Source organism: Lithobates pipiens, unplaced genomic scaffold (assembly GCF_037356315.1).
Source record: "Lithobates pipiens isolate NorthernLeopardFrog02 unplaced genomic scaffold, aLitPip1_a1.2 Scaffold_3, whole genome shotgun sequence".
NCBI classification, from domain to species: domain Eukaryota; kingdom Metazoa; phylum Chordata; class Amphibia; order Anura; family Ranidae; genus Lithobates; species Lithobates pipiens.
Window position 1 is genome coordinate 138,364,328 of NW_027507790.1, and position 72,089 is coordinate 138,436,416.

A 72,089-nucleotide genomic window follows, 5' to 3' on the forward strand; every position below is an offset into this window, starting at 1 on the left:
TGGCACTGATAGGCAGCACTGGTGGGCACTCATCAGGAGGCAGTGATGATGAAGCACTGATTGACACTGATAGGTGGCACTGGTGGGCCCCCAAGGTATCTCACAAAAGTGAGTACACCCCTCACATTTTGGTAAATATTATATCTTTTTATGTGACAACACTGTAGAAATTACACTTTGCTACAATGTAAATTAGTGAGTGTACAGCTTGTATAACAGTGTAAATTTGCTGTCCCCTCAAAATAACTCAACACTATCAGAAACCATGAACCAGACCGAGACAGAAGTACAGTAAAATTACACTTGTTTATTAATAAAAATAAAAGGGTAAATAGAGTAAGTGTAGTGAAAGCATAGCCAGAGTCAAGTAACCGGATCAGGTAGTCAGCCAAGCCAGAGTTCAGTAACCAGATCGGGTAATCAGTCAAGCCAGAGTGCAGTACCAGATTGGGTAATCAGCCAGGCCAGAAGTCGGGAATCCAAGTAGAAGGGACAGCAAGCAGGATAAGGAGCCAGAAGGGATGTCAGCAAAGCCAGTCTTTAAACAGGAACACAGGAAATGGTTTCTTGTGATGTGACCAAGGCAAAGGCAGAGATGAAGTGAGCTGAACAGCTTTAAGTAGGCAGGGCAGATGAGCAGGATCAGGAACAGCTGGGTAACTGTGGAGAGAGATGAGAGCTGGCAATTAGCTGACAGCTGAGCGGCCAGCTCAGAAAGGAAGGGCTGAGCCAGCCCTGACAAACACACAGCTGTTTATGTCGAAACCGCTGGCAACAAAAGTGAATACACCCCTAAGTGAAAATGTTCAAATTGGGCCCAATTGTGTTGTGTGACTCGTTAGTGTTACAAGGTCTGAGGTGTAAATGGGGAGCATGTGTGTTACATTTGGTGTTATAGCTCTCACTCTCTCATACTTGGCACCTCATGGCAAAGAACACTCTGAGGATCTGAAAAAAAAAAATTGTTGCTTTACATAAAGATGGCCTAGGCTATAAGAAGATTGCCAAGACCCTGAAATCGAGCTGCAGCACGGTGGCCAAGACCATACATCGGTTTAACAGGACAGATTCCACTCAGAACAGGCCTCACCATGGTTGACCAAAGAAGTTGAGTGAACATGCTCAGTGTCATATCTAGCCAGCATTAATGCAGAAGTTGAAGCGGTGGGGGGGGGGGGGGGGTCAGCTTTTCAGGGCTCAGCCCATACGCCACACACTGCATCAAATTGGTCTGCATGGCTGTCGTTTCAGAATGAAGCCTCTTCTAAAGATGATGCACAAGAAAGACGCTAAAAAATGGCTGAAGACAAGCAGACTAAGTACATGGATTACTGGAACTATGTCCTGTGGTCTAAAGAGAGCAAGAAAAACCTATTTGGTTCAGATGCTATCAAGCATGTGTGGTGGCAACCAGGTGAGGGATAGAAAGACAAGTGTGTCTTGCTTACAGTCAGACATGGGGGTGGGAGTGTCATGATCCAGGGGTGCATGAGTGTTGCCGTGTTGCCAGCATTGAGGAGCTACAGTTCATTGAGGTAACCATGAATACCAACATGTACTGCGGCATACTGAAGCAGAGCATGACCCCCCCTTTGGAGATTGGGCCGCAGGGCAGTATTCCAACATGATAATGACCCCAAACACACCTCTAAGATGATCACAGCCTTGCTAAAGATGCTGAGGGTAAAGGTGATGGACTGGCCAAGCATGTCTCTGGATCTAAACTGTATTGAGCATCTGTGGGGCATCCTCAAATGGAAGGTGGAGGAGTGCAAGGTCTCTAACATCCACCAGCTCCATAATGCCATCATGGAAGAGTGGAAGAGGACTCCAGTGGCAACCTGTGAAGCTCAGATGAATCCCATGCCCAAGTGGGTTAAGGCAGTGCTGGAAAATAATGTTGGTCACACAAATTATTGACACCAATTTGGACATTTTCACTTAGGGATGTACTCACTTTTGTTGCCAGCGGTTTAGACATTAATGGCTGTGTGTTGAGTTATTTTAAAGGGGGCAGCAAATTTACACTTTTATACAAACTGTACACTCACTAATTTACATTGTAGCAAAGTATCATTTCGTCAGTGTTCTCACATGAAAAAAATATTTACAAAAATCTGAGGGGTGTACTCACTTTTTTGATAGATAGAGATATATATATATATATATATATATATATATATATATATTGTGACAGAGCGAGACTCTGTCCCTGTGAAATTGGAGGAAAGAGGGATCTCCAACCCTGTGTCCAGGTCTTGGTGATAACGAGCAGGGTGTGTGCCCAGCTGCACACAGCCCATATAACGAAGGGGCTGTTGGGAGTAGAGTGTGAGGGATGGTGGAGTGGAGTAGCTTGCTGCTGTGCATGTCCAAAGAGCCCAAAGCTGTGTGCGTTGAAGGGTTGAAGCTGTGTGCATCCAAAGAGCCCAAAGCTGTGTGCGTTGAAGGGTTGAAGCTGTGTGCATCCAAGGAGTCCAAAGCTGTGTGTTAAAGGGCTTGAAGCTGTGTGCGTCCAAGGAGCCTAAGACTGTGTGCGTCCAAGCAGTTTGGTGGACGGAGCAAGTACCTATAGCAGCACTACTGCTGAAGAGTAGCCAGGTGGGCTAGCATTTTCATTTGGATTTTTTGTGTATTTAATGTAAGCTTGGACCCCTGCGTGGGATTTCTGGATGGACTAATATTTTGTTTTCTTATAATAAACGTGGGCTACCAGGCCCTTAACCATGAACGCTTGCCTGATGTGAACTAAAAAATGCATCTACCAATTGAGCTAAACACCCCAATGTTACAAGTGGTGGAGAATGCGGGCACAAGACGGGGGAATCCGGGTCCTTGCCCTACAGTAAGTTCAAGTCAGGAACTATTGGCTGTGTGTGGAAGTGCAGCCAGGCAAAAGGCATTGCGTGTTGCAGGTGGTGTACCTGTGAATGAAAAGTAAAAAAAAAATTTTTTCTTGCTATGAACTGTGTTTATGTGCATGGGACAGCACAATCAGTGTGCGCAATGTGCAGGTGAGGAAAGCTTGCATGAAGAGAAAAGCAACTTGCTTTAAAAGAGACACTTTCATTTTCCTGGACTGTTTAAAGTGGTTCTGGAGTCTCTAAGTATGGGGCGGTCAAAGCTCCTAAAAGAGGCAAGGTTTGCTGAAATGAGAGACAGAGCTCTGTGGTTGGAGGGGTTGTTACCGCCCGAACGAGCCCCATACATACCTGATCAGAGTGTATCAAGGAGAAAAAGGGCTGGGGTTGTCCCTAGCAACACTGGTGAAATGAGTGCACAGGTGACTGCTGTTATGGAGAGTCCACCAGCATTTGAATCTGCAGTGGATTGGTGCAAGCGGCACCTGGCAGGAATTAATCAAGCTACAGAGGAAAGGAAGCCAACCCTCAGTGCAAGGGGAAAGCCGCTGGATGTCCATAACTGGAAGAGGGCTGTTGTTGCCCCTGGCAAAGCTGATGCAGTTAAAACGGCTATTGTGAAAGATGTGAATGTGTCACAGCATGAGACGGGATCCAGCAGAGAGAAGCCCATGCTATATGCAAGGAGCGAGGCTGATCAAAGGCTGAGGATGAGAGTGGTTGCCCATAGCAACGCAGAGGAAGCCAGTCGGGCTGTCTCTGTACCATGGGCTATGTCTAATAAGGATCGTGGAAAGTGGCTTAAGGAGGAGCCAATTTATCATGTTGGAGAGAGCCAGCAAAGTTCTGTTGGGAGAGTGCGGTCTCCCATGGCAACCGGAGTGAAATTTATGCCTGAAAGGAGCTGCAGTAGAGGTTTGGTTCAGCGTCCCCACAAAGAGGCCTGTGCATTCCGGCCAGCTGGGAATCACCAGGAGAGAATCGCTTTGGAAAAAAATCGTCCAGTACCATGCCTGGAATGTGGCCAGCTGGGGCATGGCATGTTTTCTTGCCCTAGGTTGTGGAATACGGCTGGAGATAATGTTGCTGAGAAAGTTTTGTCTGTAGGCCCAGATTCCGGTGAAAATATGTTTGCAGTCACCCCTAGCAACAAGAAGTTTCCTGTTGTGCCTGCAGGGGGTGCTAAACGGTGGGAGATGCCTGCTGTAGTTTCAGCCCATGGCCACCAGGAGGAGTTGGCCAGTAAAAGTGCAGCAGAGGACTGGTGCATAAGACGATGTACTCAAATGAAGATGGTGACACCAACTACTGCGGTGGGTAAGACTGTCTTTAATGAAATGATGGCTGGAACTGCTGATTTCATGTATAAAAGGACTGGTTACGAGACTGTCCATGACGATGTGAGAGTGACCCCAGTTAGTGGGGCCACTGAATGTGCACTTGAGAATGACTTTTCCCTATATAGTGGGAATGCAAGGGTTAAAATCCAAATAGAACCTGTGTTGATGACTAAAAGTGTTGTGTCTAATGACTATCAGGCTCAAGTTGACCATGGGCTAGGACAGCCTACAAATGCGAAAAATGCTATAAGTGTTACTGTTAATGAAAAGTTTAATGCTGTTGGGAAAACTTTTGCTCTAAAAGAACCTGGGGTTAGCAAAAATGGGCCATTGCCTATAGCAACTGGTGGTAAGACAGCACAGTTGTCCACAGGAATCTCCAGGGAACTTCATGTATTGGAGTCAGAGGTTGCCCTGGACAACTGCGATGTCACTCTGGTGGGACAGAATGGAACTGTACTGTGTAATGGTAATATGTTAGTGCAAGCTGCTAGTACTAAAAATGTGCAGGTAAATGGTAGATTAACGCAACCTGTGAAAAATGCAAAAGTGTGTGAGGCTTATGAAATGCAAGCAGAGAAAGGTGGTGAATATGGTGTATTGCAACCTGTGCTACCACAGTCTGACATAATTTACAATGACTGGTGTTATGAGTCTGCAACTAAGCCAGTCTGTTCTTATGTGTCTCCTTGGGCAGAAGGATCAGTGCTGAGGAGTACCGCAGAAGGGAGCTCACATACAATAGATTGGAATAGTTGGGGTGAAAAGCTTATCTCCCTGATAGATAAGGCTTTTATGCACAAAAATAAGGTGGACATGGTTTCTGCTGGGCCAGCAGGAGGGGCTGCAGAACAGCCTGTACCTGAGGGCGCGGTGGCTGCTGCAGGGGTTAACCCTGGTGAGCAGGATGAACCAAATAAGGGCACAGCAGAGACATTGTCCGTGACCCACAAAACTGAGGTTGGCATGGAGTGTCAACGTGACGTCGCTGGTAATGTTCTGGAGCAGCTCACTGATGCTGAGCCTGAGAAGTTGGGTATGAGTCCAGCACCTGGCAGCGCTCTGGTGGAGCACCAGGCTGTGTTTACCTCCAGCTGCGAGAAGGTTCCGTTAACCGTCGCAACTTTTCAAGTCTCAGCAAGTGAGTCTCTCTGTATCCCCAGTGTCATGAAAATCCCCAGGAAGGACTTAGGTCTGAAGTCAAGGGCCTGCTTTATAACCGAAGCATTAAAAGAGATGCTTGAACTTTGGGATGTACAGCCAATCTATACTAGTGTGTCTCCTCCACAGTCTGATGGTCTGGTATTGTGGAGTACCACTAGGTGGAACACTGTATGGCAGGCTGTACAGAGCAAAGCAAAACGGGACAGGAATGGTTTATTCCTAAATTTGCTACTTTTGTTAAAAGTTGCTGCTACGTATGCTGCTGGACTACGTGCAGAAGAAATATTTGAGACAGACTTTGGAGAAGTTGAAAATAAGCCTAAAATGTCTGTGGTTACACCTCCTAACAGCCAGATGGGAAGCATTTCTGCTGCTATGGTCCAGTGTGGTGCTGGTCAGTTGGTGAAGGGCGTGTATACTGCACCAGTAGAAAAACCACATGAGGTGGAAGGGCCATGTGTGGACCTGAAAGCAGCAGAGATCCTGACCGGGGCTCAAACAAAGGTGGTTAAAGAGACTGGGGTCCCCAGTCCAGTGCTTGGTTTAGGTGACAAACCTAATAAGGTCCCCGGGACAGGGGAATGGGCAAGGAGCGTGGTAAAAATTGTATGTGGATCAGACGAGAGCAGGCCTGTTCCGGTGGATAAAAATACAGATGGCATCAGAACGGGTCAAGTGGTAGGACAGCTGCCTGCAGAGTGGGTGAACCCAGGGGAGGTGGCGTCCTGTGAGGTTCCTGTGGGTGATGGCGGCCCTCTGGTATGTGTGCCCTCTGCAGACTCTGCCCTAGCAAATTTTGAAAAAAATGGCATTGGTGACATGTGCAACATTGAGAGGTCTAATGTTGGTTTGAATATGTCTGTCAATGATGAACCAAATAATGTGTTAATGGTACATGATAATGTGGTGCCCAAAGGTACAGGTAAACCTGGTAATCAATTAGTGACTGCTGAGTCAGGTACCAGAAATAAGAGGTGGGTTTCCGTTCTAAACACTATAGAAATAGGCCCCCTACAGTCTCAGAACAGTACTGCTGAGAAAGTTTTGGGGAAACCTGGGAACCTGAAGCGTGGAGGCAGAAGGGTTGGTAGAAAGACCAACGGGAACCCATTAAGATTTCAGGAGAGGAAGTGCTTATGGAAATGCACTCGGAAGAAAAGTTGGGAAGGTTGCATCAAAGCTCATAGCAGAGTGACAGTAAGGCTTAGAGGGAGACACCAAAGGAGGCATTGGGTAGAGTTCCCCGTTAGGAGAAGCGAGGTTGGACAGGAGTGTACTTCTGTAAATGGTATCTGGCACAGAGGTGCCAAAAGTAACTTGGGGGTTCTGCCCTCTGGGTCGAAACAAAGGGGGGGAATGTTCCTGGAAGCACACCCGGAAAAAGGTTGGGCCTACGTGGCTGACAGCCAGCACAGAGGTGTCCCAACCATCATGATGGGTGCTGGTGTTCCTCCCTCCGGATCGAAACAAAGGGGGGGGATATGTGACAGAGCGAGGCTCTGTCCCTGTGAAATTGGAGGAAAGAGGGATCTCCAACCCTGTGTCCAGGTCTTGGTGATAACGAGCAGGGTGTGTGCCCAGCTGCACACAGCCCATATAACGAAGGGACTGTTGGGAGTAGAGTGTGAGGGATGGTGGAGTGGAGTAGCTTGCTGCTGTGCATGTCCAAAGAGCCCAAAGCTGTGTGCGTTGAAGGGTTGAAGCTGTGTGCATCCAAAGAGCCCAAAGCTGTGTGCGTTGAAGGGTTGAAGCTGTGTGCATCCAAGGAGTCCAAAGCTGTGTGTTAAAGGGCTTGAAGCTGCGTGCGTCCAAGGAGCCTAAGACTGTGTGCGTCCAAGCAGTTTGGTGGACGGAGCAAGTACCTATAGCAGCACTACTGCTGAAGAGTAGCCAGGTGGGCTAGCATTTTCATTTGGATTTTTTGTGTATTTAATGTAAGCTTGAACCCCTGCGTGGGATTTCTGGATGGACTAATATTTTGTTTTCTTATAATAAACGTGGGCTACCAGGCCCTTAACCATAAACGCCTGCCTGATGTGAACTAAAAAATGCATCTACCAATTGAGCTAAACACCCCAATGTTACAATATATATATATATATATATATATATATATATATATATATATATATATATATATATACAGTATATTGATAGTGTATCTGTTTATATATAATTAAAATGTGAGTTTTTGAGCAGGTCTAGGGTATTTATATGTGATTTAATTCATACCAACAGCTAATTTGTATTTAATGCAAACTAATAGGTTTTATGTAAATGTAGCATGTGGCAGTCTATTTAAAAACAAATTATCCCTAGTTTCATTTCAGTTATTTTAATTAAATTTGCAGCATGCATGTGTTTATGTAGGAATATACGAATGAAAGCTTAGAGTGGCACATTTAAAGCAAGCCTTTTTAAATTTAATTTTATATTTAAAGAAAATACACATTATTTTCTCAGCATGAAGACTGAATGATAAGTTTGCTTGAATAAAAGTAATTATTGATTGTAAAATAAATTGTAATTTTTCCTTTTTGTTCTTAATAAATAATAAAAAGTGGGAATGATCACAATATTTTAAACCATAGGTTAAAATGGAAAAAAATAAAAAAACATTACCACATGCAAGCAGTACTTAATTTGAACATGTAATGAAGATAGGCCTAATAGGCCACTGAGTTTAGAGAAAGCAAGAGAATTTTAATAAAGCAAATTTTGCAAATATGTTTTATGGTGTTTATATAATAGAATACCACAGAAATAAATATAATTGTTAGATTGAAAAAAAAAAAATTCTACTACATTTTTTAAATGACATTACAGTATGTTTATATATTATTATATCCTGAATTATTCCTACCTGATAAGCTAGTGTGGTTCAATGGTAACTCAACAATCTTTGAAATGTAGGATTATTGACTTTTACAATAAATGATTTTTATGCCAGAGGGAACTTGAAAGCAATCTAGCACGTGCTGTTTTTGCTTCATCCAACTCTGTGGCTGTGCAAACCAAATTTATGGTGGATATACTGCATATAAATCCCAGTTTCAAATGCTGTCAATATGTGTCCATGAGACACCAAGATCATCGCCTGAACACATCCCATGCTCCCTCTTTACTGGCTGTGATTAAGAGCAGTGGGAGCCAATCGCTCCCACTGCTGTGTCTGAGTTAATGAGGAGGGAGAGAGCTGAGAGATCCACTGCTTATGTGCACATTGAGGAATCAAGCCTGGGCTTAGGTAATTATTTGGAGGAGGGGGGGGGGGGGGGCTGGAAATAAGGTTTCTGTCTCAATGTAGTGAATTAATTAAGGTAAAAAACCTTCAGGCTTTAAAACCACATTAAGTTAAGATCACATCAGCTAAACCTTGTCAGTCTTTGAAGGGATAATGTCTGTATAAATGCAACTTACATAGCTTTGACTGTTAGGCATTGGCCCTTTGTTTGAGAGTTTTATAAAGGGGTAATACGAATGTTGGATAACATAACAATATATTTTACAAAAACATTTAGTACTGTACTTCATTAGGACTGAAATTCAAGTTTGCAGCCATGTTTGGTTCTACATGAATATTACTGAAAATTAAATGTCTAGCTCACCTGCCTGCTGAAGCTATGGCAGCTGCAGCTGGAATTCATTTAGAGGTGGTGTCACTACTGTTACAAAATGAATGACTTCCTACTCCTTGGTTGCTAAAATTGTAATGGCCTCCTGCATCCTAGATGCAAAGAGTCTGTTTTGAAGGGCCACTTGTGTATTGATGTTATAAAAACCATTAACACTGCACCCCACAAAATACCTATCCTTGATACAGGTCTGGTATGGATTTTAGAGAGTTCCCCCAAAATCCAAATCAGACCATTATCAAAACATATAGCCTGGCTATCAAAGAATGAACAACCTCTCACTGAATCAGGCCACATACTCTTAACAAAGGGAGAGTACCTTGCTAGGCAGGCCCCTGGCAAAGCATCTTGTTCACATAAGGGGGGAATCCCTCGCGCTATCAAAGTGAACGATGATTGAGTATGTTTATAGTAAATAGTAAATTGCTGCTAGACCTGAAAAGTGTATACAGTGCACTTAAAGTGGGTATGATATAAAAAGTGATCAGAGCAACTTATTAACAGCTGTGTATATCTTAAAATAAATGTGTAAATAATGCTCTGTGAATATTACTGTGTAACCAAATAACTATGTGCAGCTTCAATAAACAATGATATACTAGTAATCCTGTATGGGTAAATATGTGTGAACAATGTGCAATAACAAATCATATATATAAGGTTAATGATTGCTATTTTCAGTATTAGAGATGAGCTTGGTGTTCGAGTCAAATGCATGTTCGACTCGAACACTGGCTGTTCGCTCGTTCGGCGAATACCAAACGTTATGGGCCTTTCGCACCAAATTTGTGTGGCGCTCATGCCCACAGTGCACTGAACCGTCCCAGTGCATTGCTGGCTCATGATTGGCCAAGCATGCACTATGACCCAGCATGCTTGGCCAATCACAGCTCCGGCTGCGAGGAGCGTGGTGGCCTTGTGTAGTGTGTTCCGGTATGCAGGGAGAGAAGGATAGGCAGGGACAGTGTGTTCTTTCCTCAGGCATCTGCAGGAGTTAAAGTGGGTGTTGTGTGCCTGCAGCACAGTATATACCTGTATATACCCTTTATTGCTGGTGTTCTCTAATACAGGCATCTGCAGGCGTTAAAGTGGGTGTTGTGTGCCTCAAGCACAGTATACACCTGTAGCTACCCTTTATTGCTGGTGTTCTCTAATATAGGCATCTGCAGGAGTTAATGTGGGTGTTGTTGTGTGACTCCAGCACAGTATACACCTGTAGCTACCCTTTATTGCTGGTGTTCTCTAATATAGGCATCTGCAGGAGTTAATGTGGGTGTTGTTGTGTGCCTCCAGCACAGTATACACCTGTAGCTACCCTTTATTGCTGGTGTTCTCTAATACAGGCATCTGCAGGCGTTAAAGTGAGTGCTGTGTGCCTCCTGCACAGTATAAACCTGTATCTACCCTTTATTGCTGGTGTTCTCTAATATAGGCATCTGCAGGAGTTAAAGGTAAATTGCTGGTTTTCCCATCTCCCTGCAGGCCATTACTATGTCTGGAAGGCCAACAAGGAGAGGCAGACAGTCACGAGCCAATAAAAGAGGGCAAGCAGGCTCTGTGTCTAGAGACAACAGTGCTGGTCATGGACACAGTGCATCCTGATCAGCACATGGCCATGGGACACGCTTGTCCTTATTTCCGAGCAGCTGGACGTGTTGAGCCGCATCATGCCGAAGACTTGGTAGAGTGGATGACCAAGCCCTCCTCATCCTCATCATCCTCTCTCACCCAGGCACAGGGTACTAGCAAAGCATCTGACAACGCGTCCTCTTCCCTCGTCTCAATGTCATCAGTCACTCCTTCCCTAGACCCACCATGTCCTCCTGAGGAGTCCCCCGAACTGTTTGAGCAAAGTGGTGGGTACATGCTACAGGAGGATGCCCAGCGTTTTGAAGGCTCTGATGATGATACCCAGCTAGAGGAAGACAGTAGCGTGAGCGCAGAGAGAGGGGATGCTCAAGAAGGACAGCAATATGGCAGTCATGTTCCACCAGCTGCAGCATACTGCCAGACTTGCCCCAGTGATGAAGAGGGAGGGGATGATGAGGTCACTGACTCCACGTGGGTGCCTGATAGGAGAGAGGAGGAGGAGGAGGCACATCTTCAACGAGGCAGGATGCCCTCCGGGGGCCAGCTTAGGGGCAGCACACCAACTGAATCACACCGCAGAGCTCCGCCTGTGCAGGACACTAGACATGTGCATTCGTTTTCGTCCAAATGCATTTTCGTCCGAATTTCAGCTATGTTCGTTTTCGTTTTGACAAACGATAACGAAAGCACAAAATCCGAAAAACAAAAGATCCAACATAAATAAATGCTTTATTTTCGTTTTCATTGTTACAACAGTTCGATATAGAATAGGAGATTCGACATGACTCTGACAATAACAATGTCTATAGAACCTGTGGTCGAATGTGCCTAACCTTACCTCTATTAGTCCAAGATTATATAGAGAAAATATTCGACAGAGAAAAAAAATTTGACAGAGAGAAAAGATTCTGCAAGTTACTGTCCTAAAAAGTGTTTGGGGACCCGGGTCCTGCCTCAGGGGACATGGATCAATGAGCACAGAGCCTGCTTGCCCTCTTTTATTGGCTCGTGACTGTCTGCCTCTCCTTGTTGGCCTTCCAGACATAGTAATGGCCTGCAGGGAGATGGGAAAACCAGCAATTTACCTTTAACTCCTGCAGATGCCTATATTAGAGAACACCAGCAATAAAGGGTAGATACAGGTTTATACTGTGCAGGAGGCACACAGCACTCACTTTAACGCCTGCAGATGCCTGTATTAGAGAACACCAGCAATTTCGGGAGCAGTGATTTTAATAATGATTAAACTGAAACAATAAAAGTGTAATATTCCTTTAAATTTCGTAGGGGGGGGGGGGGGGTTGTCTATAGTATGCCTGTGAAGGGGCTCATGTTTCTGGTGCTTAGAACTGTCCCTGCACAAAGTGTCATTTATGCAGGAAAAAAAGTCCTTTAAAATCACTCGCAGCTATTATGAATTGTCGGCTCCTGTAATACAGAGAACACTCATTGAAAGTCATTGATAAATAAATAAATAAATAAATAAAAAAGAGTGGGGGTCCCCCAAATTCAATTACCAGGCCCTTCAGGTCTGGTATGGATATTAAGGGGAACCCTGCCTCAAATTTAAGAAAAAATTTGACGTGGGGTTCCCCCTAAATATCCATAACCAGACCCTTCAGGTCTGGTATGGATATTAAGGGGAACCCCGCATCAAATTTAAAAAAAATTGACGTGGGGGTCCCCCTAAAAATCCATACCAGACCCTTTATCCGAGCACGCAACCTGGCAGGCCGCAGGAAAAGAGGGGGGACGAGAAAGCGCCCCCCTCCCTCCTGAACCGTACCAGGCCACATGCCCTCAACATTGGGAGGATGCTTTGGGGGTCTGTGACCCCTCAAAGCACCTTGTCCCCATGTTGATGAGGACAAGGGCCTCATCCCCACAACCGTGGCCGGTGGTTGTGGAGGTCTGCGGGCGGGGGGCTTATCAGAATCTGGAAGCCCCCTTTAACAAGGGGACCCCCATATCCCGCCCCCCCTGTTTGAAATGGTAAGGGGGTACAAAAGTACCCCTACCATTTCACAAAGAAAGTGTAAAAAATAGTTAAATAAGACAAACACACTTTTGAAAAATTCCTTTATTAAAAATAAAAAAAATTAAAAAAAGATTCCAGCGGTGCTAATCCACTCTTGCTATCCAGCGACGGACGGTCATCTCTCCAGCGATGGCTCATCTCATCCAGCGCAGCGAATCCATCCTTCTTCTGTCTCCGCAGAGGAGACACTGCAAGGATTCCGGCGGCCTGACGTTTCGTATATACGGAGGGCAGGGCCACCCGTCACCTGACCCCGCCCCCCTCTGACGCAAGGGGAAACCCGGGGTTCCCTGTGACGTATGGGTGACCCCGCACCCCTCTGATGTAACACAGGCAGGTTTCCGTTACATCAGAGGGGGGCCCATACGTCACAGGGAACCCCGGGTTTCCCCTTGCGTCAGAGGGGGGCGGGTCAAGTGATGGGTGGCCCCGCCCTCCGTATATAAGAAACGTCAGGCCGCCGGAATACTTGCAGTGTCTCCTCTGCGGAGACAGAAGAAGGATGGATTCGCTTCTCTGGATGAGATGAGCCATCGCTGGAGAGATGACCGTCCGTCGCTGGATAGCAAGAGTGGATTACCACCGCTGGAATCTTTTTTTAATTTTTTTTATTTTTAATAAAGATATTTTTCAAAAGTGTGTTTGTCTTATTTAACTATTTTTTACACTTTCTTTGTGAAATGGTAGGGGTACTTTTGTACCCCCTTACCATTTCAAACAGGGGGGGGCGGGATCTGGGGGTCCCCTTGTTAAAGGGGGCTTCCAGATTCTGATAAGCCCCCCGCCCGCAGACCTCCACAACCAACGGCCACGGTTGTGGGGATGAGGCCCTTGTCCTCATCAACATGGGGACAAGGTGCTTTGAGGGGTCACAGACCCCCAAAGCATCCTCCCAATGTTGAGGGCATGTGGCCTGGTACGGTTCAGGAGGGAGGGGGGGCCGCTCTCTCGTCCCCCCCTCTTTTCCTGCGGCCTGCCAGGTTGAGTGCTCGGATAAAGGGTCTGGTATGGATTTTTAGGGGGACCCCCACGTCAATTTTTTTTTTAATTTGACGCGGGGTTCCCCTTAATATCCATACCAGACATGAAGGGTCTGGTTATGGATATTTAGGGGGAACCCCACATAAAAAAATTTCTTAAATTTGAGGCAGGGTTCCCCTTAATATCCATACCAGACCTGAAGGGCCTGGTAATTGAATTTGGGGGACCCCCACGCTTTTTTTTTATTTTTTATTTTTTTATCAATGACTTTCAATGAGTGTTCTCTGTATTACGGAGCCGACAATTCATAATAGCTGCGAGTGATTTTAAAGGACTTTTTTTCCTGCATAAATGACACTTTGTGCAGGGACAGTTCTAAGCACCAGAAACATGAGCCCCTTCACAGGCATACTATAGACACCCCCCCCCCCCTACGAAATTTAAAGGAATATTACACTTTTATTGTTTCACTTTAATCATTATTAAAATCACTGCTCCTGAAAAAACGGCCGTTTTTAAAACTTTTTTTTGCATTGATACATGTCCCCTGGGGCAGGACCCGGGTCCCCAAACACTTTTTAGGACAGTAACTTGCAAATTAGTCTTTAAAATTAGCACTTTAGATTTTGAATGTTGGAGTCCCATAGACTTTAACAGGGGTTCTAAAGTATGCTATATACTAGCTCCGTCGAATCTTCTTTATACATTCGACAGACACCATAAGCCTTCAAAGACAGATTCGACCGTAATTCATGTGGATTTTCGGACAAATGCAATTTTTTAACGAAAAACGAAATAAATAAAAACGAATTTCGGGAGTAACTAAATAAATTAAGTTTTCGGACGAAAATGAAATTCCGAAACGAAATATTTTACTCTGCACATGTCTACAGGACACTGCCTCTGCGCGTTATTCCAAAAGTTCTTTGGAGCGGACCTTTTTTTAGAAGAGTGCATCAGATCGCACCGCTGCTATTTGCAACATATGTCTCAAGCTTTTCTCGTATGGTCAAAACATCAGCCGCTTGGGCACCACATGCTTGACCAGACATATGTTGACCTGCCCTGCAGCTCGTTGGCAAGTGTACCTTGAAGACCCACACCAAAGAACAAAGTGGACCTCTCCTTGCTCCTCATCATCTGGGATCCCCAACCCCACCAGACCTTCAGTCCTCTCTGAAACCTGCACTGAGAGGAATGAAGGTGAATAATTAGGTGTGTCACAGCCAAGTACTTGCGGGCACTCTGCTAGCAGAACACCAACGTCTGATTGTACCAGGCAAATTTCCCTGCCCCAGCTGCTGGACCATCGAAAGAAGTTCACTCCCAGCCATCCACATGCCCAGTGGTTGAATGCTAGCTTGGATAAATTGCTAGCACTTCAGCTGCTGCCTTTTCAGTTGGTAGATTCGGCCCCCTTCCGTGAGTTTGTGCAATGTGCAGTTCCTCAGTGGCAGGTCCCCAAACGCCACTTTTTCTCATGGAAGGCGATTTTGGCTCTCTACCGGCATGTGGAAGGCAATATCCTTGCCTCGTGGTCCAGCAGGCATGGACAGGGACGTTACCTGTCTTTCACGGCCCATTGGGTCACTCTTCTGGCAGCTGGGAAGGATGCAGGACAAGGTGCAGTAGTGTTGGAGGTTGTTCCGCCACCACGCCTCCAAAATGCTACTATTGGTTGTGACACACCTCTCTCCTCCACCCCCTCCTCTTCTTCTTCCTCCATGGCCTCTTCCAGTGCTCTGTCCTTAGAACCAGCGGTGCTCCGTAGGCGTTCAAGGGGCTATGCAAGTACGCAGGCAAAAAGATGCCATGCCGTGCTTGCGCTGGTTTTTTTGGGGGACAGGAGCCACACTGGGGCAGATATTTTGTCAGGCCAAGAGGTGGTTGACACCATGCCAGCTTAAGCCAGGAATGGTGGTTTGCGACAATGGCACCAACCTCCTCTTTGCCCTACGTCAGGGACAACTGACCCATGTGCCCTGTGTAGCTCACGTCCTTAACCTGATGGTGCAGTGGTTCTTGGGCAGGTACCTGGGCTTACAGGATGTCCTTAGGCAGGCCAGGAAAGTCTGTGTGCATTTCCGCTGATCATTTAATGCCAGTTGGCTGGCTGAGCTCCAAAAGGAGTTGAACCTGCCCAAGAACAGCCTTATATGTGACATACCCACCAGGTGGAACTCAACGTTGACCATTCTGCAGCGGCTGCACACGCAGCAGATGGCCATCAGTGAGCACTTGTGCGACTATGGCACCAAGACAGGGTCAGGGGAGCTTGTTTTTTTTCACCACGCCAGTGGGGCATGATCAGGGATGCATGCACTCTCCTGTCACCATTTGAGGAGGCCATTAGGATTGTGAGCAGTGACAGTGCATGCATCAGGGACGCTGTAGCTCTTGTTCAGCTGTTGGAGCATACGCTGCATAGAATAATGGACAGGGCACTTGAGGCAGAACAGAGGCCGGAAGAGGAGGACTTCCTTGCCTCTCAAGGCCCCTTTATCCAGACAGTGTTCCTGCTGTCCCACCCATCACACAGGAAGAGGACGAGGAGGAGGAGGAGGCTTGTGTCAGTATGGAGGTGGAGCCTGGCACTCAGCAGCAGCAGTCTTTTAGGGATGATTTGCAGTCCCAAGAAACCTGTGGACTTGTACGTGGCTGGGAGGAGGTGGCTGTGGATCATGTTGTCCTTAGTGACCCAGAGGACTCCGGACCGAATGCCTCAGCTAACCTACGCTGCATGGCCTCCCTGATCCTACAAAGCCTGCGGAAGGATCCTCGTATTCTTTGGATCAAGGAGAGGGACCATTACTGGCTGGCCACTCTCCTTGATCCACGGTACAAGGGTAAGGTTGCGGACCTTATCTTGCCACCGCAGAGGAAGCAGAGAATGAGACATCTCCGGGAGGCCTTGCAGAAAGGTCTGTGCAACGCGTTCCCAGAGACTGGGAGGTTACAAACTCCTGGTCCTGGACAACGTGTTGCTGAGACTTCGGTCAGTCACAGAAGGAGCGGTGGAGAAGGTGGCCATCTGACCAATGCGTTCAGACAATTTTTTAGTCCACAGCCCCAAGGTATGATCGGTTCCAGCAACTATTGCCAGCGTCTGATTTACATGGTGCAGGAATACCTAGGGGCAAGGTCAGACTTGGACACCTTCCCCTCCTAAAATCCTCTGGCTTACTGGGTCTTGAGGATGGATCACTGGCCAGAGCTTGCACAGTATGCAATTGAGCTACTGGCCTGCCCTGCATCCAGCGTTCTTTCAGAGGCTTTGTAACTGAGCACAGGGTGCGCCTGTCCACCGACTCAGTTGATCGACTGACCTTCAGAAAGATGAATCAGTCTTGGATCACCACCAGCTACCAAGAACCTGAAGCTGATGTAACCAAATAATTTTTTTTGAAGTGTCACATCCCTTCAAGACTGCCTATGCTGATGCTGATTGACTGTCCTGTTATGTTGACTGATTATCCTCTTCCTCCTCAATGATCCTGCTGATAGCTTGGAAGAACGTTTTTGGTTCTGGGTGATGCCACCAGGACAATTTTTCAGCCCCTGTTTAACAGGGGTGTGTAATTACAATGTTTGATGCAATGCTTTCCAGCAGGGCTCATTCCTGCACTCCAACTAGAATATATGGGAGAGGATGTAGTGTCATGGCACCAGCACCAGTGCCTATGGCCCAATTTTGTTAAACAATCTTGTTTAACAGGGGCATGTAATTACTTTGATATAATTCTTGATATAATATTTTACAGCAGGGCCTGTTCCTGCGCCCACCGAGAGTAACTATGAGGACTTATAGTGTTGTGGCACCAGCACCCCCACCACAACCACCAAAGGCCTAATTTTTCTACCGCTGTTCAACAATGGCATGTAATTACAATTCTTGATATAATCATTTATAGTAGGGTGTCCAGCGCCCACCAAGAGTCACTGTGAGGGCTTACAGTGTTGTGGCAACACCAACACCTTAAGCCCCCATTTCTGCAGAGCATATAGGGCAGGTCCCTACTTTCAAACATCCAACTTACAAACGTCTCCTACTTGGAAACGGAAGGAGACAACAGGAAGTGAGATCAAAAAAGCTTAAAAATAGATTTTTTGACTGGAGCTACATTTTAAAAATGTACCAGTTCAAAATTACAAACAGATTCTACTTAACACAACAAGCCTACACAATCCCTGTCTTGTTTCCACCACCTGTATACTGCTGTTCTGAGTATATAGGGCCTGGGGGCCCCACGCCTTTCCTTTTTTTCATCCGTATTGCCAGATTTTCATCCGTATTGCCAGAACCAGACATGACATTAAAACCGCAAGCAGTTTTAAATGACTTTTTTTCCGTTAAATGTCATTTTGTGCAGGGACTGTTCTAAACACGGGAAACACGTGCCACTTCACAGGCATACTATAGATGCCCCCCAGGCACGATATTTAAAGTAATATTTCACTTTTTTTTTTCACATTAATCGTCATTAAAATCAGTGCTCCCGAAAAAACGGCAGTTTTGAAAAAAAAAATTGGCATTGTCCTATGTCCCCTGGAGCCGAGTCCCCAAACCATTTTTAGGACAATATCTTGCTTATTAGCCATTAAAATTAGCACTTTTTACTTCAAACGTTTGAGTCCCAGAAAATGGGGTTCTAAAGTTCACACAAATTTTCGGTCTGTTTGAAAGTTCTGGTGCGAACCGAACCGGGGAGGGTTCGGCTCATCCCTACTCAGTATATGAGTAATGAAATAATCAATTCCATATAATCAGATGATAATAGCGGTATAATAGGCCATTAGCTCTGAAATAGAGGTGCTAGAGTGAAAAAAGTGCTTATGTGCAACAAAGTATCAAAAAAGTATATATAAATATACGTAAATGCAGTGCAATAGCAAATCATAGATATAAAGTGAATAATGGGCTATTCTCAGTATAAGACCAAATAACTATGTGCAACTTCAGTAAACAATGATATACTAGTAATCCTATATGGGTAAATATGCGTAAACACAGTGCAATAACAAATCCTATATATAAGGTTGCTATTCTCAGTATATGGGTAATGAAATATTCAATTCAATATAACCAGATGATAATAGCGGTATAATAGTTCATTAACTCTGAAATAAAAGTGCAAGAGTGCAAAAAGTGCTTATGTGCAACAAAATCTCAAAAAAATGTATATATAAATATACATAAACGCAGTGCAATAACAAATCATATATATATATATATATATATATATATATATATATATATATATATATATGGTAAATTATGGGCTATTCTCAGTAGATGAGTAATGAAATAATCAATTCCATATAATCAGATGATAATAGCGATATAATAGTCCACTAGCTCTGAAAAATAATAATAAAGGTGCAAAAGTGCAAAAAGTGCTTATGTGCAACAAAGTATCAAAATAAAGTCTTCAATAGGTGGTTTCCGATGTGCGATCTTCCTGTGCTCCACTTTGTGCTCTCTATAGTCTTACCTCAATATGGGTAAAAAAATGCCACAGAGATCACTGTTATTTGGGGCCTCCCCTGGATCCAGCAACAGAGGATGATATCTTTCAAAATGATGTATTACAAATGATAGCTTCCAATCGGTCCATGCGGCCATTCATTCACAGTGAGTATAAACAGGGGATAAAAAGGAATCTCCCATAGTGTAGTATATAAAAACTCACTAGTTTATTAAACAGCCAAATGGGTACTTACAACGATAAGAGTTTAAAACAGCAGATCTGTAATTTACACGTCATTACAGGCGCCCCTTTACGTCACTTCTGGTTTTCTCGTAGTACAGTTACTTCCCTATGCATTACATCACGTGACTTCATCAGGGCCACCAGAATGGTCTACAACACAGTCACTTTATATGACAAAACAGGAAGTGCTCTGTCAGCCATTTTGTTGGATACCTGTCTCCAACATGGAAGCGGACATTTTTGGTTGGTGAACAGAAATTATATTATATGGTGTTAGTATTGGCGGCCATATTCTTGGTGGGTAAACAACTCAGATAGGGCATATTGATGTTTTAGTGATACAGCTGAAGATAAAAATATATAATTAAAAATAGGGATGAGCCAAACACCCCCAGTTCGGTTCGGACCAGAACTTTCGAACGGACCCCAAATTCGTACGAACTTTAGAACCCCATTGAAGTCTATGGGACTCGACCGTTCGAAATTAAAAGTGCTAATTTTAACGGCTAATATGCAAGATGCTGTCCTAAAAAGGGTTTGGGGACCTGGCTCCTGCCCTAGGGGACATGGGTCAATGCCTAAAATGTTTTTAAAAATGTCCGTTTTGGCGGGAGCACTGATTTTAATGACGATTAAAGTGAAAAAAAAAGTGAAATATTCCTTTAAATATCATGCCTGGGGGGTGTCTGTAGTATGCCTGTGAAGTGCCATGTGTTTCCCGTGTTTAGAACAGTCCCTGCACAAAATGACATTTAACGGAAATAACATAATTTAAAACTGCTTGCGGTTTTAATGTTATATCTGGTTCCTGCAATATGGTTGAAAATCATTGAGAAAAATGGCATGGGTAGCCCTCCCTGCCCATTACCAGCCCCTTTGGGTCTTGTACGCATATTAAGGAGAACCCTGTACCCATATTAAAAAAAGGAAATACGTGTGGCCCCCAGGCCCTATATACTCAGAACAGCAGTATACAGGCGGTGCAAATAAGACAGAGACTGTGTAGGTTTGTTGTGTTAAGTAGAATCTGTTTGTAATTTTCAACTGGTACATTTTTAAAGTGTAGCTCCAGTCAAAAAAACAATTTTTAAGCTTTTTGGAAAACATAGGGAAGGGTTATCACCCCTGTATAATTAGTTTTGTCGTCCATCTTTTTTCATCTCACTTGCTGTTGTCTCCTTCCGTTTGCAAGTAGGAGATGTTTGTAAGTTGGATGTTTGAAAGTAGCATGCGTTATATGCTCTACAGAAATGGCGGAACAAGGTGTTGGTTTTGCCACAACACTGTAAGCCCTTAAAGTGACTCTTGGTGGGCGCTGGAGCGCCCTCCTGTGAACGATTATAACAAGAATTGTAATTACATGCCATTGTTTAACAGTGGTAGAAAAATTTACCTTTGGTGGTTGTGGTGCTGGTGCCACAACACTATAAGTCCTCACAGTTACTCTGGGTGGGCACAGGAACAGGCCCTCCTATGAAATATTATATCAAGAATTGTAATTACATGTCCCAGTTAAACAGGGGCAGAAAAATTGGGCCTTAGGCACTGGTGCTGGTGCCACGACACTGCAACCTCTCCCATATACTCTAGTTTTAGTGCAGGAATTAGCCCTACTGCAAAGCATTGCATCAAAAATTGTAATTAAACGCCCTTGTTAAACAGGGGCAGAAAAATTGGGCCTTAGGCACTGGTGCTGGTGCCACGACACTGCAACCTCTCCCATATACTCTAGTTTTAGTGCAGGAATTAGCCCTGCTGCAAAGCATTGCATCAAAAATTGTAATTAAATGCCCCTGTTAAACAGGGGCAGAAAAATTGGGCTGATGGCATCACCTAGAACCAGAAATGTTCTTCGAACATATCAGCGGAGGAGGAAGAGGATAGACAATCAACATAACAGGACAGTCACTCAGCATCAGCATAGGCAGTCTTGAAGGGATGTGATATTTAAAAAAAAATTATTCGGTTACATCAGCTTCAGGTGCTTGGTAGCTGTGGGTGATCCAAGACTGATTCATCTTGATGAAGGTCAGTCAATCAACTGATTCGGTGGACAGGCGCACCCTGTGATCGATAACAAAGCCACCAGCAGCACTGAAGGTGCGTTCCGAAAGAACGCTGGATGCAGCACAGGCCAGTAGCTCAATTGCATACTGTGCAAGCTCTGGCCAGTGATCCATCCTCAAGACCCAGTAAGCCAGAGGATTTTTGGTGGGAAAGGTGTCCAAGTCTGACCTTGCCCCTAGGTATTCCTGCACCATGTAAATCAGACGCTGGCGATGGTTGCTGGAACCGATCATACCTTGGGGCTGCAGACTAAAAAATTGTCTGAAAGCATCAGTCAGACGGCCACCTTCTCCACCGCTCCTTCTGACCGATGCCTCAGCAACACGTTGTCCAGGACGAGGAGTTTGTTACCTCCCAGTCTCTGGGAACGCGTTGCACAGATCTTTCTGCAAAGCCTCCCGGAGATGTCTCATCCTCTGCTCCCTCTGCGATGGCAAGATAAGGTTGGCAACCTTACCCTTGCACCGTGGATCAAGGAGAGTGGCCAGCCAGTAATGGTCCCTCTCCTTGATCCGAAGAATACGAGGATCCTTCCGCAGGCTTTGCAGGATCAGGGAGGCCATGCAGCGTAGGTTAGCTGAGGCGTTCGGTCCGGAGTCCTCTGGGTCCCTAAGGACAACATGATCCGCAGCTACCTCCTCCCAGCCACGTACAAGTCCACGGGTTTCTTGGGACTGTAAATCATCCCTACAAGACTGCTGCTGCTGCTGATGCTGAGTGCCAGCCTCCACCTCCATGCTGACACAATCATCCTCCTCCTCCTCTTCCTCCTCCTCATCCTCTTCCTGTGTGATGGGTGGCACAGCAGGAACACTGTCAGGATAAAGGGGGCCTTGAGAGGCAAGGAAGTCCTCCTCTTCCTGCCTCTGTTCTGCCTCAAGTGCCCTGTCCATTATTCCACGCAGCGTATGCTCCAAGAGGTGGACAAGAGGGACAGTGTCACTGATGCATGCACTGTCACTGCTCACCATCCTTGTGGCCTCCTCAAATATTGACAGGACAGTGCATGCATCCCTGATCATGCCCCACTGGCGTGGTGAGAAAAAACCGAGCTCCCCTGACCCTGTCCTGGTGCCATAGTTGCATAGGTACTCATTGATGGCCCTCTGCTGCGTGTGCAGCCGCTGCAGCATGGCCAACGTTGAGTTCCACCTGGTGGGCATGTCACATATAAGGCGGTTCTTGGGCAGGTTCAACTCCTTTTGGAGCTCAGCCAGCCGAGCACAGGCATTAAATGATCGGCGGAAATGCACACAGACTTTCCTGGCCTGCTTCAGGACAACTTGTAAGCCCGGGTACCTGCCCAAGAACCGCTGCACCACCAGGTTAAGGAGGTGAGCTACACAGGGCACATGGGTCAGTTGTTCCCTGTCAGAGGGCGGAGAGGAGGTTGGTGCCATTGTCGCAAACCACCATTCCTGGCTTAAGCTGGCGTGGCGTCAACCACCTCTCGGCCTGCCCCTGCAGAGCTGACAAAACATCCGCCCCAGTGTGGCTCCTGTCCCCCAAACAAACCAGTGCAAGCACGGCATGGCATCGTTTTGCCTGCGTACTTGCATAGCCCCTGGAACGCCTACGGAGCACCGCTGGTTCTAAGGACAGAGCACTGGAAGAGGCCATGGAGGAAGAAGAAGAGGAGGGGGTGGAGGAGAGAGGTGTGTCACAACCAATAGTAGCATTTTGGAGGCGTGGTGGCGGAACAACCTCCAACACTACTGCACCTTGTCCTGCATCCTTCCCAGCTGCCAGAAGAGTGACCCAATGGGCCGTGAAAGACAGGTAACGTCCCTGTCCATGCCTGCTGGACCACGAGGCAAGGATATTGCCTTCCACATGCCGGTAGAGAGCCGAAATCGCCTTCCATGAGAAAAAGTGGCATTTGGGGACCTGCCACTGAGGAAACGCACATTGTACAAACTCACGGAAGGGGGCCGAATCTACCAACTGAAAAGGCAGCAGTTGAAGTGCTAGCAATTTAGCCAAGCTAGCATTCAACCGCTGGGCATGTGGATGGCTGGGAGTGAACTTCTTTCGCCGGTCCAGCAGCTGGGGCAGGGACATTTGCCTGCTATAATTGGACGTGGGTGTACTGCTAGCAGAGTGCCCGGAAGCACTTGGCTGTGACACACCTAATTCTACACCTTCATTCCTCTCAGAGCAGGTTTCAGAGAGGACTGAAGGTCTAGTGGGGTTGGAGATGCCAGCTGATGAGGAGCAAGGAGAGGTCCGCTTTGTTCTTTGGTGTGGGTCTTTGAGGTACGCTTGCCAACGAGCTGCATGGCAGGTCAACATATGTTATGTTTTGGCCACGCGAGATACGCTTGAGACATATATTTCAAATAGCAGCGGTGCGATCTGATGCACTCGTCTCAAAAAAGGCCCACACCAAAGAACTTTTAGAATAACGCGCAGAGGCAGCACCCTGCACAGGCGGAGCTCTGCGGTGTGATTCAGTCGGTGTGCTGGCCCTAAGCTGGCTCCCGGAGGGCATCCTGCCTCGTTGGACATGTGCCTCCTCCTCCTCTCTCCTATCAGGCACCCATGTGGAGTCAGTGCCCTCATCATCCCCTCCCTCTTCATCGCTGGAGCAAACCTGGCAGTATGCTGCAGCTTGTGGAACATGACTGCCAGATTGCTGTCCTTCTTGAGCATCCCCTCTCTCTGCATTCACACTACTGCCTTCCTCTATCTGAGTATCATCATCAGAGCCTACAAAACACTGGGCATCCTCCTGGAGCATGTACCCAACACTGTGCTCAAAGAGTTCAGGAGACTCCTCAGGAGGACATGGTGGGTCTAGGGAAGGAGTCACTGATGATGACATTGAGAGGAGGGAAGACGATGCGTTGCCAGCTGCTTTGCTAGTACCCTGAGACTGGGTGAGAGAGGATGAGGAGGATGAAGAGGGCTTGGTCATCCACTCTACCAAGTCGTTGGCATGTTGCGGCTCAACATGTCCAGCTGCCGAAAAGAAGGACAAGCGTGTCCCATGGCCACGTGCTGATGATGACGATGCACCGCGTCCACGACCAGCACTGTTGTCTCTAGACACAGAGCCTGCTTGCCCTCTTTTATCGGCTCGCGCCTGTCTGCCTTTCCTTGATGGCCTTCCAGACATGGTAATGGCCTGAAGGGAGTTGGGAAAAACAGCAATTGGGTAGTGTATATTGTGCTGGAGGCACACACAACTTCCAATAACTCCTGCAGATGGCAGATGTCTCAAATAGAGAAGAGCTATGTAGGTGGATATAGCGGTGTATACTGGGTTCAGAGCACGCAGACAGCACGCACAAGCTCCTACCGCTGACTGCAAGCTGTATTTAAAACGAGCAAGATAGTTTGCTATATAGGTGGATATATCGGTGTGTACTGGGTTCAGAGCATGCAGACAGCACGCACAAGCTCCTACCGGTGACTGCAAGCTCTATTTAAAATGAGCAAGATAGTTTGCTATATAGGTGGATATAGCGGTGTGTACTGGGTTCAGAGCACGCAGAAAGCGCGCACAAGCTCCTACCGCTGACTGCAAGCTCTATTTAAAACGAGCAAGATAGTTTGCTATATAGGTGGATATAGCGGTGTGGGCTGGGTTCAGAGCACGCAGACAGCACGCACAAGCTCCTACCGCTGACTGCAAGCTCTATTTAAAACGAGCAAGATAGTTTGCTATATAGGTGGATATAGCGGTGTGTACTGGGTTCAGAGCACGCAGACAGCACGCACAAGCTCCTACCGCTGACTGCAAGCTCTATTTAAAACGAGCAAGATAGTTTGCTATATAGGTGGATATAGCGGTGTGTACTGGGTTCAGAGCACGCAGACAGCATGCACAAGCTCCTACCGCTGACTGCAAGCTCTATTTAAAACGAGCAAGATAGTTTGCTATATAGGTGGATATAGCAGTGTGTACTGGGTTCAGAGCACGCAGACAGCACGCACAATCAGGAACAACCATAGGTTAGCATACCCCTACCTCCGGCCTCCTTTCCATTCTTTACGCTATCCTAGGACGACTATTCCAGATCACAGCCAGACTTCTTTTCTGAGCGGAGACCTTCACCTTAAGTAAAGGTAGCTGGAACAGCCAGCAACCGAATACAACAACTCCTTCCGCATCCATATAGGCATCCCCTGATCAACTTGCGCGCTAATAGCCTCAAGCACGGCGGCAAGTCTGATACCTAGCCCCACCTCAGGATCAATACCCTGATCAGGATCATCATCTTAGGCCCATAGTACCATCAACAGCATCCACAAACCATGTGCTACTTCAAATACTCAGCTGAAGTTCTGCACAGACTAAGGAACATCAACACCACATTGCCATCTTCCATACAAAAAATACTTCAAAGAGAACAACTATTAAAAACCGGATGACAAGCAGCTCCCAACCACAGGAAGACATCTACTCGACCACTACAATTAGATTGCGCCTTGATTAACGCCAGGTCTGCAGTCAAACATAGACTGGAAGTACACGACTTCATCATCGAGAACAATGTAGACTGCCTCTTCATCACCGAAAGCTGGTTAACCTCTGACTGCAACACCATCCTCACCGAATTGGTGCCGGAAAACTACAGGATCCTAACCGAACACCCGATAGGGAAAAAAGGAGGAGGCCTAGCAGTGATCTTTAAAGGTCACCTGGATCTCACTAAACCATCATCTCAGAACCCAGTGCCTTTTATGGAAACCCTGACGCTACATCTTCAACCAACACCCCATGACACCACTCATATTCTACTGTGCTACAGACCACCGGGACCAAAGTCCAATCTTCTTTCACCCCTCACGGAATCCTTTGCAATGTACACCCTAAAATTCAAAAATTTCCTGGCACTCGGAGATTTCAACCTTTGGGCAAACGAGCCTAAAGACCCCATCGCGACTGCCTGCATCAATCAACTAGAAGAACTGGGTCTACAGCAACTGATAAAGACTCCCACGCATGGGTCAGGACACACCCTGGACCTCATTTTCAAACAGAACATCGACGTCAACATACTCAACAACATAACTCTGCCATGGACGGATCACCACGCCATCAAATTCAAAATCGCTACCAACATCACCAACGCAAAACGGAAACCTGTAACAACGCACTGGACCAGATCGCATAAAAAACTGTACTCCGAAGCCTTCAAAACCACTCTGTCCAAAAAGATATCTATAATAACCTTAAACCACTCTACGGAGGAAACACTCAACTCCCTGAACAAGGAATTACTGCAATCAGCAGACTCGGTAGCACCAAAATGCAGGGCACTCATCAGGAAGAAAAATGCTGGATGGTTTAATAGCTCCCTCTCCGTACTAAAGTAAGAACGCAGAAGAGCGGAAAGAACATGGAGAAGACATCCCACCGAGGAAAACCTATTTAACTACAAAGGTCTCACAGAGAATTATCGGAAAGCAATATTCAAAGCCAAAAAGGACCACTTCTCATATACAATCTCAACGGCCGCAAACCAACCACGGGAACTGTTTAAACTGGTTAATCAATCAATGAATCCGGTGTGCCTAGAACCCCCAGAAAGCGAATCCCAGGATTACTGTGACAAGCTGTCGGATTTTTTCATCGATAAAGTCAAAACCATCAGGGAAACTATTTGTCAGAAGAAAACATCCAACCTCAGCCAGCAAATACATAAAGAGGATGTCTACACCAACATACCGCAACCGCCAAAATTTTCACTATCCCCAATTACCGTAGACACCGCAAAAAACATTATTAATAAACTGCGTGACAGTACCTCACCTATTGACATCATCCCCACAAAACTACTGAAAGAATGCTCCGACATCGTGGCTCCAACCATAACCCACCTCATAAACCGATCATTCCATGAAGGGATTGTTCCCAGCATCCTCAAACAAGGCATCGTCAAACTTCTACTCAAGAAACCAAACCTGGACCCTCAGGATCCAAACAACCGTAGGCCAATTATAAGCCTCAACACCATTTGTAAGATCATGGAGAAAGCTGTAGTACATCAGCTACAACTTCACCTGGATACTCACAAACTCCTGGACCCGCTGCAATCAGGCTTCCGCCCGGGTCATGGAACAGAAACAGCTCTTCTCAAGATTTGGGATGACGCCCTCGAAGCAGCAGATGACGGAGAGCCGTGTCTCCTCGTACTGCTAGACCTAAGTGCAGCGTTTGATACAGTAGATCACAATACTCTACTCGTCCGCCTCACAGAAGTAGCCGGAGTCCAAGACATAGATCTCCAATGGTTCGCATCCTTCCTAGGAAATCGGTCACAGACAGTGAAACTAGGAAAATTCCTCTCCAAAACTCGGGCAGTCACCTGCGGAGTCCCTCAAGGCTCTCCGTTGTCACCCGTTCTCTTCAACATTTACATTCACCCACTCCTTCAAATCATCAGATGCTCAGATCTCTGCTTCCACTCTTACGCTGACGACACACAACTTTATTTACGGATCAATGGAAAAAAAGATCACCAACAACAACTTGAAAACTGCCTCAAATCAATAGAGGACTTGATGACCACCAACTCCCTCCAGCTGAACGAATCAAAGACAGAGCTTCTTATCTTACACCCAAATCATAAGCCCGCAACCAAAACCTCCTGGTCTCCACCAACCGTCTTTGGGCAGACTATCTCCCCAAAGACCAAAGTGAAGAGTCTCTGGGATATTTTAGACGCACAAATGTCAATGGATGCGCAAATAGGATCTGTAGTCAGTCGATCTCACCATCTGCTGCGCATGCTTCGCAGACTCATCCCTTTTATCCCAAAGAATGACAAAGCAGTGGTAGTTGGAACAATCATTAATTCACGACTGGGCTACGCAAACTCGCTTTACATAGGATTACCCCAATATCAACTTGCGTGATTACAACTGATCCAAAACATGACGGCAAGGCTGATAACAGGAAAAAAAACCCTGGGAATCCATCTCTCCTTCACTGAGGGGCTTACATTGGCTAACCATAAAAAATCGGATCACGTTCAAGACCCTGTGCCTCACCCACAAATGCGTGTGTAGAGAAGCTCCGCAATACCTAATGGAGAAAATAAATCATTACACACCAAACCGCAGGCTTCGATCAGCCAACAAAAACCTCCTCCTCGTGCCCAAAGCCCGGTATAAATCCAAGGGTGATCGGAGATTCGCTGTCCAAGGGCCTCGGCTATGGAATGCTCTACCAATCAACATCCGCCTGGAAGAAAATCACCTGGCTTTTAGGAAAAAACTCAAGACCTTCCTCTTTCAGCAGATGATCAAAGCTCGCCACAGCGCCTAGAGGCGATTCAGTTCGCATTGTGCGCTATACAAGTATTTCATTCATTCATTCATTCACAAGCTCCTACCGCTGACTGCAAGCTCTATTTAAAACGAGCAAGATAGTTTGCTATATAGGTGGATATAGCGGTGTGTACTGGGTTCAGAGCACGCAGACAGCACGCACAAGCTCCACTGACTGCAAGCTCTATTATAAAAGATAGATATATCGCTAGCTATATAGGTGAATATAGCGGTGTATACTGCGGTCAGGGCACACAGACAACAACCACTACAGAAAAGCAAGAACGAAAATCGGCCGATAACAATCGGTGTATACTGTGTTGAAGGTACACAGAATACCCACTAACTGCTTCAGACGCCAACACACTACACAAGGCCGCCGCGCTGGTGGCCTTATATAGTGTGGGGTGTGTACTACACAGCCTGAGCTATGATTGGCCACAGGCATCCTGCCTGTGGCCAATCGTGGCTCACCTCGCTGCCGGCGCTGTGATTGGCCAAGCATGCGGGGTCACAGTGCATGCTTGGCCAATCATGAGGCAGCAATGCACTGCGCCATCGCAGTGCATTGTGGGCCGTGAGCGCCACATGAATTTGGCGCGAACGGCCCATAACGTTCGGAATTCGCCGAACGGCCGAACAGCCGATGTTCGAGTCGGACATATGTTCGACTCGAACACGAAGCTCATCCCTAATTAAAAAGATGTATTCGTGGGGTATATCTAATAAAGATACCTTTGTATCCAGAATAATATATATATATATATATATATATATATATATATATATATATATATATATATATATATATAAAACAATCCTAAATGTTGTTTAAATTCATATGAGTAGATAATAATGAGTAAAAAATGTATATAAAAAATATATAGCTAAAAAAACAAAAATGATGTATAGAAGGGGTAAATATAAGAAGGGTTTAAAAATTGCTTAAAAACAATTAGGGTCAAATTCCACATTGAGTCCATCTGGCACTAAAGTATGTAAAGAATGTATACATCTGGATTCCTTTTGACTAATTGATCTGATTTTATGGGACCCTCTCCATGGTTTCTTATATTTGTCTATGCCTTAGAATATTAATTGTGAGGGATCCTTATTATGTACCTCTGTAAAATGTCTACTTTATGCTTTGGGAAGCCTGTATTTATGTTTTGAACATGTTCCCTCATTCTAACCATTAGAGATCTTTTTGTTCTACCACCATACTGCAAATTGCAGCTACATTGTATAGCATATATCATCTCTTCCGTGTGGCAACTAATAAAATCTTGGATGGGATAATTCTGTCCAGTGTGAGTGGATGTAAATTCATTTCTTTTGATTTGCATTTTTTTCCGAATGTTATGCCTGTGATTTGTTTATAGAACTCTTGGTTATGCCAGAAATAGTTGTATTTTAACCACTTTCAGACCGGACCAATTTGCTGGTCAAAGACCAGACCAATTTTTGCGATTTGGCACTGCGTTGCTTTAACTGACAATTGCGCGGTCGTGCGACGTGGCTCCCAAACAAAATTGACGTCCTTTTTTTCCCACAAATAGAGCTTTCTTTTGGTGGTATTTGATCACCCCTGCGGTTTTTATTTTTTGCGCTATAAACAAAAATAGAGCGACAATTTTGAATTTTTTTTTTTATAATAAATATCCCCCAAAAATATATAAAAAAACATTTTTTTCCCTCAGTTTAGGCCGATACGTATTTTTCTACATATTTTTGGTAAAAAAAATCGCAATAAGCGATTATTGATTGGTTTGCGCAAAAGTTATAGCGTTTACAAAATAGGGATAGTTTTATAGCATTTTTATTAATAATTTTTTATTATTTTTTTTACTAGTAATGGCGCCGATCAGCGATTTTTATTGTGACTGCGACATTGTGGGGGACCCATCAGACATTTTTTACACATTTTTGGGACCATTGTCATTTGTACAGTAATCACTGCTATATAAATGCAGTGATTCCTGTGTAAATGACACTGGCAGTGAAGGGGTTAACCAGTGGGTGGCAGTGTAGGGGTTAAGTGTTCCTAGGGGTGTGTTATTAACTGTGGGGGGGTTGGGCTTTCATTTAGTGAACACTGATCTCTGCTCCAATCACATGGAGCAGAGATCAGCGTCACTAGTTGCTAGGCAGAATGGAGAAATGCTGTTTATAACGGCATTTCTTCATTTGGCTGCTCCGTGAGACGATCGCGGGTATGCCCACGGCGATCGAGTCCGCGGGTCCCGCGACCGGACTCACGGGGTCCCGACCAGCGCGGGAGCCGGTGGTGCGCTCCGGCGGCGCGCTCCCGATGGCAGGGCGGCAAATTTAAAGGGACGTACATGTACGCCCATTTGCCTGCCCGTGCCATTCTGTCGACGTACATCGTCGTGCGCTGGTCGGCAAGTGGTTAAGCAAAATATTTTTAAGTAAAATTCAATGCACTTCACTAAAAATGTCCTTTGTTTGCATATGAGGGTGGTATATTCTCTTAATAACCATTTCATGGCATTACATGCCTGATGATTTTGTACAATAGAGTATAATGACTTAACATCGGCTGTGGCTATTAACGATCTACCTTCAAGTACGGGGACTTCTTATTAAAGTTGTAAAACGTGCATGGTATCTTTAAGGTATGCCTTAGGCCGCGTACACACGGGCGGACTGTTCGCCCAACTTTGTCTGGGCTTTCAGCGGACAGTTTCAGCGGACAGTTTGACGAACAAGGTTTTACGGAATTTCCGAAAAACTGTCCGCTGAAACCTTGTTTCAGCGAACAGTCCGCTCGTGTGTAGGCTTGTTCGTCAAACTAAGTTCCGCGCATGCTCAGAAAGGATTTACACGCCGAAAGTTATAATGCAGTGTATAGGACGTCGTATTTTTCGTCCCGTCGTACGTGCCGTTCACGTCATCGCGCACGGTTTCAGCAAACTGTTCGTCCGTCGTGTGTGGCCATGTCCGTCCATGCTAATTTTGAGCGGACTGTTTGCCGAAACTGTTTGACGGACAAAGTTGGGCGAACAGTCCGCGCGTGTGTACGCGGCCTTAGTTTGCTGTACGGCTGGTTGAATAAAGTTGTCCAGATATTGTCCCATTCTTGAAGTAAGAGACTCAATTCCATTCACAATGGGCCTTGCTGGTGGATTTGTTTTATGCTTATGTAGTTTCGGGACTGTGTATATCACAAGGATTCTGCACGATTCCGGAATTAGGAATTTGGATTATTTTATACTCAAGATTTCCTTTTTTGTTCCCAAATGGACAAATTTTTTATACTGTTTTGTTGGGTTGCCCAGCAACTTGACATATGTGGACTCATCCTGCAATTGTTGATCAATTTCTTTTTGATATTGTTCTTTTGATTGAATTACCACTCCACGCCTTTGTCAGCAGGCTGTATTACTATATCTTTTCTTTGGTCAATGCTTGAATTCCTTTCTTGATATGTATTGGCTCCGAGGCCTTTTTTAGTTTCAGTGTATCCAGATCTTGTAGAACGAATTTTTTAAAAACATCAATATGTTGGTAGTCACTAACCTGTGATTATATACTGAATTATTGCGTAAAGTGCTATGTTGCATTTATTGTTCTGGATGTTTTTATACTCAATATAAATGGATTACATAACTCCTTGGTCATTAAATCTTTGTTTAAGTGGGAAGCAATAAAATTGAATTCAGTTGTTTCTTTATATGGGTCTAGTTTGCTTTTGATTTCTTCACCTTGTTTATCAATAATTCTCATTTTCTTCTGTTTCCTCTTCAAGAGAAAAGTTACACCTTCTAGACTTTTATCATTAAAGAAATGAAACCATTTGTCTACTGATTCCTTATCCATTAAGCCATCATTAGGGGTTAGTTCCCAGTGTAATCTTCTGGGTACTATTTTTTTCTTTAAAGAGGAAATAAACCCTGATGGGTTTACTTCCTCTTTGATTCCCTGCAAAGGTAAAGCATAATGGAATACTATGCATCGCATAGTAGTACATTAGGTGTCACTTACCTGACACAGGAGCCAGCGAAGTCACCAATGTCCCCTGTAGTTCCGAGCGTCCATCTTCTTGGTGGGTCTCTGTGGGTCTCGCTGCTCCGGTGCTGTGATTCGCTGGAGCCGCGATGACATCACTCCTGCGCATGCGCATGGGAGCCGACACTCGCGGCATGTCACAGCGATCTGCGGCTTACCCAGTGCGCCTGCACGTCACTGTCTATGGCACACACACCGTAGACAGCGGTGGCTGTCTTCAGGTAAATATCTCCTAAACCGTATAGGTTTAGGAGATATTTCTTGGACCTACAGGTAAGCCTTAATCTAGGCTTACCTGTAGGTCAAAGTGGTTTGTAAGGGTTTACAACCACTTTAAGGTATCGATGAAATGTGTTTGTATCCCACCAGAGACTAATTTTTTTTTTTCCATATTGTGTCCCAGCTTTCTTACCAGACTTTCCAAGTCCATGTCTCTGGTTTTGTTTTCTGAATTAAATACCTCATCCAAATTCCCAGTTCTGTGATCCATAAAGGAAAACACATCCATGATGGCCGCTAAGGTGAATAGTATAGTATACAGTGGGTGTAAAAAATATATCATATCTTGTTCACATGCTGTTGGGGAAAAGGAACACTTTACCATATCCCTGGCCTGGTGGATGTGGGTGTCTGTGGTGGGAGACTTATCATAACCTGGAAACCACCTTTAAAATAAAATTATTGCAAACGAAACCCCTTTTTTTGACATGCAATGTTAGACAGGTTAAATTTCAGTTGTTGCAGGCTGGCTGGTAAGTGAGCTGAGAATTTTTGCTTGTTGTTTTTGTCATGCGTCACCTTAACATGTGCTCCATGCTGCAAAGGCCAGCTATAGGTTGGGGTGGTTGCCATTTGTTTGTACTGAAAAGGCACGGTTTCCCACATCCCTGGCCTGGTGGATGTGGGTATCTGTGATGAAGGACTTATCATAATCTGGAAATCCCATTTAAAATAAGCAGGCCTCCAGGTAACTGCCCCCATGTGAATGAGTAAAGGGTACATAGTACCCCTGGTTACTAATTCTATAAAAAAAATACAAAGTAATAAAGCAAACAATGTCCCATGATGTAAATCAATCAATAATCACAAACATGCACATTGTGTTTGTCAGTATGTCCTGGATTTGCAATTTTTTTTAGCTGTGTACTAAATGTCCAATAGAATGAAATTTGCTCCGTTTACTCACAATGTTCCTCATTATAGTCATGTACATAAGTAAAAGGTACAATGATTGTAGAAGAGTTTATGGGCATGGTAAAAATGTGTTAATAGCTGATTTTATTTAATTTTTTTTTTTTTTTTTTATTGATTACCTGAGGAAAGTATACTCACAACAGGATAACAACTCTACTGAGCTGTGCTGGATTTTATGTATTCAGGTTAAGGTAAAACTATCACATCATATCATAATATCAAAACTAGGGATGAGCCAAAAATACACGCAAACTTTAGAACCCCATTAAAGTCTATGGGACTCAAAGGTTCAAAATCAAAAGTGTAAATTTTAAAGGCTAATATGCAAGTTATTGTCCTAAAAAGGGTTTGGGGACCCGGCTCCTGCTCCAGGGGACATGTATCAATGCAAAAAAAGTTTTAAAAGTTAAATTTTTTTCAGGAGCACTGATTTTAATGATGCTTAAAGTGAAAAAAGTGAAATATTCCTTTAAATATCATGCCTGGGGGTGTCTATAGTATGCCTGTGTAGTGGCATGTGTTTCCTGTGTTTAGAACAGTCCCTGCACAAAATGACATTTCTAATGGAAAAAAGTCATTTTTTTTGATGAAAATCATTGAGAAGTATGGCATGGGCAGCCCCCCTTGCCCATTACCAGCCCCTTTGGGTCTTGTATGGGTATTAACCTCCCTGGCGGTATGATTCAGTCTGGTTTTAGGTGCTGAAAGCGGTACAATTATTTTGCATGGAAATTTGGCGTTTTATATTGTAGTCCTGTAATTCTTAGGAATAACTCTCTTAAATCTGTTCAAACCAGAGTCTAGTAGACATCCCAGGTATGATAAAGTTTATAATATAATAAAGAATAATAAAAATTATTCAATAATGTAATCAAATCCTAAAACACTGAAAAAGGGACACTTTATGGTTGCTATGGACAATCTCCAAATTTCAGGCATATTAAAAACAGTATTTATAATATAAAAGTGCATGCAGGGCACTGCACAGACCACTAGGGACAAAGGGGGTGTGTATTTTTTAATACAGTACTGTAATCTGTAAGATTACAGTACTGTGTGTGTTTTGTGTCTTTTTACTTTTTTGAATTTGCCGCCGTTCTCCGCTCCCGTGCGCCGTAACGTCGCAGGGAATGGAGCTCGGCGGCATTCGCCACTGTGAATCGAGCGGAGGACACAGCGCGGAGGACATCACTGGATCCAGGGGACAAGGTAAGTAACTCTCCCTGTATCCTCCCTGCATCCAGCGATGCGATCCCGAGTCTGGCTCTGGGTTACCGCTCCTGTTAGTAAAATCTCAACCCAAGCCAGACTCGGGATTACCGCTAGGGAGGTTAAGGGGAACCCCGTACCAAAATTAAAAAAGGAAAGGCATGGGGCCCCCAGGCCCTATATACTCAGAACAACAGTATACAGGTGGTGCAAACAAGACAGGGACTGTGTAGGTTTGTTGTTAAGTAGAATCTGTTTGTAATTTTGAACTGGTACATTTTTAAAGTATAGCTCTATTTTTAAGCACTTTGGAAAACATAGGGAAGGGTTATCACCTCTGTAACATTTTTTTTGTGCACCTCTTCAGAATATTTCACCTCACTTTCTGTCCCAATGACAAATGTTTTTTTTTTAAATTAGTTTTTTTTTTAGTACAACAAGGATTGGGATTAAGCATCAGTGGAGAGGAGACATGTTTTTCCCATATCAACTCTTATAGGAAAGAATTTCCCTTCCTATGGGTAGATTTCATCTCACTCCCTGTTGTCTCCTTTCGTTTGCAAGTAGGAGACGTTTGTAAGTTGGATGTTTGAAAGTAGGGGCCTGCCCTATATGCTCTGCAGAAATTTGGACCTAAGGTGTTGGTGTTGCCACAACACTGTAAGCCCTCAAAGTGACTCTTGGTAGGTGCTGGAATGCCCTGCCGTGAACTATTATATCAAGAATTGTAATTACATGCTATTGTTGAACAGTGGTAGAAAAATTGAGCCTTTGGTGGTGGTGGAGGTGCTGGTGTCATAACAATGTAAGTTCTCACAGTTACTCTTGGTGGGCTCTGGAATGGGCCCTGCTGTGAAATATTATATCAAGAATTGCAATTACATGCACCTGTTGAACAGGAGCAGAAAAATTTGGCCTTAGGCACTGCTGCCACAACACTTCAACACCTCACAGAAACTCTAGTTGGAGAGCAGGAATGAGCCATGCTGCAAAATATTGCATCAAACAATGTAATTACACGTCCCTGTTAAACAGGGGCTGAAAAATTGGGTCTTAGGCACTGGTGCTGGTGCCACTACACTGCAACCCCTCACAGATACACTCTAGTTGGAGCGCAGGAATGAGCCCAGCTGCAAAGTATTGCATCAAAAATTGTAATTACATGCCCCTGTTAAACAGGGACAGAAAAATTGGGTCTTAGGCACTGGTGCCACAACACTGCAACCCCTTACAGATACTTTAGTTGGAGCACAGCAATGAGCTCTGCTGCAAAGTATTGCATCAAAAATTGTAATTACACGCCCCTGTTAAAAATTGGGCCTTAGCCACTGGTGGCAGCGCCCAGAACACCAAAAATGTTCTTCCAAGCTATCAGCAGGATCATTCAGGAGGAAGAGGATAGTCAGTCAGCATAATAGGATAGTCACTCAGCATCAGCATAGGCAGTCTTGAGGGGATGTGACATTTAAATAAAAATTATTCGGTTACAACAGCTTCAGGCACTTGGTAGCTGGTGGTGATCCAAGATTGATTCATCTTTATGAAGGTCAGTCGATCAACCGAGTCGGTGGACAGTCACACCCTGTGATTGGTTACAAAGCCTCCAGCAACACTGAATGTGCTTTCTGAAAGAACGCTGGATGCAGGACAGGCCAGTAGGTCAATTGCATACTGTGCAAGCTCTGGCCAGCGATCCATTCTCAAGACCCAGTAACCCAGAGGATTTTCGGTGGGAAAGGTGTCCAAGTCTGATCTTGCCCCTAGGCATTCCTGCACCATGTAAATCAGATGCTGGCGATGGTTGGTGAACCGATCATACCTTGGGGCTGCGGACTAAAAAATTGTCTGAACGCATCGATCAGACTGCCACCTTCTCCACCGCCCCTTCTGTGACTGACCGAAGCCTTAGCAACACGTTGTCCAGGACCAGGGATTTGTAACCTCCCAGTCTCTTGGAACGCATTGCACAGACCTTACAGCAAGGCCTCCCATAGATGTCTCATCCTCTGCTCCCTCTGTGATGGCAAGATAAGGTCCGGAACCTTACCCTTGTACCGTGGATCAAGGAGAGTTGCCAGCCAGTAATGATACCTCTCCTTGATCCGCTGAATATGAGGATCCTTCCGAAGGTTTTACAGGATCAGGGAGGCCATGCAGGGTAGGTTAGCTGAGGCATTTGGTCCGGAGTCCTCTGGGTCACTAAGGGCGACATGATTTGCAGCCACGGGTGTCTTGGGACTGTAAATGATCCCTAAAAGACTGCTAATGATGCTGAGTGCCAGACTCCACCTCCATGCTGACACAATCCTCCTCCTCCTCCTCTTCCCGTGTGATCAGCGGGCCAGCAGGAACACTGTCTGGATAAAGGGGGCCTTGAGAGGCAAGGAAGTCCTCCTCTTCCTGCCTCTGTTCTGCCTCAAGTGCCCTGGCCCTTATTCCACGCAGTGTGTGCTCCAACAGGTGGACAAGAGGTACAGTGTCACTGATGCATGCCTTTTCACTGCTCACAATCCTCGTGGCCTCCTTAAATGGTGACAGGACAATTCCTGCATCCCTGGTCGTTGCCCACTCTCGTGGGGAAAAAAAACAAGCTCCCCTGACCCTGTCCTGTTGCCGTAGTCGCACAGGTACTCATTGATGGCCCTCTGCTGTGTGTGCAGCCGCTGCAGCATGGCCAATGTTGAGTTCCACCCGGTGGGCATGTCACATATTAGGAGGTTCTTGGACATGTTCAATTCCTTTTTTAGGTTAGTCAGCCGAGCACTGGGATTATATGACTGGCAGAAATGCACACAGACTTTCCTTGCCTGCCTCAGGAGATCCTGTAACCGGCCCAAGAACCACTGCACCACCAAGTTAAGGACATGAACCATACAGGGCACATGGGTTAGTTGTCCATGTCAGAGGGCGAAGATAAGGTTGGTTCCATTGTCGCAAACCACCATTCCTGGCTTAAGCTGGCATGGCATCAACCACCTCTCAGCCTGCCCCTGCAGAGCTGACAGAATATCTACCCCAGTGTGGCTCCTGTCCCCCAAGCACACCAGCACAAGCACGGCATGGCATAATTTTGCCTGTGTACTTGCGTAGCCCCTTGAATGCCTACTGAGCACTGCTGGTTCCGAGGACACAGCACAGGAAGAGGCCATGGAGGAAGAAGAAGAGGAGGGGGTGGAGGAGAGAGGTGTGTCACAACCAGTAGTAGCATTTTGGAGGCGTGGTGGCGGAACAACCTCTAACACTACTGCACCTTGTCCTGTATCCTTCCCAGCTGCCAGAAGAGTGACCCAATGGGTCGTGAAAGATAGGTATCGTCCCTGTCCATGCCTGCTGGACCATGAGTCAGCGGTAATATGCACCTTACCACTGACCGCCCTGTCCAGCGAGGCATGGACATTGCCTTCCACATGCCGGTAATGAGCCAGAATCGCCTACCATGATAAAAAGTGGCATTTGGGAACCTGCCACTGAGGAACCACACATTGCACAAACTCACGGAAGGGGCCAAGTCTACCAACTGACAAGGCAGCAGTTGAAGTGTTAGCAATTTAGCCAAACTAGCATTCAACCACTGGGCATGTGGGTGGCTGGGAGTGAACTTCTTTTGACGGTCCATAAGCTGGGGCAGGGAAATTTGCCTGGTACAATCGGACGTTGGTGTACCGATAGCAGATTGCCCGCAAGTACTTGGCTGTGACACACCTAATTCTACACCTTCATTCCTCTCAGTGCAGGTTTCAGAGAGGACTGAAGGTATAGTGGAGTTGGAGATCCGAGCTGATGAGGAGCAAGGAGAAGTCCGCTTTGTTCTTTGGTGTGTGTCTTTTAGGTACGCTTGCCAACGAACTGAATGGCAGGTCGAGATATGTCTGGTCAAGCATGTGGTGCCCAAGCGGCTGATGTTTTGGCCATGCGAGATACGCTTGAGGCATATGTTGAAAATAGCAGTGGTGCGATCTGATGCACTCTTCTCAAAAAAGGCCCACACCAAAGAACTTTTGGAATAACGTGCAGAGGCAGCACCCTGCAGGGGCGGGGATCTGCGGTGTGATTCAGTCAGTGTGCTGCCCTTAAGCTGGCCCCTGGCTCATTGGAGATGTGCCTCCTCTTCCTCCTCCTCTCTCCTATCAGACACCCACTTGGAGTAAGTGACCTCATCATCCCCTCCCTTATCATCACTGGAGCAAACCTGGCAGTATGCTGAAGCTGGTGGAACATGACTGCCATATTGCTGTCCTTCTTGGGCATTCTCTCTCTATGGGCTCATGTTACTGCCTTCCTCTAGCTGGGTATCATCATCAGTGCCTTCAAAACGCTGGGCATCCTCCTGGAGCATGTACCCAACACTGTGCTCAAACAGTTTGGGGGACTCCTCAGGAGGACATGGTGTGGCTAGGGAAGGAGTGACTGATGCCATTGAGACAAGGGAAGAGGGCGCGTTGGCAGCTGCCTTGCCAGTACCCTGAGCCTGGGTGAGAGAGGATGAGGAGGATGAGGGGGGCTTGGTCATCCACTCTACCAAGTCTTCAGCATGTTGAGGCTCAACAGGTCCAGCTGCTGAAAATAAGGACAAGCGTGTCCCATGGCCACGTGCTGATGAGGATGACATGCGTCCACGATTAGCACTGTTACCTCTACAGACAGAGCCTGTTTGCCCTCTTTTATTGGCTCGTGACTGTCTGCCTCTCCTTGTTGGCCTTCCAGACATACTAATGGCCTGAAGGGAGATGTAGTTGCACAAAGCTGGGACATATATACTGATTATACTGCAGCTAGCAGAATCAACTGCCTGCCTGTAGTATTATTACTATGAGAACACCAGCAATTGGGGAAGCTTTAGGTGCACACTGAGCAGATGACACAGTACAATGACTGTGCTTACAGAAGCTGCCTGTGGTATAGGATCAGCAGAACACCAGCAATTGGGGTAGCTTTAGGTGCACACTGTGCAGATGACACAGTACACTGACTGTAATTACTGCAGCTGACTTCCTGTGGTATAGGATCTGAAGAACACCAGCAATTGGAGTAGCTTTAGGTGCAAACTGTGCAGATGACACAGTACTCGGACTGCAATTGCTACAGCTGCCTGTGGAATAGCATCAGCAGAACACCAGCAATTGGGGTAACTTTAGGTGCACACTGTGCAAATGACACAATACACCAACTGTAATTACTGGAACTGCCTGTGGTATAGGATCAGAAGAACACCAGCAATTGGGGTATCTTTAGCTGTACACTGTGCAGGTGGCATAATACACCAACTGTAATTACTGCAGCTGCCAGCCTGCGGTATAGGATCAGCAAAACACCAGCAATTGGGGTAGCTTTAGGTGCAAACTGTGCAGATGACACAGTACACTGACTGTAATTGCTACAGCTGCCTGCGGTTAGAATCATCAGAACACCAGCAATTGGGGTAGCTTTAGGCGTACACTGTGCAGATGACACAATACACCAACTATAATTACTGGAGCTGCCTGCAGTATAGGATCAGCAGAACACCAGCAATTGGGGTAGCTTTAGGTGCACACTGTGCAGATGACACAATACACCAACTTTAATTACTGCAGCTGCCTGCCTGTGGTATAGGATCAGCAGAACACCAGCAATTGGGGTAGCTTTAGGTGCATGCTGTGCAGATGACACAGTATACCAACTGTAATTACTGGAGCTGCCTGCGGTATAGGATCAGCAGAACACCAGCAATTGGGTTAGCTTTAGGTGCAAACTGTGCAGATGACACAGTACACCAACTGTAATTGCTACAGCTGCCTATGGATAAAATCAGCAGAACACCAGCAATTGGGGTAGCTTTAGGCATACACTGTGCAGATGACACAATACACCGACTGTAATTATTACTGGAGCTGCCTGCAGTATAGGATCGACAGAACACCAGCAATTAGGGTAGCTTTGGGTGCACACTGTGCAGATGACACAGTACACCGACTGTAATTGCTACAGCTGCCTGCGGATAGAATCAGCAGAACACCAGCAATTGGGGTAGCTTTAGGCGTACATTGTGCAGATGACACAATACACCAACTGCAATTACTGGAGCTGCCTGCGGTATAGGATCAGCAGAACACCAGCAATTGGGGTAGATTTGGGTGCACACTGTGCAGATGACACAGTACACCGATTGTAATTGCTACAGCTGCCTGCGGATAGAATCAGCAGAACACCAATAATTTGGGTAGCTTTAGGCGTACACTGTGCAGGTGGCACAATACCAACTGTAATTGCTACAGCTGCCTGTGGTATAGGACCAGCAGAACACTAGCAATTGGGGTAGCTTCAGGTGTACGCTGTGCAGGTGGTACAATACACCATCTGTAATTACTGGAGCTGCCTGCGGTATATGATCAGAAGAACACCAGCTATTGGGGTATCTTTAGCTGTACACTGTGCCGGTGGCACAATACACCGACTGTAATTACTGCAGCTGCCTGCCTGCGGTATAGGATCAGCAGAATACCAGCAATTGGGGTAGCTTTAGGTGCAAACTGTGCAGATGATACAGTACACCGACTGTAATTGCTACAGCTGCCTGCGGATAGAATCGGCAGAACACCAGCAATTGGGGTAGCTTTAGGCGTACGCTGTGCAGATGACACAATACACCAACTGTAATTATTGGAGCTGCCTGCGGTATAGGATCAGCAGAACACCAGCAATTGGGGTAGCTTTAAATGCACACTGTGGAGATGACACAATACACCAACTGTAATTACTGCAGCTGCCTGCCTGCGGTATAGGATCAGCAGAACACCAGCAATTGGGGTAGCTTTAGGTGCAAACTGTGGAGATGACACAGTACACCGACTGTAATTGCTGGAGCTGCCTGCGGTATATGATCAGCAGAACACCAGCAATTGGGGTAGCTTTAGGTGCAAACTGTGCAGATGACACAGTACACCAACTGTAATTGCTACAGATGCCTGTGGATAAAATCAGCAGAACACCAGCAATTGGGGTAGCTTTAGGCATACACTGTGCAGATGACACAATACACCAACTGTAATTACTGGAGCTGCCTGCGGTATAGGATTAGCAAAACACCAGCAATTGGGGTATCTTTGGGTGCACACTGTGCAGATGACACAGTACACCGACTGTAATTGCTACAGCTGCCTGCGGATAGAATCAGCAGAACACCAGCAATTGGGGTGGCTTTAGGTGTACACTGTGCAGGTGGCACAATACACAAACTGTAATTGCTAAAGATGCCTGTGGTATAGGACCAGCAGAACACCAGCAATTGGGGTAGCTTCAGGTGTACACTGTGTAGGTGGTACAATACACCATCTTTAACTGCTAAAGCTACTTGTGGTATAGGACCAGAAGAACACCAGCAATTGCGGTAGCTTTAGGTGTACACTGTGAAGGTGGCACAATACACCGATGGTAATTGCTGCAGCAGCTGCCTGTGGTATAGGACCAGAAGAACACCAGCAATTGGGGTAGCTTCAGGTGTACACTGTGCAGGCGGCACAATACACTGACTGTAACTGCTACAGCTGCCTGTGGTATCGGACCAGAAGAACACCCGCAATTGGGGTAGCTTCAGGTGTATACTGTGCAGGGGGCACAATACACTAACTGTAACTGCTACAGCTGCCTGTGGTACAGGACCAGAAGAACACCAGCAATTGGGGTAGCTTCATGTGTACACTGTGCAGGTGGCACAATACACCGACTGTAACTGCTAAAGCTGCCTGCAGTATAGGACCAGAAGAACACCAGCAATTGGGTTAGCTTCAGGTGTACACTGTGCAGGTGGCACAATACTCCGACTGTAACTGCTACAGCTGCCTGTGGTATAGGACCTGAAGAACAGCAGAAATTGGCTTAGCTTCAGGTGTACACTGTGCAGGTGGCACAATACACCGACTGCAATAGCTTCAAAGAAATTCAGACACTGTCTCTTCGTCTATCTCTCTCTCTCTTAGCGACGCAACACACTATGCAAGGTGTAGGCGGCCTTATATAGTGTGGGGCGTGTACTAAACCGCTTGAGCCATAATTGGCCACAGGCATCCTGCCTGTGGCCAATTTTGGCTCTCTTTGCTGACGACGCTGTGATTCACCAAGCATGCGGGTGCATGCTTGGCCAATCATCAGCCAGCAATGCACTGTGATGCCGCAGTGAATTATGGGCTGTGAGCGCCACTCGAATTTGGCGTGAATGGCCCATAATGTTCGGATTTCGCCGAACGGGCGGACAGCCGGTGTTCGAGTCAAACATGGGTTTGACTCGAACATGGTTTCAACTCGAACACTCAGCTCACCCCTAATCAAATTTATCATATCATATCATAAGCATATTTGACTTGACCTATTCTGTTGAAAATGTTTCCTACTCTTATCCAAGCCAGTTCTAAGGGGGTTGATTTACTAAAGGCATATACTGTAGGTGCTCGTGTTGCAAGGGAATTTTCGCATAGCTTAGTGTATGTGGTTAAAATTCACTTTGCAAAGAGTACCCAAGCATGTGCAAGGAAAAAAACAAAATGCTTGCACATTATTGGATGATAGAAGCCAACAGAGCTTTACTTAAAGTGGTCAGAAGTATGGGTGGCGGTGTCAGAAGAAAGTTTAGTGGCTTGTCACTTTGCCTTTACATGTATTTTATACCTGTTTTGTTTTTAATTGTATGTCCATTTCAACAAATACTGCACTATGAGGTATGTTTTCATTTAATGCCTTTGGTATTTGGGGACATATGAATGGAGCTCTGACCTGATAAAGTGAGAAATATTGAGAAGAATTTCTGGTACGGAAGCCTACAGATATTCCTAACTTCACCCTTATTGCCCTAAAAATACCTTTTTTTGGAGAGTGCGCATTACATGGGGGTGATAACCGGTGAAGGTTGGTGATCAGAGTTTGCACTATTATTTTGTATGAAGTGATATCCGCTTGGGTGTAATTATCAATATTGTAACCATACAATATTACACCATACAAGTTTTTTTCTTCTTTCCTAATACACCTGGAGTTTCACAGGATTGGTGTAATTCATGCGTGTTTGCTGCACTTCATTTTGTAGCCAATAAGCCAATCCTTATATTGGCTTAACATTCTTGCACCTACTAAGTTGGACCACTGGATGTTTTGTGTATTTTTTGAATAATACAGAGGACTTTTTTATTTACATTTTTGTTTTTTTTGCATATATCACAGCGCTGCACATTTTGTATGTTTATTGATTTGAAGGACTTGGTATATTGCCTTATGCTAGCAGCTGCATAATTTTGGTTTAGCGCTCACTTCACATTTTTTTTACTTTGTTATTAGCAAAATATAGCTGTTGCCAACTGCAAACTTTTTATTTTATTTTTACATTTGACTTAATGTGAATTTAGAATATATGTACAACCTATTTGTTTAAAGTTTATACACAGAAATTAAATATACTTTTAAGATACTTGTAGAGAAGGCAGCTTGCTCTCTTTTAGTTCACAGTAAAACATTTTACTTTGACATTTATTCAGCCCCAGAGGATTAGTAAGTGTGCGGTTTTGCATTTTTAGTTGACAGTGTCATGTAGTAAATATTCAATAAGCATAAAATATGAAGTGATATTTAACAAGACATGTACATGCAATGACTTTGGCAAAGTTTATAGTATATATGTAAATGTGATCATTGACACTGAAGGTCGTTAAAATGGCATGTCCTATTAGGCTGAGACTTTTGTTTTTCTCCTTTGAATAAACACCTATAATTGATAGTATTTACATGTAACTTGTTATTTAAAAATGTATATTCAAAATGGTATTGTTAGATGACAGCAAAGGACAACAAAGATCAAAGTCTATTTGCCTGTAGTAAATCAACAACATATCACCCTGTTCATCTGAACTCAATTCTCACAAGTGTCAAAATCCTGTTGGCATCATGAAACAATTTCCCACAAGTGAGGTGAATCTGGGTACTGCAACCTGAGAAATTGAACTTTGCAGGAAAGTTTCATCCCTACTATCTGGACCTCTGGTTAAGAATGGATGCTAATTAGATCCTGTGCCTTGGAGGTAATCTACCCCTGCTGCTGGTGATGCTTTACCATAGAAATTTTAAAATATTTAAACATCTTGTGCAAAGTAAATTAGTTATTGAAAAACATTAAATATTATGTAGATAAATGTTTATTTATAGGTACAACTTATAAAATACTAGTAAGCATTTAAAATTATTTACTGGTTTAAAGAGACATACCATAAATAAGGGCAGAGGCTATGGTTGGGAATTATCCATTTCCAATGTTGGTTAGGCCATTTCTATCAACAGCATAGGAAGGGATTAAATAGTGGAGGGGGGGGGGGGGGGGATCAGACTTAAAGAAAACCAGTATAATGAAACTATATGAAAAGACAGAAACTCTGGATAAAATGAGAATCACAATTTTTTTGCTTAGAATAAAGATCACGATTCTCTCACAATTCTCGTGGCGTAACATCATCTTTCACATTATGCAAAAAAAATTGGGCTAACCTTATGATTTCATTTTTTTTTTTTTTTTAATGAACCACTTCAATACCAGCCACCCAGGACATTTTTCAGCTTTCAGCGCTGTTGCACTTTGAATGACAAATGCGCAGCCATGCTACTGTACACTGTACCTAAACAAAAATTTTATCATTTTGTTCCAACAAATAGAGCTTTCTTTTGGTGGTGTTTGATCACCTCTGCGGCTTTTGTTTTTTGCTAAACAAACTAAAAAATACAACAATTTTTGAAAAAAAAATAGGATTTTTTTAATCGCCTACCTGTAAAATCCTTTTCTTGGAGTACATCATTGGACACAAAGCCATAGTACAGTACAGTATAGTATAGTATAGTATAGTATATAGGCACCTTCAGGTGATGTACACTGGCACACCCTTATACAGGAAGTTCACTCCCTATATAACCCCTCCTCCTACCAGGAGTACCTCAGTTTTTGTAGCAAAGCAATAGTAAACACAAATCCCAAAAGAGGGGCGGGACCTCTGTTCCCCGTGATATACTCCAAGAAAAGGATTTTACAGGTAAGCTGTTACAGGTAAGCTGTTATAAAAATCCTATTTTCTTTATCGTACATCACAGGACACAGAGCCATTGTATTAACTATATTCTATTTGAGGGGAGTGAGACACAACCTGCAGGGTGCCCACAGACTTGAGGGCCTATACTTTGTACGTTGTATCGATTCAAAGGGCTGTTTTTGCAACTCTGACAAAACTAAGTTTAAGTCCCAAGGGTTCAAGGGTGATCTAACTCGCGAATTAAGCTGTAAAAGTACTCAAGGCCAGCTTTATCTCTACCCCTAATTGTAGAAAGGCAAGAATTCTGCCTATGCTATACTTCCGAAGGTGCCAACCCTTGGACTCACACCAGGAAACATAAGCCTCCCAGGCTCTATAATAGGGATGGGAATATTGGCTATTCACCTGTTCGCCGAACAGCAAACAATTTGGGGCAAATTCAAAAAGCCGCGGAACACCCTTTAAAAGTCTATGGGAGAAATCTAAAGTGCTAATTTTTAAGGTTAATATGCAAGTAATTGTCATAAAAAGTGTTTGGGGACCCGGGTCCTGCCCCAGGGGACATATATCAATGCAAAATTTTTTTTAAAAACAGTTATTTTTTCGGGAGCGGTGATTTCAATAATGCTTAAAGTGAAACAATAAAAGTGAAATATTCCTTTAAATTTCATACATGGGGGGTGTCTATAGTATGCCTGTAAAGTAGTGCATGTTTCCCATGTTTATAACAGTCCAAGATAAAAATGACAGTTCTAAAGGAAAAAAAGTCCTTTATAGTACTAGCGCTAGTACCGGCTATTAATGAATTGTCGGCCCCCGATAAGTCACATACAAGTCATTGAAAGTAATTGAAAAATAAAAAAAATAAAAATGCGTGGGGGTCCCCCAAAATTCCATTATCAGGCCCTTCAGGTCTGGTAAGGATATTAAGGGGAACTCTGTGCCAAAATTAAAAGAAAATGGCGTGAGGTTCCCCCCAAAACCGAACCGTACCAGGCCACATGCCCTCAACATGGGGAGGATGTCCGGGGCAGGGGGCTTATCGGAATCTGGAAACCCCCTTTAACAAGGGGACCCCCAGATCCCAGCCCCCCTGTTTGAAATGGTAACGGGTACATTGCACCCCTACCATTTCACAAAAATAAAGTGTCAAATGGTAAAAAAACAACAATACACAACACAAACCACAAAAAAAAAAAAAAAAAGAAGAGATTCCAGCAATGTAATCCAATAAGTCCATGCTCCTACTCCAGCGATGTAATCCAATTCTCGATCTCCAGCGATGGATGATCTCCAGCGATGGATGATCTCCAGCGATGGATGATCTCCAGCGACTCCAGCAAGGAACACGCACAGGATCCGCCTCCACCAGAGGCACCAACCACTGACATGGCACCAGCTTGACACTTCTTAAATAGGGCGTAGGGTGGGGCCACCAGGATTGATGCAACACAGGATTCCTGTTGCATGAGAGGGGGGCGGGGTCAAGTGCGCACGTCACTGGGAAACCCCAGTGTTTCCCCTTGTCAAAGGGGGACGGAGTCACGTGACGGGTGGCCCCGCCCTCAGCTACTTAAGAAGTGTCAGGCTGGTGCAACGTCATTGGCTGGGTGCCTCCAGTGGAGGCAGGATCTTGTGCGTGTTCCTTGCTGGAGTTGCTGGAGATCATCCATCACTGGAGATTGAGAATTGTATTACATCCCTGGAGTAGGAACATGAATTTATTGGATTACATCGCTGGAATCTCCTTTTTTTTTTTTAATAAGGACTTCTCCCACAGTGTGTGTTTTTTTTTACCATTTTTACTCTTTCTTTTTGTGAAATGGTAGGGGCACAATGTACCCGTTACCATTTCCAACAGGGGGGGGGGCAGGATCTGGGGGTCCCCTTGTTTGTCCCTCTTGGCGTGGAGTTCCACTTAAAATCCATACCAGACGGGGGGCGCAAGTGCGGCGCGGTACTAGCGGACAGCTAAGTTTGTGAGCTCCCGGGAACGCGGAGACGTTTTAACACTCCCCAGAACTATTTTCAACAACTGTCGCTCCTCAGTCAGCTTCTCCCTCCTGAGGGACCATCTGTGCATGCCAACATCCAAGAAGAACAAGCGGAAAACCGCACAATGTTCTTTAACTAACTACTTGCTGCGTGTCACAGAGCAGTCAGAGATGTTCCAAGATGGCACCCGTGCTCAGCAAACATCCCCGGAGGCCTCGACGATGGTGCTCTCTCCCTCAGGTAATGGGGACCCACACCTTACTAAGGCAGACTTAGAGGACAGCTTGGCAAACATGTATGACAGGCTGGCTAAGAAGTTCCAAGCGGAACTACACAAATTGACTAACACTCTCTCTCGGGAGATAGCAGCCCTGGGGAACAGGACAGATCTCCTGGAAGTTAAACAAGATGAGCTACAATTGGAATATACAGATCTCTGGAAAGATCATGAGATGTTGGGAGACACGGTTGTTCAGCTGCAGAACCATTTGAAAGATCTGGACAACCGCAATAGAAGGAACAACATTAGAGTGCGGGGGGTTCCGGAAACGGTCACTGACCTTCCCGCCACCATCAATAAGCTGTTCCATATTCTCTTGCCAGATCAGCCAAAGGAATCCTTCATCTGCGATCACCTTCATAGGGCACTAAGACCTAAACCTCCACCGGAAGAAACCCCCCAGGGATATAGTGATGTGCCTTAAGGACTACCTAATAAAAGAAGAAATCCTTAGGGCTTCCCGCATTACCCCACGTATTCAACTTGACGGGGTTTCCCTACAGATCTACCCAGACATAGCACTAGCAACCTTGGAAAAGAGCAGAAGAATGAGAGAAATTACCTCTACCCTGCAGACAGCACAGATTCGTTACAGATGGGGCTTTCCATTTAAATTGATAATCCCCCACCACGGTACCACTCATATCGTCATCACAGTTGCGGAAGGAAGAGAGGTCCTGGTGAAATGAGGCCTACTGGAACGGCAGCAAACTCCAAGACACCCTCCTACTCCTCGGCCTTCACCCATCTGGGCAACCCCGTCACCTCAGAGGGATCGCCGTTCCCATCTATTACATCCATTGCCCGAGATATGACATCAGCACTGGACTTGATGGTGCCATATATCCAAGTTGATGTGAGTAACACATATATGCTGCTGCAATAACTGTCACCGAAGGAATGAGGTTTGGATATTTCCCTTCTTTTTATTATGTTCACCATTTTCCAAAAACTTTTTTTTCTTCCCCCCGCCCCCCCAAACACCTTTCTCAGGTGATCTCTTTTACTGTGACTGAATCACTGGGATATCCCCCGAATATACCTTTTTCAGCATATCACTGACTGAAGCATTTTGGTCTCCTATTCCCTGGAGATCTACTTATCCAGTCAACAACCGCCCCCCTCCACATTTGCCCAATACTTCCTACTCACCTCTTTTCACAGTTTTTTTCTACTCGCTGGGAGAGGACCGAACACTTCCCACCCTCCCCCATTTGACCCCCCTTGGCTGAGGAGAACCGTTTGAGCAAGTGGAAGCTTGGACTAGATTGTCCACTATCTAAATATTTGTTGGTCCAGATGGAGTTTCCATCCCACCTCCATAGAGTTTTAGTTTTTTTAGTTTATTCGTTTTCCTGTTATGCTGATCTTCTTATGTACACTCAAGTTTGGTTGTGTGTGGTTACTGTATCTATTTCATCCATCTATTGGAAGTCTTATCACGGATTTAACTCTTGGTTGGTGATCCCTAGATCGGTGACTTCGGGTTCCCCTGTGTCAGGAAGATCCTCCTCACGGACGTCCGAGCGGCGAAAGTCGCAGAAGATCTCTTGCCCAGTTCCAGGAGCGTTACCGCGATCGGCGGTGCGCGCGTGCGCGTGCGCGCGGGAGCGCGCACGCGGGTGCGCGCGCGGCCGTTTGACGCAAATTGGCGCCAATAGCGCTATTTAAACTGGATCCATGCCTCACTGCCTTGCTGCCTGATCAACAGCGTTCCTGTGCGTCCTGGTGATCCGTATTTGAATCTGAACCTGAACCTGTACCTGTATCTGTACCTGTACCCTGATCCGTATCGAACCCGGCTTGTTCCCGACTCTGCTGTTTGCTGCCTGCCCCCCGACTTTGGCTTGTACCCGACTACTCTTCTGGATTCCGTTTCTGTACCTGATCTGCCCGCCTGTGCCTGACCTGGACTGTTACACCATCCGTCAACTGTAAGTTGCTTGCTGTTGTACTACAGGACACCTCCCAGTCCTCCGCAATATCTGGCTGTACTCCTTCTGCGTTTGTAGCCTTCTACCTCTGGCCGCAGACTACTGGACTCTTCCGCTTCCGCTTATCCATTACACCTGCATCCGTTGTTGGACTACAATACCCCTCCGTTGTTTGTCACCTCCTGTAATCACTTGTATGCCGTTGCTGGACTACCGGAACCCTTCTGCTGTCTGCTGGAACTTATCTCACCTTTGCCTGCATTCAGACACTGGACTACAATACACCTCCTCCTTCAACAGTCTTCTGCCACTACCACCTGCTATCCAGTCAGGCACTTGTGCCCCTCTGTGCTCCTGAGCCCCTGTCACCACTACCAGGGTCTCTCGAGTCAGAGGTCTACGAGAGGCCACTCCCTGCACTCCGGGCTCTGCTTAAAGGTACGTGACACCCTGGCACTGGACTCTTGTTTTATGCAGAGAATTTTATCACCAAAATTGTATGTATACGCTTACAGAAAACCCTTATAGAATGGGGATATGCATAATTTCTCACAATGTGAGAGGCTTTAACTCTCTGCAGAAGCAGAGGAAAGCCTTCTGTTCCTATAAACAGATGGGTGCGGATATCATTCTTTTGCAGGAGACTCATTTCTCTTCCGCAGCATACCCCACATTTTTTGATAAATCTTATAAACTACATTACTTTGGGTCCAAGGCCAGGGGAGTTGCAGTCTTTATCAAAAACAGCGTCCCGTTTGCACCCACCCATGTTTATAAGGATCCCAACAGTAGATTTATAATCATACAAGGAGAACTGCAGGGAAAGGCTATAACCATCGCCAATTTATACACTCCAAATACAGCCCAGAGCACCTTCTTTAAAACATTTTTGCACATTTTGGATAGATATAGCTCTACCCATATGATTGTGGGGGGGGGGGGATTTTAATCTGGTTGCCAATCCCTCCTTAGATAGAAGTAAGGTAACACATTATGCTAATGCATTTCCCAGATTACTTACCAGATCCTTAGATAAATTGCAACTCATTGATACCTGGAGGACCTAGAATATTGGCGCAAGGGAGTATACACATTACTTACACCCTCACGAAAGCTATGCGAGACTGAACTACATTCTCGCCTCCCCCATATTGTTTGCCAATTCGGCTTTAGCGGCCATTCACACCTGCCCATGGTCGGACCACCAAATAGTATCTTTCCACACATCCCATGTAGGACTCTCCCCTACAGTTTCCTCATGGAGATTGAACGACTCCCTACTGATAGACCCGGAATCCTTTCCCCAAATTGCTGACCACATTGAAGAATACTTTAAACTTAACGACACTGACGATATTTCCCCCCAGATCCTATGGACAGCCCATAAAGCGGTATTGTGAGGCCACCTTATCGAATTAGCGGTGACCAAAAAAAGAAGGAAAGGTGCGTTGATCCAGACCCTTACCCGAGATTTGAACAGATCATACCAATCTCATACTCAAACACATTCCTCGGATATTTTACTCCAAATCAACCAAAAGAGAGCCGAATTAGACACAATACTTTCGGAGCGCACAGAGAAATTCCTTACATTAGTCCAAGGCCAGATTTCTCTTACATAGCAACACAGCCTCGGGTATGTTCTCTCGTAAACTTCACCAAACCCTTCAACCCACTCACGTATAAAAATGTTTAAATAACTCTGGCCAACTAGTTACACACCCCAAGGAAGTACTGCAAATCTTTACATCCTTTTACCACCCCCTCCTGTGACACCCGTGGATGATTGTCTGGACCAATGGCTTAATTCATTGCGCCTCCCATCCCTCTCAGAAGCACAAATAAATGCCCCTTGGACAGACCAGGAAATTTTATCCACTATAAAATTGCTTAAATCCTCCACCGACTCTGGCCCGGATGGCTATACCTCTTTATATTATACTTGCCCCTAAATTAAAGAAACGTATCAATCAGACACTGCAGGGTCATAAACTTCCAGACGAAATGCTCTATGCCAATATGACATTGATACCCAAACCAAACAAAGACCATTCTATGCCCCAGAATTATAGACCTATTTCTGTTCTCAACAACGTTATTACAATCTTAGGGAAAATTCTAGTGTACAGATTAGCCCCCATAGTCTCTACACTAGCCGGCCCGGAGCAAACTGGTTTTATCCCCAATAGACAGATTACCGATAATATTAGATTGGCCACAAATATCATACAAATATCATACAAGACGCAAACCTTTTCTCCCATAAAGTTTTGATCCTGGGCTTAGATATACACAAAGCCTTCGACAGCGTCCTTTGGCCATATTTAGATGCAATTCTAGCTAAATTTGGGTTTAGGGGGGAGTTCGTAAATGGGTTCAAAGCACTGTACCATAGTCCCCACACTAGAATTAAGCTTCCTGGATGCTCCTCAGAGTTCTTCCCCCTGGGCAGGGGCACCCAGCAGGGTTGTCCCCTATCCCCTCTTGTGTTTGCCCTGGCCATGGAGCCCTTGGCCAGGGCGATCATTTCCAACCCGAATATTAGAGGTTATGCAGAGGGAGAGGGAGAGTATAAGATAAGTCTATATGCAGACGATGTGTTCTTGTTTTTACCAGACCCATTGGTGTTGCTCCCTAACCTTCTTGAGACCCTCGGAACCTTCCAGGGGCTCTCGGGATTAGGTGTTAACCTTACAAATTTCCCATAAATTTCCCTCCACAAACTATTTCAAACCTTATAAATTCATTTGGCCTCTCTTTATCTAGCCTTACCCTGCAATACCTCGGAGTCCACCTAGCCCCCTCTCTAAAAGCCATATATAATGCCAACTACCCACCAGCCTTTATTAAGATTAAACAATGGTTGAGATTATGGTCCACATACCATATTTCTCTGCTTGGTAGAGTTATGGCTATCAAAATGTCGATCCTGTCAAAGCTGCTGTACTTCTTTAGAGCCCTCCCTCTATATGTATTGCATCAAACCCTTATTTTGATACAGTGTGACATTAACACCTTCATATGGCAAAACAAAAGGCCCAGATTTGGAAAATCCCTGGTGCATCATCCTATGCCACAGGGTGGACTGGGCCTGCCTGAGTTATGGCTATACTACCTCGCAGCAAGGCTAGCCCAGACAGCGCAGTGGAATGCCCCTACTGGGGGGATGCTCTGGCTGCAATTTGAAACCCAGTCGATATGCCCATACTATCTCCCAGGCATCCTATTGCAGGAGGGCTTGAGACCTGGAGAACTGGCTTCACTTAACAGCATAGTCAGCCAGTCTTTATATCTCTGGTCCCTATACCATCAAAAGTTCAAATTACGCCCCAATAGACCCTGGTTGGCATCATTCTTAGGAGATAAGAGATTCCCTTCAGCTTTTGAGGCCTCTAGAACTTTCCATTGGTGGATACAACAATCCCTAATCACTCTACAATTGCTCTCTAATAGAACCAGTTTCATCTCTTTTTCACACCTTCAGACACAATTTAATATCCCAAAAGAAGAATTTCATAAGTTCCTCCAAATTCGACATTTCTTTCAGACATGCTACAAACCTCTACATGATCCCACGGGCACCCAATTTGAGTCAATATGTTGCAGTCACTCTAGGGACAGGGGCATCATTTCGACCATGTATAGATTCCTGATTGAGGTCTACCAGCCTGAGAAGTCACTGGCTATGCGTCGATGGGAATCTGACCTAGCCACAGAGTTCTCCTCTGAAGACTGGTGGGAAATGCTCCTAAACATGCATAAATGTTCCTGTTCAAAGAAAGAACGGTGAAATTACATACCCGGTGGTATCTCACACCCAAAAGGGTTCATACATGTTACCCAATGGTCTCTGACCTATGTTGCAGGGGCTGCCCAACAGTAGGTACCCTTCTCCACATTTTCTGGAGCTGCCCACATCTCCAACCCATCTGGGATCAGGCTTCAGCCAAGGTAGCTACTAGATAGGCTCTAGGATCGATTTAACAGCTCCAAGATGCTTATTGTTCACTCCGATCCTGGAGATCCCCCATTCTTCCCAATGACTGATCAACACTCTGTTTTGCGCCATTCAATGGGCCATAGCCTTGAATTGGCACTCACATTCAATCCCCTGGACCCAGGTCCTCCAGAGCATGGAAACTATTCGCCTTATGGAATGGATCCGATATTTGTCCGATCATTTGTAGAGAATTCCGATCGGACATAGTGCAACGCATGCTCAGATCAAATTACGAGACCAAAGCTATTGGCTACTAACCTGAACGTAGTCCCGTCCTAATGAAATAACGTCATCACGTTATGTCCGACCGTGTGTATGCAACACAAGTTTCAGACAAAATCCAACGGATTTTGTTGTCAGAATGTCCGACCGTGTGTACAAGGGCTTAGAGTTATTAGTTTAGTTCTTATTGTTTCTTTCATATAAGATCAGTCTGGATGGTCTGATTATTTTCATAGCAGTATTTTGATGATCTGTTGGACGTATATATATTGTACCTCGCCCAATATACAACATTATGTGTAATTATCTTGTTTTTTTCTTTTGAGATGCTGTAAACTGACATCCGATCCTTGTTTTTATATTTGATGCATTCTGACATGACAATGTAACTTTATTGTTTTTTTCTACCCAATAAAACGTTTGTATTAAAAAAAAAAGTCCATACCAGACCCTTTTGGTATGGATTTTTGGGGGGAACCCCACACCATTTTTTTATTTTGGTGCGGAGTTCCCCTTAATGTCCAGACCTGAAGGGCCTGGTAATTGAATTTTGTGGGACCCCTACGCATTTTTTAAATATTTTTCAATGACTGTTATGTGAATGGTCAGGACCGACAATTCATTATTAGCCGCCACTAGCGCTAGTACTATAAATGACTTTTTTTCCTTTAGAAATATCATTTTGCTCTCAGACTGTTATAAACATGGGAAACATGCGCTACTTTACAGGTATACTATAGACACCCCTCAGGTACGAAATTTAAAGGAATATATCACTTTTATTGTTTCACTTTAAGCATTATTAACCACTTGCAGACCGGACCATTTTGCTGGTCAAAGACCAGACTACTTTTTGCGAATCAGCACTGCGTCGCTTTAACTGACAATTGCGCGGTCGTGCAACGTCGCTCCCAAACAAAATTGACGTCCTTTTTTTCCCACAAATAGAGCTTTCTTTTGGTGGTATTTGATCACCCCTGCGGTTTTTATTTTTTGCGCTATAACCAAAAATAGAGCGACAATTTTGAAAAAAACGCATTATTTTTTTACTTTTTATTATAATATATATCCCCCCAAAAATCTATAAAAAAACATTTTTTTCCCTCAGTTTAGGCCGATACGTATTCTTCTACATATTTTTTGTAAAAAAAATCACAATAAGCGATTATTGATTGGTTTGCGCAAAAGTTATAGCGTTTACAAAATAGGGATAGTTTTATAGCATTTTTATTAATAATTTTTTATTATTTTTTTTTACTAGTAATGGCGGCGATCAGCGCTTTTTATTGTGACTGCGACATTGTGGGGGACCCATCGGACATTTTTGACACATTTTTGGGACCATTGTCATTTATACAGTAATCACTGCTATATAAATGCAGTGATTCCTGTGTAAATGACACTGGCAGTGAAAGGGTTAACCAGTGGGTGGCAGTGTAAGGGTTAAGTGTTCCTAGGGGTGTGTTACTAACTGTGAGGGGGTTGGGCTTTCATTTAGTGAACACTGATCTCTGCTCCAATCACATGGAGCAGAGATCAGCGTCACTAGTTGCAAGGCAGAATGGAGAAATGTTGTTTACACAGCATTTCCTCCATTCGGCCGCTCCGTGAGACGATCGCGGGGATGCCCGCGACGATCGAGTCCGCTGGTCCCGCTCCCGATGGCAGGGCGGCATTGAATATTGGACATACCTGTATGCCAATATGCCTGCCCGTGCCATTCTGTCGACGTACATCGTCGTGCGCTGGTCGGGAAGTGGTTAAAATCACTGCTCCCAAAAAAACGGCCGTTTATAAAACTTTTTTTTGCATTGATACATGTCCCCTGGGGCAGGACCTGGGTCTTATGACAATAACTTGCATATTAACCTTTAAAATTGGCACTTTTGATTTTTCATGTTCAAGTCCCATAGACTTTAACGGTGTTCTCGTGTTCGAACAAATTTGTTGCCTGTTCGCATGTTCTGCATGCGAACCGAACAGGGGGGTGTTCGGCTCATCCCTATTCTATAATATATGATTCTGGAAGCTGACTTCCTTGCATTAATCAAGGTAGAGATAACTGACCCAGATAGCCCATGTTTCTTCAGAATGTGGTTTTCAATAGCCAAACCATAAAATTTAGAGTTTTAAGGTAGGATGGAATATCAGCCCCTGTGAGAGTAAGTCCAGACGTAGTGGAAGGGACCATGGATCCCCCACCGCTGTCTTTACGATTTCTGTATACCAGGACCTTCTAGGCTATGCTGGGGCTACAAATATTACTGGCTTTCTTTCCAGTTTGATCCTGCAAAGAAGTCGTGGCAGCAACTGAATAGGGGGGAATGCATAAATCAGTGAGAACTGATCCCATCGGGTCACCAACGAATATAGTCCGCATGTGAGTGGATCCCTTGTCCTGGTCACAAAGTTGACCACTTCATGTTGAACCTGGATGCCAGAAGATCTACGTCTGGAATGTTCCATTTTTGGCATTAACCAGAAAATGTTAGGGTCAAGAAACCATTCCCCTTGAACAACTGCTGGTGGCTCTAGTAGTCAGCCTGCCAATTCCCTACTCCTGGAATGAAAACTGCCGTTAGGCACGGAACATCCCTTTCTAGCCAAGTTAGAATATGTTTCACCTCCCTCTGTGCTGCAAGACTCTTGGTGCCCCCTTGGTGATTGATATAAGCCACAGCTGTGGCATTGTCAGATTGGATTCTAAGAGGACAACCCCGTAACCTGAATGCCCAGGCCTTCAGAGCCCGACACGCTGCCAGAATCTCTAGGATGTTGATGGGCAAAGTTCTTTCAGTTCTTTACCACTGTCCCTAGACCGTTGTCTTTTCTAGTACTGCTTCCCAACCAGAAAGGCTGGTTGGGAATCTAACCTAGATTTTTTCAGATATTTGGTTGTAATACGCACGCTTGCTCCAAACGAGCCACTGACTGGTCTATTGGCAATAGATTGTCCAGGTATGCCAGAGTTTTTATGCCTTGCGCCCTTAGCCTGGCTAGAGGTGGAGCCAGAACCTTTGTAAATACACAGGGTGCTGTAGCCAGCCCAAAGGGCAAGGCTACAAACTGAAAATAATGCCGTTCTACCTCGAACCGCAGAAACCTATGGTGAGTGGGAAATATAGGAGCATGCAGATATGAATCCTCATCCCTGATTAAAAGAAGAGAATTTATTTCTTTTGTCCAAATCATCCCCAAATAGCCGATCCCCATAAAAAGGAAAACCAGTCAGGAGCCTTTAGCATGGTGCATCGGCTGACCATTTTTTCAACCACAGGATCCTACCGTGTGCATTAGCACAAGCGCAAGGCGAGACGCCTGGTGAATAGAATCTTTAATGGCGTCAATAGCAAAACAGCCAATTCCCGGGCCTATTGTATAGGAACCTCCACATGGGCCTGTCTACACTGGTCTTTCAGGAATTGACAGATGCCTATTTCAGCAACTGCAGGCTGAGTAACTGCACCTGCCAAAGAAAAAGAGGATTTTAACAGGAATTCTATTCTTTTATCTGTTGAATCTTTAAGCATTTGAGCATTGTCTACTTGACAAGTTAGACTCTTATTCACACTGGATATAGCAGCGTCAACTGCTGGTACATTCCATCTTTTGGTGAATTTCTCCTCAATGGGATAAAGTACTGAAAATCTTTTTGGAGGGGAAAAATGCTTATCCAGATGATCCCATTGGGCATAAATAAGCTGTTCTAGTAATGCATGGATGGGAAACACATGCAAAGTCTGCGGAGGTTTTAAGGAACCCAAGGAAGAAACTGAACTTTCGGCTGACTCAGAGGCAGCTTGAAAGCAGAACGAACCATTTCCGTAAGACTGTACCAGCAGTTTTTCAGACTGCGAGGCTGAAAAGGGTTCATTCACCATTGATTCTCCCTGAAGAGGAATCATGGGATTGTCTTTCCTCCTGATCCCCTGAGGGTAATGCCTCATCCTCCACCCACTGTACCCTTGATAAAGGGTTTGCGGTGGGGGAAGGGAATCTACCACGCTTCCTATCCCTTTGGATGGAGGATGTGATTAAAGCCGCTAGTCTTTCCTCTAGCCCCAACAGGGCAGAGGAAAAGGCATCTTCAGTCACGTATACAGGGGCATGGATGTGAGAAGCAGCTATAACACCTACTGGTTCCAATGGCTCACCCTGGCTAGCCACTTGTGGTATTTCAAGAGAAGATGACAATGCGGAGGCATGACTTGGGTCCTCAGCACCTGGGGATGATGTTTTTGGTAACTTTTTTGAGGTGTTTGCACTGGCTTTTTTGTGAGGCATAGTCCTAAGCACAAAAACAACGGCACTATTTAAATGCACTTTTTGCTGAACAATAGTCTAGCAAAAAAATGCCACTAATAAAAGTTCAGCCTAGAGCTGGGCAAAATGTCTTTCCTCTACTGGGGTACTGGGAATGCCTGTATGCTGCTCTTACATGCCCCACCAGTCCTGTGTGATTAGCCAGCATGCTCTCTAGCTGAGAAGAGTCTGCTCTTTGTACTCAGCTTCCTCTCTGCACCTGTGCCATGTGTCCTTGTGGATGTTACGTCCTGCACACAGTGCCGCGCCCAGGTCCCATGCCCTCTGTACATCACCCGCCCCCCTCCTGTTTTAAAATTCAGATAGTTCCCACGTGCAAGGGCAGCATTTGGGTCTGTCACTCGGCAGGCCCAGCAAGAGGGGAGGGGTGGAGAGGCAGGGCCTAATGGTACTACTTGTGCAGAGTGAGGAAACAAACAGAGCAACGGGAGGCGATGCACCCCCCGCAGTAGGGGGGATTGCAGGGGGAGCACAAACCATTGTTTTACTACCCAACCCCTTAGTCCCTCCAGGGGGTAGAAGTGCAATATGGCAAATATCTTTCCTGAATGAAGAATCCCCGCTGAGCTGCTGCTAAACCTATATACTTGTTGTGACACTGAGATGAAGTGAGAGACAACAAACTAAGGTATGTGCATTTACTCCCTCTAGTGGAGACTTAAGGCATGACAACATTTTACCCAAGGAAGAAAACCACAGGTGGACTTTTTATAGTTCCTAGGTTTCTTCCCTTACCTTACCCTCACCGCAGGATACTGCTGATGATAGACAGATCCAAACTTCACCCATCATGGCGGGCTACCTTTAGCAAACCTTCAAGAACCGGGTCCCTTTTTATTGGGGTTCCACTCTCTTGGACCTGTATAGCACCCCGCCAGAAAAATCTTTAGGTAATGTGAGCATGACCAAAGCACTGGGTCCCAGGGTCCAGCCCTGCAAAGAGAGGCGTTACAGGCAATACCTCATTCTTCTTATACAAGGCCTGGGTACCATCCACCTTGGCCTCAGTGGCACTTTGGATGGATCCGGTCTGTCGAGGCTATTTATATTCAGTAAGGAATTGTTTCTTTTTATCGCAGCACTGAGCAGTGTTGTGATAAACTTGCCTGCCTTTTTTTTTTTTGACCACTGTCAGCTGTGAGTAGAGAATGGCTCTACACTGAATTGTGGAAATGCCAGATTAAGATTGCGAGGGGGGTTGAATCAAGATAGGGATTTTTTAACGATTAATTATACAGCTCTATAAAGGTAGCTAAATATTTGGACAGATATCAGAAAGAGATAAAGACAAACATCTGGGTGGAGTAAATTTTAATTTATCTGGTGATTGGTATTTTTAGTACAATCTTTACTGCCGCTCCGAATGTAACAATGATACAAGAGATCATAGGTCCAACATAGTCCATAGTTTAAACACTGTATTATTATATAAATACTATAAGTAATATAAATGTATCCCCACCCTTACTTTTAAACTCCTCCTCCCAATGCACAGGTACATAGCCTTTCAATAATCTAGCAAGTATAATATCAATGGCACACAATAAGCTTTGCTTTTTGAAACCTACAAACATTGATATATGATTATCAAAGTTTATAACAACAAAACTATAACTTATGTTATTCTTTCTGCATCTAATCTCAAAGTCAATTGCTATCAACAGAATTAACATGTATTTTAAAATATTTTAGTCCTATAAAAAAACTTTTGTGATGGTGTTGATTCTATAATAAAAAAAAACTGTCCTTCAAGCAACCATATTATGCCTCATATTTCCAAGAGCAAATTATCATCAAAATACATAAGGTGGAAAACAATAAAAGCTCATATTCAAATTTACAACACAGCAAATTCCTGTGATTTCCCCAAAAGCATTAATATAGCTTCCACTTGCTTATTTTGCATTACTGAAAAAAGCCATTATATTAAGTACATATTAAAGCATATCCCTAGACTGTCTTGCAAATGATCTGTGTCTAAGCTTGTGTACTGTCTTTAAGTAGGCTTTAAATCTAGAGCATTAATATGTCAGCTGAGTTCACAAATACTTCTTCTCCAGGAGACAGTTTCATTGTTGAACTGTTGTGCGTGAGCATTATGTAAAAATAAGTAGAGAGGACAAAATTAAAAAGTAGCGTTTGAAAGCACAAGCACTGAGACAATGACTTCCTTTGAGGTTTGTGACTATCCTATTCATAGCAATTATCTTTATAGATTATATGAATTTCATGTCCATAGTAGTCATTTGTACAGTAATATCCAGGCACCTGCAGGAAAAAAAAAATCACATTGTAATCCATGTTATAACATAAGTATCCCCATCTTGAAAAGCCATAAAAGTACAAAAATATGTGTTCATGAACAGAAAGGTTATTTTTCAAAATTAGACCACTACAGGGTGTTTCTGATGTAGTTATATCAAAAGCTTTCTGTCAAACACAGAGCAATAGAAAACAACATGAACTTTTGTCCAGTTAAAAGAAACAATAATTGCAAAATACTTTTTTTTTTTGTAAATGCAAATCAGATTGATTCTTTAATAAACGAACTTTGATTATACAGAAAAAACAACTGAGTTTAAATGTGACAGATTGTTTAAGAATTTTCCTTTTTAAGAGCATTTTCTTTAACCACTTCAATACCGGACATTTATACACTCTTCCTGCCCAGACCAATTTTTAGCTTTCAGCGCTCTCACACTTTGAATGCCAATTACTCAGTCATGCAACACTGCACCCTAACAAAATTGTTATCATTATTTTCATACAAATAGAGCTTTCTTTTGGTGGTATTCAATCACCTCTGAGTTATTTTTTTTTTTGTGACATAAGTGAAAAAGGAGCAAAAACTTTATTTTTGTTTCTATGATAACATTTTTAAAATAAGTCATGTTTGTTCATAAATTTGGGCCAAAATGTATACTGCTACATCTCTTTGGTAAAAATAACCCAAATTAGTGGATATTATTTAGTCTCTGTGAATGTTATAGAGTCTACAAGCTATGGTGCAAATCATTGAAAATTGATCACACCTGATGCACTGATGGCCTATCTCATTTCTTGAGGCCCTGAAATGTCAGGGACGTGCAAATGCCCCCCAAATGACCCCTTTTTGAAAAGTAGACAGTTAAGGGTATTTAGTAAGAGGCATGGATAGTTTTTTGAAGTTGTAATTTTTTCCCACAATTCTTGGGCAAATTGAGATTTTTTTTGCCACAAAATTGTCATAATAACAAGTTATTTCTCACACACAGCATATGCAATTACACCCCAAAATACATTGTGCTACTCCTCCTGAGTATGGCCATACCACATGTGTGAGACAAGGCCTGCCCACATACAGAGGCCGAACATGCAGGGAGTACCATCAGTAATTTTTGGAGCATAAATTACACCTCTAATATCCTAACTACCTATCACACTTTTGACGGTCCTTGAGCACCAGGACAGTGGAATTACCCACAAAATGACACCATTTTGGAAATCAAAAACCCAAACGTATATTCTATGAAGCATTAGCTACAGATAGGTAATCGGGTACTCTGATGGGCTGGAGACAGGTACTCGGTTACTCTGATGGTCTGGTGACAGGTACTCGAGTACTCTGATGGCCTGGTGACAGGTACTCGGGAACTCTGATGTTCTGGTTACAGGTACTCGGGTACTCTGATGGCCTGGTGACAGGTACTTGGGTACTCTGATGGGGTGCATAAAGTGTAACGCTAAAGTGTTTGAATTAATGGCCTAGCCAAATTAATGCCATAAATTCTATACATAAACTATATGTCACACCTGTTAACAAGTGAATAGAGCAGGCACGTCTTCCCCACCCCGCTGTCCCCAATCAGCAGCAGTTTGAACAGGTAGTCATACGTCTTCGCCATCTGTTCAAACTGCTGCTGATTGGGGACAGCGGGGTGGGGAAGACGTGCCTGCTCTTTAGGTTCAGCAAGGACTCTTTCAACACCACCTTCATCTCGATTGAAAATTGACACCAACCACCTCTGCATGAAGACGGACTTTCCATACCATACTTTTGCGTTCGAATCATCTGGTAAGCCTGCATCTGTTTCTGTGGTGGTGCTGTCACACTGATGGTTTCAAGTTCCATCTTTCTTGTCAACATGGTGGTTTAATGGTCTTCAAGGCTCTGATTAAACACTGGGGACTCTATAATATTTCCTATGGACTTTCCATATAAGTTTTGGATATATTTTTAGAATTATTCACATGGCACTATTTATATGCGATAATTGGTGTGATATACAGTTTATGTTATAAGTTTTGTCACTATTCACTTGTTAACAGGCGTGACATATAGTTTATGTCATAAGTCTTGTCAATATTCACTTGGAATCATTGTATACAGAATTTATGGCATTAGTTTGGCTAGGCCATTCATTCAAACACTTTAGTGCTACACTTTATGCACCTTTTCTATTTTAAACAAAGTTATCTGTCAGCTTCTACCATTTGTTTCGGCTGCGCGGAGTATTTTTTACACTTTATTGGGTACTCTGATGGCTTGGTGACAGGTACTCTGGTACTCTGATAGGCTACAGATCGGTACTTGGGTACTCTGATAGGCTGGTAACTGGTACTTGGGTACTCTGATGGGTGGTGACGGGTACTTAGATGGGCAGTGACAGGTAATTAGATGGGCTGTGGCAGGTACTCAGATGGACTGTGACAGGTACTTGGGTACTCAGATGGACTGTGACAGGTACTCGGGTACTCAGATGGACTGTGACAGGTACTCGGGTACTCAGATGAACTGTGACAGGTACTCGGGTACTCAGATGGACTGTGACAGGTACTCGGGTACTCAGATGAACTGTGACAGGCACTGTGACGGGTACTCAGATGAACTGTGATGGGTATTCAGGTGGACTGTGACAGGTATTTGGATACTCAGGTGGACTGTGACAGGTATTCGGATACTCAGATGGACTATGACAGGTACTCAGGTACTCGGGTACTCAGAGGAACTATGACAGGTACTCAGGTACTTAGATGGGCTACAGATAGGTACTTGGGTACTCTGATGGGCTGGTAACTGGTACTTGGGTACTCTGATGGGTAGCGACAGGTACTTAGATGGGCAGTGACAGGTAATCAGATGGGCTGTGGCAGGTACTCGGGTACTCAAATGGACTGTGACAGGTACTCGGGTACTCAGATGAACTGTGACAGGTACTCCGGTACTCAGATGGACTGTGACAGGCACTCAGGTACTCGAGTACTCAGAGGAACTATGACAGGTGCTCAGGTACTTAGATGGGCAGTGACAGGTAATTAGATGGGCTGTGGCAGGTACTCAGATGGACTGTGACAGGTACTTGGGTACTCAGATGGACTGTGACAGGTACTCGGGTACTCAGATGGACTGTGACAGGTACCCGGGTACTCAGATGAACTGTGACAGGTACTCGGGTACTCAGATGGACTGTGACAGGTACTCGGGTACTCAGATGAACTGTGACAGGCACTGTGACGGGTACTCAGATGAACTGTGATGGGTATTCAGGTGGACTGTGACAGGTATTTGGATACTCAGGTGGACTGTGACAGGTATTCGGATACTCAGATGGACTATGACAGGTACTCAGGTACTCGGGTACTCAGAGGAACTATGACAGGTACTCAGGTACTTAGATGGGCTACAGATAGGTACTTGGGTACTCTGATGGGCTGGTAACTGGTACTTGGGTACTCTGATGGGTAGCGACAGGTACTTAGATGGGCAGTGACAGGTAATCAGATGGGCTGTGGCAGGTACTCAGATGGGCTGTGACAGGTACTCGGGTACTCAAATGGACTGTGACAGGTACTCGGGTAGTCAGATGAACTGTGACAGGTACTCCGGTACTCAGATGGACTGTGACAGGCACTCAGGTACTCGAGTACTCAGAGGAACTATGACAGGTGCTCAGGTACTTAGATAGGCTGTGACAGGAACTGTGACGGGTACTCAGATGAACTGTGATGGGTATTCAGATGGGCTGTGACAGGTACTCGGATACTCAGGTGGACTGTGACAGGTACTTGGATACTCAGATGGACTATGACAGATACTCAGGTACTCGGGTACTCAGAGGAACTATGACAGGTGCTCAGGTACTTAGATAGGCTGTGACAGGAACTTGGGTATTAAGATGGACTGCGACAGGTACTCAGGTACTCAGATGAACTGTGACAGGTACTCAGGTACTTGGATACCCAGATATACTGTGACAGGTACTCAGGTACTCAGATGGGCTGTGACAGGTACTCAGGTACTCGGGTACTCAGGTGAACAGTGACAGGTACTCGGGTACTCAGATGGGCTGTGACAGGTACTCATGTACTTGGGTACTCAGATGGGCTGTGACAGGTACTTTGATGGGTGATGACAGATACTTTGATGGGTGGTGACAGGTACTTTGATGAGTAATGACAGGTACTTTGATGGGTGATGACAGGTACTTTGATGGCTGGTGACAGTTCCTCTTTTTTAGGGGGGCAATCAGTGTGGTTGGTGTGCACTGTGAGTGGTAACGAGATGTTACCACAATCTTCATCTCACACACGATCAGTGTCTGAGGAGGAGAACCCGGTAACATCTCATTACTGCGGTTTGTTGACACTCTGTGACCGGCTGTGATTGGACACAGCTGGTCACATGGTAAAAAGGCAATTTTGGGGACACATCTCATCCCTGATCGCCGTGCTGCAGGCCCCCGGGGGCCCACAGGAGTGGCAAGAAACTGAGGACTTCATATGACACCTGCCCAGGATGGGAGATCCCATCTGCGGACGTCATATGACTATAGCCGGCTATTGAAGTGGTTAAATATGTATTTTTTAAATTGTTTTACTTTTACTAAGAAACTTAGGGAACCACTCCATCACAGCAAGCTGCATAGAAGACAGAAGATACCTATTTGCAAATTTCTCATGTTAACTGGTTCCAGACTGCCGCACACCGATGTATGTCACGGTTGGGCAAATGGGTGTACCTGTATGTCCCGCGCCCCGTGCCTGCGGCAGTCCGGTTTGTTAGGGGAACGATCAGTCACCAGGACCAGACCTGTGATTTATGGTTTGGACCTGGTGATCACTCCTAACAAATGAAAACATTTCCCTGCCTGTGTAAGTGTAAACACAGACATTAAGAAGTGATGTCATCTTTCCTCATGGAGTATTTTTGTTTTTGGTGAGAGAGAGAGGACATCTAACCATGAGATTCCCCAACAGTACACTAACACCAATACGCATAGGTACACTTGCCCCCCTGATCACCCCCCGATCGCACCCCCCCCCCCCCAGTTAACCCTTTCTCTCCCTGTCACTGTGTCACCAATTGCAGTTTTCAGATTTTTCACTGATAACTGCATTGATGTGATTTATGACTGAAATAAGTGTTATGGCAGTTAGTAGTAGCCCCCGTTAGGTCTAGGTTACCCCTAAACACCCCTAATAAAGGTTTAACCCTTTGATTCTTACCCAGTTTACCCTTTCATCCCCTGTCGCCAGTGTCACTAATCGATCGCCGTATTTGTGTTATTTAAAATGCAAATATCACTGATATAGTATATCAATATATACGGTATATATATCACTGATCCCAGCGCTCAATGGATAACTACCTAATAAAGCTGCTGTTATAATCATAAAACATATCTATACACATATATGGTAATAATATTCCGACCAAAATCGCAAACAATGCCACTATATTACCAGCGCTACTAATAAATCTAATAATGATGATTATTAGATTTATTAGTAGCTCTGTTAATATAGTGGCATTGTTTGCGACTTCGGTCGGAATATTATTACTGTATTTGTGTCACTGGTGACACTAGTTAGCCAGTTTGTTTCACCGTCTGGTTTTTATAGCCTCAGGTACCTCTATATATTACCTAATAAAGGTTTTAACCCCCTGATTGCCCCCTAGTTAACCCTTTCACCCCCTGTCACCAGTGATCACCGTATCAGTGTTACGGGTGATGCTGGTTAGTAGTTTTTTATAGCACCAGAGCACCCGCTGTATATTACCCAATAAAGCTTTAACCCCTTGATCGCCTGGTGGGTGATATAAGTTAGGTTTTAGCATCAGTTAGGGTCTGGGTCACCCCAGGCAGTGTCTGATTAGTGCCAGTAGCACTGACACCCATTCATGTGCAACACACCTCCCTTAGTAGTATAGTGTCTAAACGTCTCCAGCAGTTTAGGATTCCCAAAAATGCAGCGTTAGTGGGATCAGCTCAGATACCTGCTAGCACCTGTGTTTAGCCCCTCTGCGAATCCAGCCCATCAAAGTGCAGTATCAATCGATCACTGTCACTTAAAAAACACAACACACATAACTGCAGCATTTGCAGAGTCAGGCCTGATCCCTGTGATCACTAACAATTTTTTTTTGGTAGCATCTGAATCAGTCGCTGAGAGTTAGGAGCCTTTTTACCTGTGAGTCTCACTAGTGTACCAGTAAATTTAGAGACCAAAATGTCAAATCGAAGGTACACTAGTGAAGAGGCATACACGTTTCTGAGCATGACAGATAGTGAAGATGAAGTCAGTCACTCATCTGTCAAATTCAGGCTCAGAATACGATCCTGTTGACAGTAGTGGCACCCTGGCAAATAGCTCTGATGACAGAGTTGTGGTCCCTGCCAAGGTCAGGCATACCAGACCCCGTTCTTCTGCTGTCGTTGAGGTGCAAGAACCGCAGGGCTCTCATATGGAGCAGAGAGCCAGTACTAGTGCTGCTCATCCTTCTGGTGAACTGGCAAGCACCAGCGGCCTAGTACACCCTTTTCGTAGTCAAAGCAGCACTGCAGTAACACGTGGTGATGTGGCGAGTCCCATAAGGGCAGTTCAAGCTGGTGAGGTGGCTAGCACAACTAGTGTCCCACAGCCACCAAGAAGAAGACAAACACAGGCCCATCGAGCCCATAGTGCCCTTTCTGCTGCATTTGCCAATCCTAATTGGGAACCCACCACTTTTTTTTGCAAGAAAATTACTTTGAACCCCCAAACATTATATATTTTTGTTAAAGCAAAGGCCCTACAGATTAAAATGATGGGCGTTGCAATTTTTTTCACACAGTATTCGTGCAGTGATTTTTTAAACGCAATTGGAAAAAACACACTTTTTTTATCGTAAATATGGGACACAGTTCCATAGTAACTACTATGTGGGTTATAGGCCACCTTTAGGTGATGGCCAGTGGCACACCCAAAGACAGGAATTTCACTCCCTATATAACCCCTCCCATAATGGGAGTACCTCAGTTTTTGTAGCAAAGCAATACATACATATATCCCAAAAGAGGGAAGGGACCTCTGTGTCCGGTGATGTACTCCAAGAAAAGGATTTTACATGTAAGCTGTTATAAAAATTCTATTTTCTTTATCATACAAATTCAGGATACAGAGCAGCATAGTAATTACTATGTGGGACGTCCCAGAGCAATGCTATCTAAAGAGGGGGGAGACACAAAAAAATCAGAGTGTTATCAGACTTGAGGACCTATACTGCTGCCTGCAGCACACTGCCCCCAAAGGCAGCATCCTCATGCCTTTTTCACATCCACCTGTAGGGATGGCCGAACGGTTCGCCCGGCGGTTGTTTTGCGGCGAATTTGGGCTGTTCTCCGTCCGCCCCCCGGCGGACTTCCGTGTTTACTGTGTAAAAGAACTTTGACCTATGATGACACATCCATCATGGGGTACAGGACAGCAAATTGAGACATTACAGTACATGGACACTTGGACATTCCCCCTAACTTATAAATAGACCCGATCCGGCGGCCATTTTACATTATTTCGTATGTCACTATAGGGAGAGGTTGCTGTGTGGAGCAGGGAGAGACTTCAGTGACCCAAATCGCTAGCTATTAGGTCCACAAAAGTTCTTTTAAGGACTGGTATCATGGTATAGGTGTTAGGTGTAGTTCAGGATATAGGTTTGAGGAACTGCTGTGCTAGTGATTGTTTCAGCAGCCTGTCTTTTGTCAGTGTAGAGAGAGGGACAGGACGCTGTGTGCAGCAGGGACAGTCAGTTTAATCATTAGCTGTTACTATTAGGTCCACAGAAGTCCTTTTCAGGACTGGTATGGTAAAGTAGTACAGGATATAGTTTTGAGTGCTATTCAAGTTATTGTTCCAGCAGCCTGTGTTTTGTCAGTTTAAATAGGGACAGGCAGGAAGCTGTGTGTGGCAGTGAGGGACAGTCAGTTTAATCAGTAGCTGTTACTATTAGGTCCACAAAGGTTCTTTTCAGGACTGGTATGGTAATAGGCTTGTAAACGTATAATATTCTTTCTTCCAAATATAGAAAGAATATTATACTTGACTGCAGCCCTTCTGGTGCAGTAGTCCTTTATCAGTATAGGGACTGAGGTACAGTCTGCTAATCATTCACAACCTACTAGTTCCACAAAGGTCCTTATAAGGACTGGTAAGGTATAGGGTACTACAGTACATAGAGTTGAGTGAGGTACAGTCTGCTATTCCTTAAGGACTGGTATAGGTCCACAATATATAGGGTTGAGGTGCACTACTGCTGACTGCTGCCCTATACGGCAGCAGTCCTTTATCAGTATAGGGGCTGAGGTACAGTCTGCTAATCATTCACAACCTACTAGTTCCACAAAGGTCCTTATAAGGACTGGTAAGGTATAGGGTATTATCTCAAAGTGCAAATGGGGGCCCTCATGCTCCAGTGTTTTAATAGGGGCCCCCGTATAAAAAGCATAAGGGTCAAGGACCAGTACTGGGTGGCAACGTACTTAGACCCCTGGTACAAACACAAAATGGCTGAAATGTTACCGCCATCACAGAGGGCTGTCAGAATGGAGCACTTCCAGGCCTTGCTTTGAGAAATGCTGCATTCTGCTTTTGCGTGCGCTGGCAGAGGAGCAATTCCCACTCCCAGAAAAGGAGTTGCGGGTACCAATCCAACAGCGCCTGCAAGAAGAGGCCGGTTTGAAGATGTGTTGGTGACTTGGGATATGAGGTCATTCTTTCAGCCGACCCATCGACAGTTGTCATCCGGATCCAGCATCAGGGAACGCCTAGACTGTCAGGTGTCCGACCACATCGGGTTAACGGCCGATGTGGACGCTCTGAGGAGTGATGAACCCCTGGACTACTGGGTGGGCAGGCTTGACCTCTGGCCAGAGCTTGCCCAATTTGCAATCGAACTGTTGGCTTGCCCCTCGTCCAGTGTCCTGTCCAAAAGGACGTTCAGCACAGCAGGGGGGATCGTGACCGATAAGCGTACTCGCCTAGCTCACGACAGTGTTAACTACCTCACATTTCTAAAAATGAATGAGGCATGGATCTCAGAGGAATTCAACACATGTGACCAGTAGACCATGTATATGTCTATAAACAATTTTTTTTAATCGAGCACACAGACCTTCTTTCTTCATTTAGCTCACATCCTTGTCCAAAAAAAGCACACCATACTATATGCCCGTACCCTCCTGTTTGAAGAGGTTGAGCGGTGTCATATTTCTACTGGGGCTGCTTATTATGAGGGGCTCCCACCATCCCTGTGCTGTGTTGACTTCCTCCTAGGGCTGTACCTCTGCTGTGCATATTATGAGGGGCTCCCACCATGCCTGTGCTATGCTCATTATGAGGGGCTCCCACCATCCCTGTGCTGTGCTGACTTCCTCCTGGGGCTGTACCTCTGCTGTGCATATTATGAGGGGCTCCCACCATCCCTGTGCTATGCTCATTATGAGGGGCTCCCACCATCCCTGTGCTGTGCTGACTTCCTCCTGGGGCTGCTTATTATGAGGGGCTCCCACCATCCCTGTGCTGTGCTGACTTCCTCCTGGGGCTGTACCTCTGCTGTGCATATTATGAGTGGCTCCCACCATCCCTGTGCTATGCTCATTATGAGGGGCTCCCACCATCCCTGTGCTGTGCTGACTTCCTCCTGGGACTGCTTATTATGAGGGGCTCCCACCATCCCTGTGCTGTGCTGACTTCCTCCTGGGGCTGCTTATTATGAGGGGATCCCGCCATCCCTGTGCTGTGCTGACTTCCCCCTGGGGCTGTACCTCTGCTGTGCATATTATGAGGGGCTCCCACCATCCCTGTGCTATGCTCATTATGAGGGGCTCCCACCATCCCTGTGCTGTGCTTACTTCCTCCTGGGGCTGTACCTCTGCTGTGCATATTATGAGGGGCTCCCACCATCCCTGTGCTATGCTCATTATGAGGGGCTCCCACCATCCCTGTGCTGTGCTGACTTCCTCCTGGGGCTGTACCTCTGCTGTGCATATTATGAGGGGCTCCCACCATCCCTGTGCTATGTTCATTATGAGGGGCTCCCACCATCCCTGTGCTGTGCTGACTTCCTCCTGGGGCTGCTTATTATGAGGGGCTCCCACCATCCCTGTGCTGTGCTGACTTCCTCCTGGGGCTGTACCTCTGCTGTGCATATTATGAGTGGCTCCCACCATCCCTGTGCTATGCTCATTATGAGGGGCTCCCACCATCCCTGTGCTGTGCTGACTTCCTCCTGGGGCTGCTTATTATGAGGGGCTCCCACCATCCCTGTGCTGTGCTGACTTCCTCCTGGGGCTGCTTATTATGAGGGGATCCCACCATCCCTGTGCTGTGCTGACTTCCCCCTGGGGCTGTACCTCTGCTGTGCATATTATGAGGGGCTCCCACCATCCCTGTGCTATGCTCATTATGAGGGGCTCCCACAATCCCTGTGCTGTGCTGACTTCCTCCTGGGGCTGTACCTCTGCTGTGCATATTATGAGGGGCTCCCACCATCCCTGTGCTATGCTCATTATGAGGGGCTCCCACCATCCCTGTGCTATGCTGACTTCCTCCTGGGGCTGCTTACAGTGCAGGTGTCAGTGCTGTATATCACGGTGCTGGTGTTAGTGCTGTATATCACGGTGCTGGTGTGAGTGCTTTATGCCATGCTGCTGATGTCAGTGCTCTCTATCACGGTGCTGGTATCAGTGCTGTATACCACAGTGCTGGTGTCAGTGCTTTATGTCACGCTGCTGGTGTCAGTGCTTTATGTCACGCTGCTGATGTCAGTGCTCTCTATCATGGTGCTGGTGTCAGATCACTCTATGACGGTGCAGGTGTCATTGCTGTATGTCACGCTGCTGATGTCAGTGCTCTCTATCACGGTGCTGGTGTCAGTGCTGTATATCACGGTGCTGGTGTCAGTG